Here is a 70,961-nt window from a genome sequence, read left to right as displayed (position 1 = left end):
CTTAGTGAAGCAGACTATGGTGATGCCAAGGTTATTTACTTTGTTGAATCTCGTCGACTACGGACACAGCTGAGGTGGACCTCCGCTGCTTCCCACTGGCTCCTCTCCTCTTGCTGAAGGTTTGTAGAAAAGATATATGAAGAGATAGTGATGTTTCATAAAGTAGATTATGAGATACTGGCACGGACCTAAAACGAATCTTTACAAAGACGATTTCCGTTGCCACTGGGATAACCTGGCGCTGGTGGCTGGTCAGGTACTGTTGACAGCCACTTGTCCAGGTGGTACTTGAAGGTGTCGGGTGCTACTGCAGTCAGGTTCCTTATGCTGGGAGGTACTGCATTGAATAGGCGTGCTCCAGTGTGGGTGAAGCTGTTGTGCACGATGGTTTTGACTCTTGAGGACTCTCTTGCCTCGCATTCATCTTCTGCCTCTCCGACTCAGGTTGCCTCTGGGGATGATTTGAGAATGTCTATTCGGGAGGAAATAGTAGAGATGGACGAGAGAAGAAAAAGGAAAGAATCAGTCATATTCAGGGGTGTAAAGGTCGAGTCTAATGAAGATGCAAGGACTAGCATTGCAAACATCACTCGCTATCATCTGAATACCACTCCATCTATGTCTGATTTATTTTGTATTGATAGAATCAAGGGTCTTTAGAGTTAAAATTGCCGATGATGACTCGCGTAGGAAGCTAGTGATGGAAGCAAAAAATCTTAGAAACAACCACGAGTTCAATGGCATTTATGTTAATAGGGATTTAACATTCAAACAAAGAAAAGAACTGTATGAGAGGCGACAAAGGAACAGGCTAGCTGGTGCCTCAGCTCAGCCTGTAGCCCAGCCTGCCCCTCGCTGAAGACTGTGGCCTGAAGACTTCTTACCAGGTCACACCCCAGGCTACTTAAACACTCTGCTGCACTGCTATCAAGCCTTTACCAGCATAACTAATCCCTCGCTGAAGACACTGGCCTGAAGACTTGTGGCCCAGGTCACACCCCAGGCTACTTAAACACTCTGCTGCACTGCTATTAAGCCTTTACCAGCATAACTAACCCCTCGCTGAAGACTGTGGCCTGAAGACTTCTTACCAGGTCACATCCCAGGCTACTTAAACACTCTGCTGCACTGCTATCAAGCCTTTACCAGCATAACTAACCCCTCGCTGAAGACTGTGGCCTGAAGACTTCTTACCAGGTCACACCCCAGGCTACTTAAACACTCTGCTGCACTGCTGTCAAGCCTTTACCAGCATAACTAACCCCTCGCTGAAGACTGTGGCCTGAAGACTTCTTACCAGGTCACACCCCAGGCTACTTAAACACTCTGCTGCACTGCTATCAAGCCTTTACCAGCATAACTAACCCCTCGCTGAAGACACTGGCCTGAAGACTTCTTACCAGGTCACACCCCAGGCTACTTAAACACTCTGCTGCACTGCTATCAAGCCTTTACCAGCATAACTAACCCCTCTTATTTTCCCTCTCCTTTTTCCTTCCCTCACTTTTCTCCCTTATTTTTCCTCTCATTTTTTCCCTTCCTCATTATTTTCCTGTGTTTCCTCCCCTCATTTATTCCTTTCTGACTTTTTTTACATTCTTTTACTAATCGTGTTTTGCTTTTTATTTTATTTTCATGCCCCGGGAGAAATGATTTAGTGGGTTGTTGTTTTTTATGTTCTCACAAAAATCAATAAAAGAAGACAATAACAACAACAATGGCAGTGCGAAAATATTATGATAGAAAGAGGAGGAACTACGTCAATAGAAAAGTAAAAACGCAACAGGAAATAACAGCCTCGCATCGTAGCAACAAAAAAATCCACCGCCATCACTGAAATAAAAAATAAAGGACTCCATAAAAGTTCAGTGTTGGTGGCTAATAATTATTCATTCAACTCTATTTTGATCACCTGCCTGGCTGCCTCCCATTGTTCACCTTCTTTTGCTTTCCTTTTACCGTTGTTGTTGTTTTGTTTTGGAAGAGCGACAAGGTGAAAAAAAAGTTGTCATTTTCAAAACAAATTCCTACTCGTGTTTGTGAAATATTATGGTCTTGCAGCTGTGTGTGTGTGTGTGTGTGTGTGTGTGTGTGTGTGTGGTCGGTTGGGTGTGTATAACTATATATATTTGAGTGTGTATATATTTATCTATCTATCTATCTATCTGTGCGTATGTATGCTAAGTGTGTGTGTGTGTGTGTGTGTGTGTGTGTGTGTGTGTGTGTTATGCAGGCGGTGTGTCAGGCCGTAATGGCATATAGTATATCGGCTTGTGTATAAAAGCCATATTTTCATATAGAATCTTGGCAACAAGTTTTATTATCATCTAAATACATCATCAAACAGGGAAAATTATGTTGCCAGTTTTTCTGTGTGGTCCCAGACTGATTTTCAGCATCAACAAATAATATCGTGAAAATTCCGCAAAAATAACATATTTTCAAATTATTTACAGTGTGTAACAATTTTAAATGGCCATAATTATCCAGTTTTGGAAAATATGTGATAAAGACTAATAGTGTGTGACTATTTTGTACTTATGGTATAAATGTTCACCAAAAGATTCTGCTTCTAGCAACTTAACAAGTAATTCTTATTGCAAAAGAATAACACAAATGTTAATGATCCGCTGTTTCAAGTTACAGCCACAAATGTCCACGACGTCAGTCCTCTTCAATATCCTGGCCATCTGTGATAGGATTAGTGTTCTGGCATGTGTCATCTCCTGTACAGTTGCACAATTCAGTGCACACAAGATTATTTTGTCTGCAAGAGCATCTGCGCGAACACTTGTTGGCTGAATCGATGTTAGTGGATCCGCAGTTGCATCGAATGAGTTGAAGAACTGCTTCTGGAGCTGGTGCTTCCTTTGATAGCAGTGGCATCAGTTTGTCATGTTGCATTTGCCATCCGAGCATGAGAGGATTTGGTATGACTGGATTTAAGACCAGGTCTTGTGACCAAACACTTGCTTGAATATGTGCGCGTCGGATGTGCTCGAGCCAAGCTCCATGTGTAGGTGGTAACATGTCTACTCCTTGGTCAGATCTCAGCCTTTTGAAGAGGTACCACCTGAGATTCTTTGCCTTGGGGATATGGAGTTGCTTAGGACAGAAGAGTGAGCATAAGAATTCTTCACACCCTTCGACCACACTATCTGATGGTTCGGCTCCTTCTCCAAGCCCATTCAGTGCAGCAAGTACGGTTGAACTGGCATTAAGGAAAGCTTTGAAGCATCCTTTTTTTCCTTTGCCTTGTATATGCCCAGTTGTATCGCATCCAGTCAGCGCATGCCATTTGATCAAAGCTGATGCTTTGTCGGAACCAAGCTTGTCATAGATGGGTTTCAGCTGGATGATGCGACGGCGTTCTCCGGTGCCCATGATCATTGCTGGTCGCGTACCAAGCATTGGCACCCTACGAAGAGCCAAGAGCAGAACATCAGTGTCCTGTGAGTATATGTGGACTTCAAATCCTGTTCCTGCTACTTCTACAGCGTGTAATATCATCAGAGTGTCAGCTTCTTCGTGGGTGCTTACACCTGTAGATACATGACATTCAGAGTTTGTCATAATGCTGCTGCGTGTCACGGTTACTAGGTTCTTGGTAGTACTCTGGTTGATGAGTTGTTGTGCCAGGTACAAAGTGAGTGAATCCTTTGTCTCATTGCTTGCAAGAAATGTACCTTTGTCTTTGATACAAGTTGCATCTTCTACAATGTAGGAATTGATTCCCTTGGACTTGCCTCTGCGGCTCTCCCGTGTGCCCTCCTTGAGTGAAGATACTATGGTGTAATTATCAAAGATGATCCTCACTTGGCCATAACCTCGAGCTTTTGAGTCAATCAACTTGACATATGATGTGCCTAAATCCTTGCAGTTTTTGACGTTCTTGACAGCCATCAACTCATGCAATACAGCCATGCCATCAACTACAAGACAGAAACCCTCGTTTTCATCGTTGGTGCCCTGAGCATTGGTTCCTGGGGTTGTATTGTCATCTGGCTCCAGAAGGTTATCCAGCAGGTGGATTACCATGCTCTTGTCAGTGGTCGGGTGGATTGCTCCATCTGGTTGCATCAGTAACCTGTTTATGTACACAAACTCGTGGGTGCCAATCACTTCCTCTAAGTTGATGTCATCCCTTGAGGATCGTGCTATCACCAGCATCCTAGCAAACAGTGATGATGTTGCTTTCAGTGTGATCACTTGGGAACCGGCTTTCAGTTTAATTTCCTTGGCAGTTGCTGACCAAGACAGCAGTTTAACCTTTGTCATCTTGGCCCACAGGTTTCCATTGCCAATCAGACGATCTTCAATGAAACTTCTGTATGCTGCAGTATGCATCCATGCCAATCTGCTCTGTGGACAGAATGCTTTCTTTGATGTTGTCGGGAATGATCTCCTTCGACAGAAGCTTGAACATCCGACCTGTCGTTGCATCACTGGCGGGCCCAGTCTCAGTTCCTTTTGATCCACTAAAGATGTTGCATGGCGACAGTACCTTCTTCAGTTGTGTGATTGCCTGTTCCTGGCGACGAACTTTGGCCTGAGAGAGGCAGTGGTGCTGTTGTTGTATTGTAGCACTGTTGGACACTGCTGCCAGTTGTTCACTTTCGGAAGCAATGCGTGCCAACTCAGGACCAGTGAGACAGAACTTCAGCAAAGTCTTTGGGTTTGATGTTATTCCAGAGATTCCTCCTTGACCTTTGGTAGATTTATTTTGATGCTCCATTGCCTGGTCTACTGCAATACGAGTGAACGGGATAGTGTTGCTTGTATTCACTGTGAAGTCACCATTTACAAACTCTTGCCAAATCATTGGATCTGTGGTTTGTATCTCTTGCATTCGAGCTATGTATTCGGGTATATTCTGCGCATAATCCAATCTATTGTACGCGAAGAAGTAGACACAGAGCTTTTCTAGTGCTGACAAGTAGAGAAACCAGTTACCCTCACGTGTAGCGCGTTGGAACTGCAGCAGAACCATCACCTGTTTCATGTACATACGCGCCCACTTGTACATTGGATCTTGGTCATGAGCGTCATCATAGTCACGAAGCTGCTTTTCAAGGTTCATGGACTCCAGCTTCATTGCAAATGTTTGGTGTGCCACGGACTTCAAAATTGGCCTTGCATGCGTCGGTCAATTCTTGTGCAGCTGAACGTAGTGAATCACACACTGTCGGGTGGTCATCCAAGAATGCACTAAACCATAGGTCAAAGAGAGCTTGGAGTGTTATTTGGTGAGCTTGAAGAGCCCTATTATGGTGGTTGCCACTGATGATCTGGGCAACAGTAACACTGCTGTATATGTCTGCTTCCTGCCATGCATCATCAATACCGCTCCCCTCAATCGTCCTGCCTAAGCACCTCAAGGAACACAACACTGTGGAACCCGCCAGGGCATAACACCCATTTGTCCTTGTACTGCGGATCCAGGTATGGGAGTTTTAGAGCTCGTTTATACAGGTCCATATCCATGGTTAACACCAGTTTGTTGTCTGGGCCAGTCACAAGCTCATTCAACGTATACAAGTTCTCCAGAGATGTAACTAAAGTGGACCATTCATGAGCAGGAGCTTTGATGATTGGAAGACCAAAGGCTTGATCAATTACTGCGGGAGCATCTGTAGCTAGTGGCACGTGGGTGAGAGAGTTGTAAGCAGACCAAACAGGCACAAACTGTCTCTTGTTTAACCTGTCAGTTGTTGGTTGATCTTCGCGTTCATCATTGTCTCCTGGGGATACTTCTGAGCCAAGCTCCTGGACGCCAGGTCTATTAAAGAAGCGTGCCACCATCCACTGTATGTCACTGCTTTGTGATCTCATGTAATACTCGTCATACACCCCAATCTTGTAGCTGCTATAGTGTGGGCTGGTCCTGGGCTTTGGACTGCCTTCTATGTCACATGTAGCCAAGTTGAGTATGGTGGGTGGCACATCATGTAGAGACTCAGACGTTGGACTCTCACTGAACTGCACAGGTTTGACCACTGTTTCGCCTTGACCTGATCGCTGATATACTGCCATTGCCGTTCCATGGAAACTTCCTTTTCCGTCTGGGGTGTCCACTTTTTTGTCGACATTGTCCAGTGAAGCCCGTATCCTCTTATTGCGCAGAAGACCTGGTGGTACATATACACCATACTCTTTGATATTCTTGGCAACAGCATGGGCGATGGTGTCACATATTGTTGTGACTCTATCATATGAAATCCCAGCGCCACACATGTTCAGCAGAGACACCGCCTTCTGACTTCGAAAGTTGTGGTACATGTATAACGAGAGTCCTATAGCATAAGGGCTTTCAAACGTATTACGAAATCTGGAGTCAGATGAAAGTGGGATGAGTGCCACTTGTCGGTCTGTCTTGCAAGCCTGTACGATGGATTGAGACAGAACGAGACATGATTTATGCAACAGTTCAGTACGTGTCTCTGTTGTTGCAGCTTTTGCCCCTTGCAAGATCCATCGCATTAATGTCATTAGTTCAGCTGGAACACCAGCTTCGCCACATCCAACTAAAGAACCATCAAAGGACCACGGATGTTCTTTTCTGGTCTGTAGCACTGCTTGTCTGATGACCTTTGAGCAGCGGTAGATTGCTGTTATGTCTGCTTTCAGGTCTCTCTCCTCCATTGCCTGGTCTATGGCAGACCGACCAGATTCCCTGGAATGTATCACTGCGGGCTTCCTTCCTCTGGCATCAGTGATTGTGAAATTGGTAATATTTTGTTCGATTTTTGCTAAGAGGGCCTGTCGTGAGATTTGCTTGTCGGGAATTCGATGGTCGTACATCATGTCAGAGTACAATGCAGCAACATCGGTCAGTGTTATAATGTCTCCATTATCCAAACGCTCTCGTAGTTCGGCGAAAAATTCTATCTCAGCTGATATGAATGCCACTGTGTCTTCATTCGAATGGTCCTTCTTTGTACTGGGTCTTTGGGGATGTTGCAAATAGCGTTGCCAGTGCATCGTATGGCAGCTTTTGTGGTATCTGATGTCCCTGGAAAGAAAGTCTCCATCTGCAAGGATGTCGGCCATGTTTAGCTTCCACAAGTCTTTGTCACTGGCATCAACAATTTTTTTGATTGATTGTCCAATGTCTGCACTTCTACATATATGAAGCTCCTCTGGTGTGGATCCTGCCCTGGCGTGTTTTTTGGTGTGTTTGATTTCTTGGCAGTAGAAGCATAGTTCTCTGTTAAATGCACTCACGTGAGATCGTGTGAGCTTTCTATTGGTCGAATCAACACCTGCATCTCTGTCAGACGCAAGAGTGGCAGTTGATGACGTGGGTCGGCCCCCACCTTTCCTGTAAGACAACATACCAGGGTCGCTTGTTGTAAGTGCCTTTTCATAGCGCTTCTGGTCTCTCTCAGTGTGTCCCTTGTGTGTGACTTCACTATAGCATGTTCTGTGCCAAACAGCATGGTTGTCGTTCAGGATTTCTGCTGATAAACCGCGCATCCGTTGATTTAATTGAACGAAGTCTTGATTCCCATATTCAGCTCGGAGCTCGATAGTGTCAAGGAAGTTCTGATAACTTTCGCTTTTAGGACATGTCAGTGCTTCCAGCTCTTTTCCTTTGCTTTTAGTGTTCGTCCATTTTTCCCCTTGGCATTTTAGACATCGATTGAAGTCAATTGACGGTCTTTTTGTTGGTGGTTCTCCAGAAGTTACAGAGCTGGACATCTTTGTTTATATTGTTCACAGTGATGGCGCACAACTTTTATTCACTCCTGTAAAGAAACAAATATTTGAAGATTAATTCAACATTTCCAAACAGGAATAACATTAAATCACAATTTATTCACTATATACCTACCTTTATAGTGCCACAATACCCCAAAAACTACAAAAATGTCATGCAGAAACATATCTAAACCTATATGTATGTAGGCGCTATTTTCCAATCTTGATCGAACTGCTCGATTTTAGTGACTTTAGTTTCTGTAGTAGAAAGTCATGTGGGACCAAATGAAAAAACTGGCAACATATTTTTCTATGTTCACAATACTACCTTTTTTTTTTTTTTTTTTACAGCAAAGGAAACAGCTCAAGGGCACAAAAAAGTAAACATTAATAAAAAAAAGAAAAAGCCCGCTACTCGCTGCTCCTAAAAAGAATCCAAAGAGGTGGCCGAAAGATAAGTCAGTTTCGGGAGGAGAGGTGTCCTGATACCCTCCTCTTGAAAGAGTTCAAGTCGTAGGCAGGAGGAAATACAGATGAAGGAAGATTGTTCCAGAGTTTACCAGCGTGAGGGATGAAAGAGTGAAGATGCTGGTTAACTCTTGCATAAGGGGTTTGGACAGTATAGGGATGAGCATGAGTAGAAAGTCGAGTGCAGCGGGGCCGCGGGAGGGGGGAGGCATCCAGTTAGCAAGTTCAGAAGAGCAGTCAGATTGGAAATATCGATAGAAGATAGAAAGAGAGGCAACATTGCGGCGGAATTTAAGAGGTAGAAGACTATCAGTATGAGGAGGAGAGCTGATGAGACGAAGAGCCTTTGCCTCCACTCTGTCCAGAAGAGCTGTGTGAGTGGAGACCCCCACACATGAGATGCATACTCCATACGAGGGCGGACAAGGCCCCTGTATATGGACAGCAACTGTGCAGGGGAGAAGAACTGGCGGAGACGGTACAGAACGCCCAGCCTCGAGGAAGCTGATTTAGTAAGAGATGAGATATGAAGTTTCCAGTTGAGATTTTGAGTTAAGGATAGACCGAGGATGTTTAGTGTTGAGGAAGGTGATAGCTGGGTGTTGTCAAAGAATAGGGATAGTTGTTTGGAAGATTGTGTCGAGTGGATAGGTGGAGAAACTGTGTTTTGAGGCGTTGAAGGACACCAGGTTCTTCTTGCCCCAATCGGAAATAATAGTAAGGTCTGAGGCTAAGCGTTCTGCAGCCTCCAGCCTTGAGTCGTTAAGTTCCTGAAGGGTGGGTCTTCTATTAAAAGAAGTTGAATAATGCAGAGTGGAATCATCGGCGTAGGAATGGATAGGACAGTTCGTTTTGGAAAGAAGATCATCAATGAACAACAGAAAAAGAGTGGGAGATAGGACAGAACCCTGGGGGACACAACTGTTAATAGATTTAGGAAGAACAGTGACCGTCTACCACGGCAGAAATAGAACGGTCAGAAAGGAAACTGGAGATAAAGGTACAGAGAGAAGGATAGAAACCGTAGGAGGGTAGTTTAGAAAGCAAATATTTGTGCCAGACCCTATCAAAAGCTTTTGATATGTCCAGCGCAATAGCAAAAGTTTCACCGAAACGGCTAAGAGAGGATGACCAAGAGTCAGTTAAGAAGGCTAGATGATCACCAGTAGAACGCCCCTTGCGGAAGACATACTGGCGATCAGATAGAAGGTCAGAAGTGGAAAGGTGCTTTTGAATCTTACGGTTAAGGATTGATTCAAAAGCTTTAGATAGACAAGAAAGTAAAGCAATAGGACGGTAGTTTGATGGATTGGAGCGGTCACCCTTCTTAGGTACAGGCTGTGTGAAGGCATACTTCCAGCAAGAAGGAAAGGTAGATGTTGACAGGCAGAGGCGAAAGAGTTTGACCAGGCAGGGTGACAGCACGGAGGCACATTTTTCAAGGGCAATAGGAGGCACTCCATCAGGTCCATAAGCCTTCTGAGGATTGAGGCCAGAGAGGGCATAGAAAACATAATTTTGAAGAATCATTATAACAGGCATAAAGGAGTCAGAGGTGGTATGAGTAGTAGGAATATTCCCAGAATCGTCAAGAGTGTATTTTTTAGAAAAATTTTTAGAGAAGAGTTCAGCATTATAGATAGATGAGAATTCAGTGTTGCCGTCAGTACTGAGGAGTGGAGGAAAGATGAAGAAGTGAAGTTGGAGGAGATGTTTTGGCTAGATGACAGAAGTCAAAGGAATAGTTAGAGAAAGCAAGGTTTTGACATTTTCTATCAATGAAAGAATTTTTGGTTAGTCGGAGAATAGATTTGGCACGATTTCGGGCAGAAATGTAAAGTTCATAGTTAGCATTAGTTTGAAGGCTCTGGCATCTTTTGTGAGCTACCTCTCTATCATTGACAGCACGAGAACAAGCGTGATTAAACCAAGGCTTTTTAGCGTGAGGAGTAGAGAAAGAACGAGGAATGTATGCCTCCATTCCAGAGCGCTGAGCACACACAGAGGGGTCTCTATCCTGGAAGCAATAATCATTCCACGGGAAATCGGAAAAGTACATCCTCAGGTCGTCCCACCGAGCTGAAGCAAAATGCCAGAAGCATCGCCTCTTCGGTGGGTCCAGAGGATGTACAGGAGCGATAGGACAGGATGCAGAAATAAGATTGTGATCGGAGGAGCCCAACGGAGAGAACAGTTTGACAGAATAAGCAGAAGGGTTTGAGGTAAGGAAGAGGTCTAGAATGTTGGGCCGATCTCCAAGACGGTCAGGAATACGTGTAGGGTGCTGGACCAACTGCTCTAGGTCGTTGAGGATAGCAAAGTTGTAGGCTTGTTCACCAGGATGGTCAGTGAAAGAGGATGAAAGCCAAAGCTGGTGGTGAACATTGAAATCTCCTAGGATGGAGATTTCAGCGAAGGGAGAGTGGGTCAAGATGTGCTCCACTTTAGAATTCAAATAGTCAAAGAATTTTACATAGTTGGTAGAGTTAGGTGAGAGATAAACAGCACAGATGTATTTAGTAATAGAATGACAGTGAAGTCTTAACCAGATGGTGGAAAATTCAGAAGAGTCAAGGTCGTGGGCACGAGAGCAAGTGATGTCGTTGCGCACGTAGGCGCAACATCCAGCTTTGGATTGAAATTTAGGATAGAGATAGTAGGAGGGAACAGAGTAGAGATTGCTGTCAGTAGCCTCAGAAACCTGTGTTTCGGTAAGGAAGAGAAGGTGAGGTTTAGAGGAGGAGAGATGATGTTCCACAGAATGAAAATTAGAGCGAAGACCGCGAATGTTGCAAAAATTGAGAAGAAAGAGGTTCGAGGAGTTATCAAGACACCTCTCGGGTCGGCAGCCAGAAGGGAGTCCTCCTGGGGAATTGTGGTCCCTCCAGGCGGGGACCTGAGGCATTGCTTAATTGAGCCATTTTGAATTTTGAATTTTGGAAAAAGGTGTATATGTTATGTGAATGTAGTGTGGTGTGGATAAAGACAACACAGTTGCCAAGATTCTATATAAAAAAATAACAACATTAAATTTTCCAACACAACCGGATATACTAATACATTATAAACACATTGTGAGGCCTCGCCCTCGCCTCAGCCAGATTAGTCAGCCCTTTGTGGAGTGACAGGCAGCCCGCCCGATGTTGCCTGGCTCCTTCCCGCTTGCCGCTCTCTGCGTTTCCTGTCGGGTGTCATTGTGTGTGTGTGTGTGTGTGTGTGTGTGTGTGTGTTTACAGTAAAGGAAGCAGCTCAAGGGCAAAATAAAAAATAATGATGATAAAAAAATCCTGCTCGTCACTGTCCCTATAAAAAAGAGTTCAGAAGAGTTGCCAAAAGAGGTCAATTTCTGGAGGAGAGGTGTCTCGGTACTCTCCTCTTGCTTGAACTATTTCGCTTTGCATGCATAAACTTACCTGTGTCAACTTTACAATTAAGTTATTCCTTTGTACAGTATTGGCGGAGAATGACTCGAGGGGGATAACTGTGCGGCCTTTCTTGCTTGAACTTAAAAATGTAATAGTCGTGCGTATGAAGTATAAAGTCAGCCTCAGAAGTCTTGCAGGCCAGAAGAAGTTGTCTCAAGGTAATTTGTACGGAGCTGCTGATTGTACTGTGAAGGAGCTTATGTTCATTAGCAAGAGAGAGAGAGAGAGAGAGAGAGGGGGGGGGGGGGAGTGAGAGAGACACAGATAAACAGACAGAGGCACACACACACACACTGACACACACACACACACACACACACACACACACACACACACACACACACACACACAGAGAGAGAGAGAGAGAGAGAGAGAGAGAGAGAGAGAGAGAGAGAGAGAGAGAGAGAGAGAGAGAGAGAGAGAGAGAGAGAGAGAGAGAGAGAGAGTGCTTGTGCGTGTGTGCGTGCGTGCGTGCCTTCTGTGTGCTTGGCTAATGCTTTTTGGGGCAGGTGTTGTGGTGTGTTCGGGGAAGTGTCGCCTCAAGGTCTAGTGTTGAGAGTGTACAGCCAGCACGTGGGAACTTTCCGAAGATTTTGGTTACAATGTTCATGTTTGTTTTCAGAATTTAAATTTATTAGTATAAAAAAATGTTTGTTCATGGTAATTTACATCATCTTATATTTTCATTATCCTAAAACCACTTTCCTGGGCACCGTGTTTTCAGCGAGGGCAAAACGCCGCGATGCCCCGAAATCCGAACACAAATTTCAGATTCCGCTGAACTGCCGACGGTCACTGCCATTACGAGGATTTTCCCCCAATCACTTGTCTGGCGCGTATATATAATGCAACACACACACACACACACACACACACACACACACACACCACTCCGTGGCGCAACTGGTTAGAGCGCTGCGCTGCCAGGCTTCACGAGCTGACAGGGCGGCGGTTCGAGCCCGCTCAGGCCGGATTCTTTCCGTTGACTTGGAGTGGTTACTGTCCCCCCTTGAGCAAGGGGGGTGGGGTGTGTGGTGTGTGAGGTCCTGGCAGTACCCAGAGATCACGTCATGTCGGGAGGGTATCTACATGCGATTACGAGTCCAATACGTGATCAGGCCGTGGTGAATTACACACACATACACACTTAGCATTCATACGCACAGATAGATTGAGAGATAGATAGATAGATAGATAGATAGATACCCTCAGATAGATAGCTACACACACACACACACACACACGTACAGAGAATAATATGTTTTTGATATCTAACAAAGTAACTGAAGTGAAGAACTTATTAAATAAGTAAGCCGGAAAAGATTAGTGATGTTATAAAAATTTGTTTTTCAATCGTGTCGAAAGCAAGGATTTTTTCTTTTCTTCCCTTGTTGAAATTGATTAATATAATGGCAAAGGTTCACGTCGCATATTTAATCATCTCCCTAGTATGAATCTGATTAATTAGTACGTACAAAGTATGTATCCCTAATTAGATGAGTTGAGTAGTCCCGAGGAGACGTGCCGCAGGACCAAGCTCTGTAGCAAGGTGTGAGCGCCGATACACCGTGTACCCGCGCCATCATCCTCAAGCCCATTATCTGAATTACACCTCATATTAAAACTGAATAAAAAATAGATATTACTTATGAAGTTCCCATAGTTAGTCGCCGCTCCACCTCTTTACTACAATTGGCACCAACCTTTTTCCAAATATTATCGTTGCCACACGACATCTTAAACAACACCTCATATCAAAAGCGAGTAAAAGATTGATTTTCCTTTTCAAATTATCAAACTGGTCGCCCTTCCACCTCTTTACTACGATAGACACTAACTTTTAGCCTAATATTAACTATACCAGATGACAAAAGTATAAATTTAATATCTTCCCTTGCCTAACCTGAAAACCTCTAACATGTTTTTCATTCTCCCGTCGTGTCTTGCCTTGTCTGACAATCCTAATACCTCTAACATGCTATTTTAATATCCCGTTTTGTCTAGCCTAACTTGTCAATCCCAATACCTCTTAGTTATGTCGTCAAGTGGATCAATGGGGAGGGTCATGCCAAGGCTGTTCTGACGTCACGGCGATAATCATGTTTTTTTTTTATTCTATTTATTTATTTATTTATTTTTTCACCAAGAGTGTTCTATTACAACCTTAAGTCAGTGCTGTGTTATGATCACATTCCTTTCTTAACACAAATTGCTAAACTCTATCTAGTAAGCCTTCCTCTTGCCATGAATAACACTAACAATAAATAACATAATAATAATAATAATAATAATAATAATAATAATAATAATAATAATAATAATAATAATAATAATAATAATGATGAGGATGATGATGATGACTATTTTAAGATAAGTGTGTGTATGTGTGTGTGTGTGTGTGTGTGTGTGTGTGTGTGTGTGTGTGTGTGTGTGTGTGTGTGTGTGTGTGTGTGTGTGTGTGTGTGTGTGTGTGTGTGTGTGTGTGTGTTTCCTCCGGACACGGTCACGGTAATGGCCGCCGCTGTTCACATCAAAGTCTTGTCTTAATGAAGTGTCGTTGTCTGCCGCTGATACACAAAGGCCCTTCATTTTTAGGCGTAAGGAAAGGTTCATTCATCCTCACCCCTAGACTAAGTAAACTATAAGCTATGACTCGATGAGAGAAGCAGAGAACTAAGGTAACACACAAAGGCCCTTCATCTTTAGGCTTAAGGAAAGGTTCATTCATCCTTACCTCTAGATTAAGTAAACTATAAGCTACGACTTGATGAGAGAACTATGATTACATTTAAGTACATACACACACTAGCTTCAATACTGTGGGGAGTGTAGAACGTCAGCTTTTGTATCAGAAAGCTATTTGAAACGAACTAGATAGAGTGGAACCTTTCAAAACAGTAGGTATAGTTGCCTTTTCCAAGTGCTGTGTGGTGGGGGCATTGCTCGGGGTGTAAGTGATGAGGGCATTGCTCGGGGTGTAAGTCTTGAGCATAACACTTGTTGGCCACACTGTCCATGTCCGTAACTGGCTGAGGTGTGTAACTGTTCCTGATGACATGTCTTTAACCTCTGCGCCTGGTGCTGTGCCGCACTGCTTCCCCTACCACACCACACCTTGGTCAGACCACCTCCGTTAGCTTGTCCGCCTTCTGTAAATACACCTTTGCTTTCCTGTCCTCGGCGCTGTGAATGTGGTGGTGGTGGTGGTGATGGTGGTGATGGTGGTGCCGTGGTGCAGCCCGAGCCAGAGGACGCGTGGGGGGACTGGGTCAGTTTCTCGCCCTCACAGATCACCTCCCACGACGACGCCTTGTTCAGGGTAAGGAGGGCACGCGCGACACGGGAACCTGTGAGGTGGTTTCCGTGTGCACGCTCAGCATGGAAGGCATCGCTACCTTTGTGCTACTCACGTACTTGACTGTAAAAAGACATTGATTGACGTATCTGCAAGTCCGCTATAACTAGCCGCTGCAGTGTGGCGAGGTGGGTGTGTCTCCCAGCCACGCTCCTCCACGCTGCACGCACCGCATTGCAAGTGTAAAGTCTGCAGTGACGTGATTGGCACAGGTACACAGTTTTTAGTGGCTTCGTATTTCACCATTAGCTTGAGTACTTCACCGATTGGTTCATTTTACGTTTCGTCAGTATTTTCAGTTGCCATGTCTGACTAGCCTGGCCCAGCGACCGAACTGACGACAGCCTCAAAGCGACGAGGCGGGTTTGGTCTGTCGTGGTGGCGGAGCGTCTCAGAGCATCACAACGCGCGTGTTTCCCCCGGCCAGTGACCTAAAATAAAGTACCGCCCAGCTGTCAACATAACCCAGGGGTGTAGAAACCCATTCATAGGAGTCTCAAGAGTGTTCAAGCCCGCGCCGCACAAGGACCACCACACAGCTTCCTCGCGCCACATCGGACATCTGAGTGTCTCGTGGCCAGGCATGAACAGCTAACACACAAGGCTCCACGCGTCCCTTTACCGCATTGTCGGCCCCGAAGACTGTGACGTGGTATTCTTAGCCTCCGAGGAAACACGCAATGCTGAGACACGTTCATGCCTCCCTAATGTATAAAGTAAAGAGGGACACGTAATATATCTGCGTTCCTATTTATATCAGTGCAGGACTCGCGAGCTGGAAGTCAACTTGTCCTGACGGTCGCCTCTTTGTCGTGTTCCGAGTCTTCGTTGTCCAGCGAAATTTATTGTTACTAAATATCGACTTTGTTGTGGCCAGTGAGTGCCCTGTTTTCTGCTGGACTTTCTGTAACTGCAACGTTTGTTATTAGATATATATGTGAAAGGTGATACTGTATCACTGATACAGTCCATAATTAGCTCACCAACGCCACTGCAGCCAAGCTTTTCTCGTTAATGGAAGCGGTAAAGGCTGAATAATCGTTCTCAATCGTAAACGGTTAGTCTGCGGTTGTTCAACGACCATGTATAACGACGGGCTGATAAATCTGACAAAGAAGAAGAAGAAGAAGAAGAAGAAGAAGAAGATGAAAAAAAAGGTCTGCGGGTGTTCATCAACGTGTATTTTTTTTTTTTTTTACAACAAAGGAGGCAGCTCAAGGGCACACAAAAAAAGAAAACAATAATAAAAAAAAAGCCCGCTACTCGCTGCTCCTAAAGTAAAACAAAAGAGGTGGCCGAAAGGAAGATCAAATACAGGAGGAGAGGTGTCCTGATACCCTCCTCTTGAAAGAGTTCAAGTCGTAGGCAGGAGGAAATACAGATGAAGGAAGATTGTTCCAGAGTTTACCAGCGTGAGGGATGAAAGAGTGAAGATGCTGGTTAACTCTTGCATAAGGGGTTTGGACAGTATAGAGATGAGCATGAGTAGAAAGTCGAGTGCAGCGGGGCCGCGGGAGGGGGGGAGGCATGCAGTTAGCAAGTTCAGAAGAGCAGTCAGCGTGGAAATATCGATAGAAGATAGAAAGAGAGGCAACATTGCGGCGGAATTTAAGAGGTAGAAGACTATCAGTATGAGGAGGAGAGCTGATGAAACGAAGAGCCTTAGCCTCCACTCTGTCCAGAAGAGCTGTGTGAGTGGAGCCCCCCCACACATGAGATGCATACTCCATACGAGGGCGGACAAGGCCCCTGTATATGGACAGCAACTGTGCAGGAGAGAACTGGCGGAGCCGGTACAGAACGCCCAGCCTCGAGGAAGCTGATTTAGTAAGAGATGAGATATGAAGTTTCCAGTTGAGATTTTGAGTTAAGGATAGACCGAGGATGTTTAGTGTTGAGGAAGGTGATAGCTGGGTGTTGTCAAAGAATAGGGGATAGTTGTTTGGAAGATTGTGTCGAGTGGATAGGTGGAGAAACTGTGTTTTTGAGGCGTTGAAGGACACCAGGTTCTTCTTGCCCCAATCGGAAATAATAGTAAGGTCTGAGGCTAAGCGTTCTGCAGCCTCCAGCCTTGAGTCGTTAAGTTCCTGAAGGTGGGTCTTCTATTAAAAGAAGTTGAGTAATGCAGAGTGGAATCATCGGCGTAGGAATGGATAGGACAGTTCGTTTTGGAAAGAAGATCATCAATGAACAACAGAAAAGAGTGGGAGATAGAACAGAACCTGTGGGACACCACTGTTAATAGATTTAGGGAAGAACAGTGACCGTCTACCACGGCAGAAATAGAACGGTCAGAAAGGAAACTGGAGATAAAGGTACAGAGAAGGATAGAAACCGTAGGAGGGTAGTTTAGAAAGCAAGATTTGTGCCAGACCCTATCAAAAGCTTTTGATATGTCCAGCGCAATAGCAAAAGTTTCACCGAAACGGCTAAGAGAGGATGACCAAGAGTCAGTTAAGAGGGGAGATCACCAGTAGAACGCCCCTTGCGGAACCCATACTGGCGATCAGATAGAAGGTCAGAAGTGGAAAGGTGCTTTTGAATCTTACGGTTAAGGATTGATTCAAAAGCTTTAGATAGACAAGAAAGTAAAGCTATAGGACGGTAGTTTGAGGGATTGGAGCGGTCACCCTTCTTAGGCACAGGCTGTATGAAGGCATACTTCCAGCAAGAAGGAAAGGTAGATGTTGACAGGCAGAGGCGAAAGAGTTTGACCAGGCAGGGTGACAGCACGGAGGCACAGTTTTTAAGGACAATAGGAGGCACTCCATCAGGTCCATAAGCCTTCTGAGGATTGAGGCCAGAGAGGGCATAGAAAACATCATTTTGAAGAATCTTTATAACAGGCATAAAGGAGTCAGAGGGGGGATGAGTAGGAGGAATATGCCCAGAATCGTCCAGAGTGGAGTTTTTAGAAAAAGTTTGAGAGAAGAGTTCAGCCTTAGAGATAGATGAGACGGCAGTGTTGCCGTCAGGACAGAGGAGTGGAGGGAAAGATGAAGAAGTGAAGTTGGAGGAGATGTTTTTGGCTAGATGCCAGAAGGCACGGGAAGAGTTAGAGAAAGCAAGGTTTTGACATTTTCTATTAATGAATACCGCCGTACTAACCTATCACAGCCACCTTTAGTACTGATAATGATTATGTAGACGAGTGGCGGCGCTGTTTACTAATAATGGTTACGTAGACGAGTGGCGGCGCTGTTTACTAATAATGGTTACGTAGACGAGTGGCGGCGCTGTTTACAAATAATGGTTACGTAGACGAGTGGCGGCGCTGTTTACTAATAATGGTTACGTAGACGAGTGGCGGCGCTGTTTACTAATAATGGTTACGTAGACGAGTGGCGGCGCTGTTTACTAATAATGGTTACGTAGACGAGTGGCGGCGCTGTTTACTAATAATGGTTACGTAGACGAGTGGCGGCGCTGTTTACTAATAATGGTTGTATAGACGAGTGGCGGCGCTGTTTACTAATAATGGTTGTATAGACGAGTGGCGGCGCTGTTTACTAATAATGGTTACGTAGACGAGTGGCGGCGCTGTTTACTAATAATGGTTACGTAGACGAGTGGCGGCGCTGTTTACTAATAATGGTTACGTAGACGAGTGGCGGCGCTGTTTACTAATAATGGTTACGTAGACGAGTGGCGGCGCTGTTTACTAATAATGGTTACGTAGACGAGTGGCGGCGCTGTTTACTAATAATGGTTACGTAGACGAGTGGCGGTGTGGTGTCATCTGTCATCCGGTATCGTAAGACATCCCATCCTTAACTTCGCATCGCGGAACCCAATCTTTGCTATCACAAAGTAACTAAGTGAAGCATCAAGTGTAAAAAGTACCAAGGAGGACCTAAAAAGCGATGCAAAGCGGAACAGCTCACAAGAAGAAGAAGAAGAGTGATTGTTGATATCCTAGTTATACACACATACGTCATCATTTGCTTTCATAATAATATAAATAAACTTGGGTGGGACAGATCCCGACAAGCAGTCGACAAAAGACACGGTACCGTGTCGAAATTCATGGATGTATTCAGGATGGGATGTCTCACGATCTTGGGATGTCTCATGACACCACAGCGGCGCTGTTCACCCCGCGGGGCGCAGCACACCGGCGGCGGCAGAGGACCCGTGTCAGTGTCATCGTCATCATGGCTCGGCTCCCTGTGGTGTCACGTCGGCGCATGCAGGCGGTGTAAATAGCAAGTGTGTCTAGATGTACTTTTGTTTTACTTTTATGATTTGGTTCCGCGTCTCCGTCACTGGCTGTGTCCAGAGGGCATGTTGAACCCCCTTGTGACTGTTTTGTTTTACTTTTATGATTTGGTTCCGCGTCTCCGTCACTGGCGGTGTTCAGAGGGCATGTTGAACCCCCTTGTGACTGTTTTGTTTTACTTTTATGATTTGGTTCCGCGTCTCCGTCACTGGCTGTGTTCAGAGGGCATGTTGAACCCCCTTGTGACTGTTTTGTTTTACTTTTATGATTTGGTTCCGCGTCTCCGTCACTGGCTGTGTTCAGAGGGCATGTTGAACCCCCTTGTGACTGTTTTGTTTTACTTTTATGATTTGGTTCCGCGTCTCCATCACTGGCTGTGTTCAGAGGGCATGTTGAGCCCCCTTGTGACTGTTTTGTTTTACTTTTATGATTTGGTTCCGCGTCTCCGTCACTGGCGGTGTTCAGAGGGCATGTTGAACCCCCTTGTGACTGTTTTGTTTCATAGCAGGACACGGAGCAGGTGTTCTCTGGGACGGACGCCTCCTGATGTCCTAGAAGATGTGCCCCTGACAGTTTGTGCTGCACGCATTGTGTTATAATATTTATGTTCTGTTCTGTGTTAGCCCGGGAACACGAGCCACGGGGCAGGACACACACACGCCCCCTGAGGCCGTCTGTGCATGTGCGGGGCGTTGTCGTGGCTCAGTGTTCCGTTCATCCTTCTGTTCCGTGTAGTCTTGGGGAGCATGGTGACAGTATCTTGTTGTTCGTACTGCAGTAGACGTAATGACTTCGTTTTCTGGAATGTGTATGTTAGCATTAACTCAGTAACGTCACTAACATGTTTATTTGTAAGTCGTTTCAAACTCCACTCACTAAACCTCTCTCTGGGAAAGGAGACTTAAAATGTATGATCACATATAAAACCTATTTACTTCTTAAACATACTTGGGGTTTTGATCCTATATCTGCATGTTTTTGACGTCCATACAAAGCCGTGAGATACATTCCTTTAGGGGAGGTTGACTTAAATGATCACCAACACTCGAGCAACGTTCCCCTATAACACATCGGTTGTCCCAAGGTAGTGCAAGCAGACGGAGCATTGCCTTCACGGGCCTTGTAGCCACGTGGACCTCCCTGCTCGGTGCCGCCTCTCAGTACCTTCCCCTATTCCCCTGAAGGTGTTCGCCAGAGATGCGGACGTGGGCATGAACGGTGACCTGGACTACAGCATCAGGACCGGAAAGGGCAAGAAGGGCCGCTTCAAGATCCACCCGAAGACTGGCCAAGTGTTCAGCAACAAGGCCTTTCCCCCGAGCAAGACCTTCGATTTGATGGTGAGTGCTGACATGCCTTTTTTTTTACAGCTAAAGAAACAGCTCAAGGGCAACAAAAAAAGGTATAAAAAAAGCCCGCTAATTGCTGCTCCTACAGAGACAAAAGTGATGAGCGGCCAAAAGAGGAGAGGTGTCTTGATACGCTCCTCTTGAAAGAATTCAAGTCAGAGGCAGGAGGAAATATAGACGAAGGAAGGCTGTTCCAGAGTTTACCAGTGTAAGGGATGAAAGAATGAAGATGCTGGTTAACTCTTACATAAGGGATTTGGGCAGTAGAATATTCGTGTAAAAATTGATCCCATGATAAGGTTGCTTCCCCTTACCTTAGCTATGATAATAGTAATTGGCTGAGACAAGTTAAATTCCCCTAGAAAACAGTATACCCCAAACTGTTCCCCATATTCCCGAACATTTCGGGGCTCAGGTCGGTATCTTGAGAAGTTTCCGCCGCTCACACCAACCATTTCCAAAGGCCGAAGAGAAGGTTCATCGGGTTCTAATGAGTGTTTTTAGTTCCATAGTACAGATGATGGGTCAGACTACCACCAGGGTCATAAAACTACCCCTGGAAATGACCAAAACTCCTGCGAAAGCCTTGTCAAATACATGTGTCAGGTCGCCGGAATATGTAAGAATATGGCCCTCCCTGAGTTACACACCCACATTTGATAAGGATTTTGTAGAGGTTGCTGTTGGTATTCCCATGGGTAGTTTTATGAGCCTAGTGATAGTTTGACAAGGCTTCTGCACCATGAACCAAAAGCCAACTCATTAGAACCCAATTAATCTCCTTTTCGGCTCTTGGAAATACTTGTGAGAACTGAAATCGTGTGAGAATACTGACGTGAATCTGTTTGTCTCACTCACACACCTTCCCTTCCTCCTCCTCCTCCCCTTCAGAGCCTGGAAATACTTGTTGTGAGACATAGAATCGCCCGGAAATATCTGACGTGAATCTGTTTGTCTCACTCACACACCTTCCCTTCCTCCTCTTCCTCCCCTTCAGAGCCTGGAAATACTTGTTGTGAGAGATAGAATCGCCCGGGAATATCTGACGTGAATCTGTTTGTCTCACTCACACACCTTCCCTTCCTCCTCCTCCTCCCCTTCAGAGCCTGGAAATACTTGTTGTGAGAGATAGAATCGCCCGGGAATATCTGACGTGAATCTGTTTGTCTCACTCACACACCTTCCCTTCCTCCTCTTCCTCCCCTTCAGAGCCTGGAAATACTTGTTGTGAGAGATAGAATCGCTTGGGAATATCTGACGTGAATCTGTTTGTCTCACTCACACACCTCCCCTTCCTCTTCCCCGTCAGATCCTGGAAATACTTGTGAGAGATTGCATCGCCTGAAAATACGGATGGAATTTGTTTATTTCTTCCCGTCAGATCCTGGAAATATTGGTTGTGAGAGCTGAAATCGCCTCAGAATACGGACCTGAATTTCCTTGCCTCCCTCACACACCTCCTCTTCCTCCTCTTCCTCCCCGTCAGAGCCTGGAAATACTTGTGAGATCTGAAATCGTGTGAGAATGCGGACGAGAACTCCCCTGCCTCCCTAACACCTCCCCCTCCCCTTCTTCTTCCCCGTCAGATCCTGGAAACACTTGTGAGAGATTGCATCGCCTGAATATACGGATGGAATTTGTTTATTTCTTCCCCGTCAGAGCCTGGAAATACTTGTGTGAGAGCTGAAACCGTCTGAGAGTATACGGACGAGAACTCCCTTGGCTCCCTAACACCTCCTCTTCCTCCTCCTCCTCAGATCCAGGTGAAGGACAACGGGGCGCCGCAGCTGACGGCCACCACGCGGGTCCTCGTGCGTGTGATGGACGTGCCCGAGGAGTCTCCCAACCCGCCGGTCCTGCAGCCGCCGCCCCCCGCCCACGTGATGGAGACGGACGCGCCGGGCCACCTGGTGTCCTTCATCAACGGTCGGGACCCGGATAACGACACCTTGTGGTACTACATCACAGGTGAGGGACATATAGGGTTGCATTCTTAACCCGGTAGCAGCGACGGGCCAAATTTGTGCCATGATGATACATAATCTGATCACAAATGCATTGATATATATTAAGAAATGGTTTGTGTGAGGGTGATTTTTCTCATTTTTCTCGCTTGGAGGGACCATTAAGAAACTTGATCCCCGCTGCTACCGGGTTAAACATTTCGGAGCCCAAGCAAATCTATTTGACAAGACTTTCGTAGGAGTTGTGGGCTCCTGGGATCTGTTCCCTTCTCCTATAATTCCTTCCCCTTCTGTCTCTCTCCGGCATATGACCACAGATGTTGCGCCGACTAAACGAAACTTTCCAACTTTTCCTTCGATTACACGTTTTTCACCGGTCAGCATAACTTTTACCTTACAGAATGGCGAACTACGTCAAGTTTTGGGGCGAATCAGTAATTTGGGATTGGGAAGTTTTGCTCGCTTCATTTCTTTTTCTCGTGGGTAGAGTAACTTTTTTACGCTACAATCATCCAGTAATTTGGGATTTTTTTGCTCCTTCATTTTCTTTTTCTCGTGTAGAGAGTAACTTTTTTTACGCTACAGAATCAGTAATTTGGGATAAGTTTTGCCTCTTTTTCTTTTTCTCGTGGGTAGAGTAACTTTTTTTTTACGCTACAGAATCAGTAATTTGGGGAAAAACAATACCCAGGATATATTTTGCTCGCCTCATTTCCTTTGCTAACCTATTTTTCTCGTGGGCAGATTAACCTTTTTTTTACGATTCAGAATGGCGAACTCAATCAAGTTTTGGGAATATCAGAACTGGGGGGAAAATGATACCTATGATATGTGTTGCTCGCTTCATTTCCTTTGCTAACGTATCTTTCTCGCGGGCAGATTAATTTTTTTTTTTTTTTTACGCTACAGAATGGCGAACTATTTATTTTTTTTGGTATATCAGAACTGTGGGGAAAAAATGATACCTAGGATATGTGTTGCTCGCCTCATTACCTTTGCTAACGTATCTTTCTCGTAGGCAGATTAACTTTTTTTCTTTTTACGCTACAGAATGGCGAACTCAGTTAAGTTTTGGGTATATCAGAACTGGGGGGGAAAATAATACCCAAGACATGTCTCGGTCGCTCTGTTTTCTTTGCTAACGTATCTTTCTACCGGTCAGAGTAGCTTTTCTTTTTACGCTACAGAATGGCGAACTCTAGTTTTGGATTGAATCACTAATTTGGGGGAAGAATAATACCAAGAATATGTTTCGCTCGCTTCATTTCCTTGGCTAACGTGTTCTCCACTGGTCAGAATATCAGTTTTTACGGTACAGAATGGCTAAGTCGGTCAAGTTTTGGGGTGAATCAGTAAATAGGGTGAAAATAATACCTATAAAGAGTTAGTAACGTTTATTGGGTATGCGGCGGCTGAGTGGTAGCGTGCTGGGCCCACATTCATCGCGTGATGGACGACGCGAGTTCGAATCCCCACGCTACCACCTCGGATTTTTCAGTCACCGCCGAGTGGCTTAAAACTACCCATATGCTGTCCTGAAGACCACCCATCAACCCGGACTCTAGAGGAAACCGTCCAAGTGAATCAAGAACGAGTTCCGGGGGGCAGCATGAGCCAAGATAAGATGGCGCCATTATAAACACCTGCCAGCGCCAATACGGGCTGGGGCCGACTTCCATCCAGGCCCCTCAAGCAAGCCTACTGGCGCTATAGGCGTAGACGTAAAAAAAAAAAAAAAATCAACGGTGATCTGTTTTTTTCGCTACATTACCTTTGACACGTTTTTCTATTGGTACACTACAGAATGGCTAACTCATTTTTGTTTTGTTTTGTTTTTATGGTTGCATAAATACTTTTTGGGGGAAATCATACCCAAGGAATTGCTTCTACGATATGTTTTGCTCGCTTCCTTCCCTTTGCTAATGTGTCTTTCTCGCGGGCAGAGGGTGACGAGAGCGGCCGGTTCAGCATGGGCGTGGACTCTGGCCTGGTGAGCTTGGCCCGCCGCCTGGACCACGAGGAGCAGCACCACTACGCCCTCACCGTCACGGCCACAGACGGCGTCCACACCGCCGCCACCAAGGTCAGTGTGAGAGAGAGAGAGAGAGAGAGAGAGAGAGAGAGAGAGAGAGAGAGAGAGAGAGAGAGAGAGAGAGAGAGAGAGAGAGAGAACACAAAGAAACACAAAGGAAGAACAAACAACAGCAGACCTGCTGGTCCTTACGAGGCTGTTTGTGACAAGCTACACTAACTATCTAATCAAAGGCGGAAGATGAAGGACAGCAAAGGCGAAGGCTCCCCCCCCCCCCCCTCCATCCCTCCAGCCAAAGCTGGCAGGAAAGGAAAAAGAACCATGCAGCATGGAAAAACTGCATGGAATTTATGTAGGAAAGAGGAAAGAACTACCATTACTGCTACCACTAACCGGGCGATAAAAGCGGACAAGGACACCAATATTCGAAAGAACTTAACGTTATTACGACAATGAGTAATATCTTAGTTGCTGGTTGGATTCAAAATACTTGTCTAATCTATTCTTGAAGGCCGTAACTGTTGTACTATCAACGACATCACAGGGTAGAGAGCTCCAAACATTAACAACTCGATTGAAGAAGAAGTGTTTAGCTTCGTGCGACGAGAATCTTTTACTACTTATCTTCAAATTGTGATTTCTTCTTGTTCTATTTGATCGATCAATTGTAAAGTAATCTTCCGCATTAATATCACTGAATCCTTTAAACATTTTAAACACTTCTATTAGATCGCCTCGCATTCTTCGTTTTGATAGGCTGAATAAATTTACTTCTTTAAGCCTTTGTTCATATGATAAATTTCTCAACCTAGGAATCATCTTTGTTACTCTTCGTTGAACCCGTTCCAACTTTTCTGTTTTTTTCTGTAATAGGAGACCAAAAATGTACACAGTACTCTAAATGGGGTCGAACCAACGAATTATATAGTTTTAATATTACTTTTTCCGATTTATTATTAAAGACTCGTCCGATGAAGCCAACCAATTTGTTTGCAGTTTTAACTACCTCTGAACAATGCTGACCGGGCTTTAAATCGCTTGATATAGTGATTCCAAGATCCTTTTCTTTACTTACTGCAGAAAGTTGTTGGCCATTCATTACGTACCGAACGCGATTGTTATTTTTTCCGATGTTCAACACTTTACATTTGTCAACGTTAAATTTCATTTGCCATTGATTGGCCCAGCGTGCAAGTTGATCTAGATCTGATTGTAAAGCTTCTTCGTCGAGTGTCGCAGTTACTTTACTAGCAATTTTTGTGTCATCAGCAAATTTTGATACTTTGCAAGTGAGCCCATCATCGATATCATTAACATAAATTAAGAAGAGCATGGGGCCAAGCACTGATCCTTGAGGTACGCCGCTTTTGACACCGAGCCAGTTAGATGTAACACCGTTTAGAACTACTCTCTGTTTCCGTTCAGACAGCCAGTCCGCAAGCCAATAGTGAGAGACAGACGAAAATATGTAATAAGAGATAGAATAGAGAGAGAGAGAGAGAGAGAGAGAGAGAGAGAGAGAGAGAGAGAGAGAGAGAGAGGCTATGTTTATAATTCTGAGCATCGTTTTCTCTCTCTCTCTCTCTCTCTCTCTCTCTCAATAAGATACTCGCTAACTGTTAACTCTTGCCCCACCGTGTTGTATTCCATTGCTCCAGCACAGAGCACACAGCACAGAGCACACAAACAACGTGACTCACTCCCGCCCGTAAACTTTTATTTTTATGCCGTCAAAATTATAGTCTCATGATGTCATCGGCCGGCGAGCTGAATGCGGTGCGGCCTCTCTCTCTCTCTCTCTATGTTAACCCCGGCGCCGTAACAAAGTGAATTTAAAGTACAATATTTTTCATGGCAGCTAATATTGTTTGTAAATTGTTAAAGCACTTTGTGACATATGCAAATTCGGGGCGACGGTTGCTCTTTTGTTTTTCGAAAGCGACACAAAGGCAAAATGCACTGCCCAGCCTGCGGTGAACTGTGACTAACGACGAAGTGTAGAGTTTTTGCCTTATAAACTAACTCTCCCTCCAAACTGAGTGCTGATGTATAGGGGCTTGTACCCTAACCAGCATGCCTCCAAGGTTGGCGTTATCAGACGCTTCCGCTTCTCACATCAGCAATTTCCAAAGGCCAAAAGGGAGATTAGTCGGGTTCTAATGAGTGTTCTTTTAAGCTCAATTAATGTACAGAGGAAGGGTCAGACTACCACCAGCCACCGTGCGTCCAAGGTTGGTGTTCTCAGTCGCTTCCGCTTCTCACATCAGCATTTCCAAAGGCCAAAAGGGAGAGTGGTCGGGTTCTAATGAATGTTCTTTTAGGTTCATGTTACAGAGGAAGGGTCAGACTACCACCAGGGTCACAAACTACCCCTGGATATGCTCAAAACTCCTTGTCAAATATGTGAGCTTTGGTTCCATAATATTTAAGAGATCAGTTGTGTTCTAATAAGTGTTTTAGGTTCATGATATAAAGGAAGGACCAAACTATCACCAGGGTCATTCCGCTTCGATCCTGTGGCGGTATTTTAGCTCGAAGGTCTTGTGATACTTTACCTTTATGACTCGCGAATATGTCCTCCAAGTTACGGGCGGGCGCGGTGTTCTCCCCGCGGAGCGATATGTCTCGATGGTGAGTAGTGTGTTTACCCTAAGTCTATATACACCAAGTCAAGTCATACGCAGGTTTGTGGGAGGAGACACGGCCGAGGCGTGGTTTACGCGTGACACTGCTTAGAGCCAAACTACTAAAGGTTTCAGGGGCCGTGTTCCCCTGTTTTTTGCATATAAAACTTTAACAAAGCGTCGGACAAGGATGTTATTTTGGCAGTGGATGTTTGAGACCCCGACCTAATGGGCAGAATAAGAACATAAGAACATAAGAACGCAGGAGTCTGCAAGAGGCCGGTAGGCCTGTACGAGGCAGCTCCTTTGACCCTAAGCTCCCGTGTATCTAACCCCACCTAATATCGCTGTCCATGAATTTATCTAGTCTATTTTTGAATGTGACAATTGTATTGGCACTCACCACATGACTGCTAAGCCTATTCCACTCATCCACCACCCTATTAGTAAACCAATTTTTGCCTATGTCCCTGTTGAATCTGAATTTATCCAGTTTAAACCCGTTACTTCGTGTCCTACCCGGTTCTCTTACCAACAAAACCTTATGAATGTCTCCTTATTAAAGCCCTTCATCCATTTATAAACCTCGATCATGTCTCCACGCACCCTTCGCCTTTCTAGAGAATGCAAGTTTAACTGTTTGAGTCTTTCCTCGTATGGCAAGTTTCTCAACCCCTGAATCATCTTAGTCATCCTCCTCTGCACCGATTCTAACATTTTGATATCCATTCTATAGTAGGGTGACCAGAACTGAACCGCATAGTCAAGATGAGGTCTAACTAATGCTAAATATAGTTTGAGGAAGACTTCGGGCTTCTGTTGCTTACGCTCCTTGAAATAAATCCCAGTACCCTATTAGCTCGATTTCTAGCTTGAATGCATTGTGCCCTTGGACGGAGATCAGAGCTCACTAAGACCCCTAAATCCTCTCGCACCCAGACCTACTTATGAGAGTGTCATTTAAGCAATAGTTATGTGAGGGGTTGTTCCTACCTACACTCAGAATACTGCACTTCCCTACATTGAACTCCATCTGCCATTTATCCGCCCAGTCATATAATCTGTTGAGTTCACCTTGGAGAATACTAGCGTCCTGATCCGACTCAATTACTCTACCGATCTTGGTATCATCTGCAAATTTACTAACATCACTACTAATTCCTGTGTCTAAGTCATTGATATAAATAATAAACAAAAGTGGACCTAATACCGAACCTTGTGGGACCCCACTCGTAACACATCCCCAGTCAGATCTTTTACCATTGATTTGCACTCTTAGCTTCCTATTGCTAAGCCACGCCTTGACCCAGCTCAAAACTTTACCCTCTACTCCGTGAGCCTGTAATTTAAGCAACAGTCGTTGGTGAGGAACTTTGTCAAACGCTTTACTAAAATCAAGATAGATTACATCATAATTTTCATCTCTGTCAACCGCCTCAAATACTTTATTGTAGAAGGACAAGAGATTGGTGAGGCATGACCTACCTTTTGTGAACCCATGCTGCGAGTCGTGAATTAAGCTATGTTTCTCTAAATGCTCCTGAATGTTCCTGGCTATTATGGACTCCAGCATCTTGCCTATAACCGATGTTAAGCTAATTGGGCGATAGTTTGAAGCAACTGACCTGTCCCCCTTTTTAAAAATCGGCGTCACATTAGCTACTTTCCATAGGCTCGGCACATAGCCAGTATTTACCGACATCTTAAAGATGTCGGATAGTGGGTCACTGATTATATCACCTAGCTCCTTTAATACCCTCGGAAATATCCCGTCAGGACCTGGCGACTTGTTCTTCTTAAGCTTATCTATCTCATCCTGAACTACTTGCCTGGTAATTATTATATCCCTCAATTTATCGCCATCCCCGCCCTCGTACACCTGAACTCTTTCCGGTATAGTCGTTCGATCCTCCTGTGTGAATACTGAAAGGAAGTAGTCGTTCAACAATGTGCTCATATTTTCGTAATTTTCTACTAGCTCCCCTGTGTTTGATTTCAGCGGTCCAATTTTCTCCCGTGTTTTTGTTCTATACATCTGAAAGAAGCCCTTAGGATTACTTTTCGCCTCATTTGCTACTTTGATCTCATAGTTCTTTTCGCTATCCTGGTGTGTTTCTTAACTAATCTAGATAGTTCGACGTACCGGCCCCTGAGATGTGTTTCCCCATTCTTTATTTTCTGATAAATTCCCTTCTTTAACCCAATCTCGTGTTTTAGTCCACGAGTCATCCACTTAGGATCATTGTTTTCTTTTCTAAGTGTTCGCTGTGGTATATGCTGTTCTTGCCCCTCTACTATTACTCTAACTAAATTATTGTAAGACATTTCTACCTGGTTCTCCTGGCTCTCCAATTCGCAGTTCTGGCCCTCATGAATCCCTAAATTATCCCAGTTTACCCCTTCAAGATGTCTTCGAAGCCCCTCGTAGTTTGCTCTTCTAAAATCTGGCACTAACACTGGGTTTGGATCGCGGGTTACCGCCCAGTCTAACCTAAAACGAACCGTTCTGTGATCACTATTTCCTAACTCTCCGCCCACCTCCAACTCACGTAGCAAGTTCCCATTATTGGTTAGGACTAAGTCTAATATGTTATCTCCTCTGGTAGGCTCAGTAACTACCTGCTTAAGGAAATTATCTTGTATAACTTCAAGAAAGTCCTCGGCTTCCAGGTCACCCACTAGATCTTCCCAGTCTATATTCCTATAATTAAAGTCCCACATTACGCAGACATTTCTACTCATACTCGCCCTGCCAATCTCCTGTAGTAATATACTCGTGTCCTGCCTGTTAAGGTTGGGTGGCCTGTATATAACTCCTAGAGTTAGTTTTTCTTTCCCTTTGTAAACATCCACCCAAACTGATTCTGAATCCATGTTAGTTTTGACTGAGTTGTTAACTAAACATTTAAGTGGGTCTTTAACATATAGCGCAACTCCACCTCCCTTTCTGCCCCTTCTGTCTTTGTGAAACATCTGATAACCCGTTATTTCAAATTCTGACCTAAAATTTCTATTAGCAAAGTCTATCCATGTCTCAGTGATCGCTATTATGTCAAAATTTTCTGAACAAGCTTCACCCCTTAGTAAGTCTATCTTGTTTCTGAGGCTCCTGCTGTTAGTATAGAAGATTCTTAGCCCGTCCTCTGTTACTCCTCTAGAATTACTTCTAAGCTGCCTGGTTATATTACGAGCTAGATGTCCCCTCCCATTACTCCTCCCATTGCTCCCATTACTCCTCCCCCCCTCGCCTATACTAAAAAATCCCTCAGGGTACCAAGTGCTCGCTCAAGGGAGTCTGAGAGAGCCTCAACACCCTTGAACGTCAAGTGTATCCCGTCACGGGCGTAGAGGGCGTCGTTGCCAAAGAAGAGGTCCCAATTGTCGACGAACAGCCACCCATTGCGCTCGCAGTGCTCAGCAAGTCTGCTGTTCACTGCTATTATGATTCATTATCCACATGTGACACCAAATCATATTTTTTCCCATTTGGTCGGGGTCTCAAACATCCACTGCCAAAATAACATCCTTGTCCGACGCTTTGTTAAAGTTTTATTTGCGAAAAACAGGGGAACACGGCCCCTGAAACCGTTAGTAGAGAATGTAGAAACAGGGATTTAGAGAAAACGAAGAAAGGCGGACTAATTTAAATCAATCACTTCATCATGCCCTCCCTCACATTCCACACCGCCGTTTGTAGGCAATGGAATTGCAGTCACGCAATAGCACAATAAAAATACATATTTTTTTCGTCAGTGGCTTGCCTGAACGCGCTGTGAAAGGAGGCGAGAATGCATATCCAGAGTGCACATACGGCCCCAACTTTAGTCACCCCTGAACTGGCGGGTATTTTTTTTTTTTTTAGCTTCAAGTGACGTCATCCCGCTGCTCCGCCCCAAAACTGCCTCCTGCGCGTACCGGTCGCAGTTTTGAAGCATAAGAACATAAGAACATAAGAACGCAGGAGTCTGCAAGAGGCCGGTAGGCCTGTACGAGGCAGCTCCTTTGACCCTAAGCTCCCGTGTATCTAACCCCACCTAATATCGCTGTCCATGAATTTATCTAGTCTATTTTTGAATGTGACAATTGTATTGGCACTCACCACATGACTGCTAAGCCTATTCCACTCATCCACCACCCTATTAGTAAACCAATTTTTGCCTATGTCCCTGTTGAATCTGAATTTATCCAGTTTAAACCCGTTACTTCGTGTCCTACCCGGTGACTTGACTTGGTATATATAGACTTAGGGCCGTATTACTAAACATTTCGCCGCCCAAGTACACATATTTGACAAGGCTTTCGTATGAGTTTTGGGCATTTCCAGGAGTAGTTTTATGACCCTGGTGGTAGTGTGACACTTCCTCTGTACCGTGAACTTAAAGAAACACTCATTAAAACTCAGTTGATCCCCTCTTTGACCTTTAGAAATACAGATGTGAGAAGCGAGTATGTCTTATAATACCGACCTAATTAGTGTTTACCGATGAGCGGAGGGGAGCGCGGGCCGGGCCATTGCATCGTAAAGCAGACTAATACCGCTGCAAGTTGTTATCACCGGGCCGTTTGCTGCCTCACGCTACTAGCGGCGGTATTCTCAGACGCTTCCACCTCTCACATCAGTCACTGCCAAAGGCCGAAAAGGAGATTTATATTGTTGTAAAGAGTGTTATTTAGGGTCATGGTGCAGAGGAAGGGTCAAACTACCACCAGGGACATAAAACTACTGATGGAAATGCCCTCAACTCCTACGAAAGCCTTGTCAATTGTGTGTGCTTAGGCTCCGAAATTTTTAAGCATAGGGCCCAGGGTCGCTATTCTCAGACCCCTCCGCCTCCACATCAGTCATTTCCAAAGGCCGAAAAGAAGATTTATATTGTTCTAATGAGTGTTTTTTTAGGCTCATTATACAGAGGAGGAGTCAAACTACCACCAGGTTCGTAAAAGTACCCCTGGAAATGCCTGCAGCTCCTCCGAAAGCCTTGTCAAATGTGTGCTTGGACGCCGAAATTTCTAAGTATAGGGCATAGTGAACCTATCCTCAGACGCTTCCGCCTTCACATCAGTCATTTCCAAAAGACGAAAAGGAGATTTATATGGTTCTAATGAGTGTTTTTTTAGGCTCATGGTGCAGAGGAAGGGTTAAACTCCCACCAGGTTCATAAAAGTATCCTTCCAAATGCTCAAACTACCACCAGGTTCATAAAAGTAGCCCTGGAAATGCCCGCAGCTCCTCCGAAAGCCTTGCCTGATACATGTGCTGGGTCGCCGGAATGTTTAAGAGTAAGGCCCCAGAGATGTTCGTGACTGAAAGCGTCGCCAACTTTTAGTGATATCGAAAAAGTGGCTTATTGATCCGTAGGTTTCTTCATATTCTCCCGAGGATGCAGTATTAGATGGTAACGGTGGTGTTTTGTTTGTTCGTTTGTTTGTTTACAGCAAGGGAGACAGCTCAAGGGCAAAACAAAAAAGCAACAAAAGAAGCCCGCTAGGCGCTGCTCCAACAAGACGAGGCTGAGTAAGAGGCCAAAAGAGAGGTCAAAACGTGTGGAAGAGTTTCATCGCATCAAACACTCATCAGCCGCCTGTCAGATGAGCCAAATAATTATAAGCTGCGGATGACCAAGACTGTGGCTGCTATAGTTTGTACGCCTCGTTACGCTCGCATTGTGCACCTCAAGTGTTGTTTGATCTCTCTCTCTCTTTCGTTTGATAAAGTCCCACATAAGCGTTTGATAAAGTCCCACATCATAAATTACTTTATAAATTAAAGCAAATAGGCATTGACGGTCAAGTAAACCAATGGATCGCGAATTAATTGAGCAACAGACAACAAAGAGTTGTGATTGACGGATTTAACTCAGAGTGGGCGCCGGTCACTAGTGGCGTCCCTCAGGGCTCGATTCTTGGCCCAGTGCTCTTCATTATTTACATCAACGACGTGGATGTTGGACTCAATAATCGCATTAGTAAATTTGCAGACGACACAAAGATTGGTAACTCGGTTCTCACTGACGAAGACAGGCAAAGCCTCTAAGAGGATTTGCACAAAATTTCAGCTTGGTCGGATAAATGGGAGATGCCCTTTAACGTAGACAAGTGCCAGGTCCTTCAAGTTGGAACAAAAGTTCGATTACGAAATACGCGGCGTTAAACTCACAAGCGTTCAATGCGTTAAGGACCTGGGGATTAAAATCGCGTCAAACCTCAAATTCTCACATCAATGCATCGATGCAGCAAATAAAGCGAACAGAATGTTGGGCTTCATTAAAAGAAACTTTTTATTCAAGAATAAAGATGTAATACTTCCGCTCTACAATAGTTTAGTCAGACCCCACTTGGAATATGCGGTACAGTTTTGGTCTCCCCACCATGCAAAGGACATTGCTAAACTAGAAGGTGTTCAGCGTCGAGCAACAAAAATGATCCCTTCCTTGCGCAACAAATCCTACGAAGAAAGGCTTTCCACCCTTAACATGTTCTCTCTTGAGAAACGTCGCCTCCGAGGAAAACTGATCGAATGTTTTAAAATACTTAATGGTTTCACGAATGTAGACAGAACAAAATTGTTTATGATCGATGACACTTTGCGAATGAGGAACAATGGCACAAAACTCAAATGTAGACAAGTAAACTCAGACTGCACCAAAATTTTCTTCACCAACGTTGTAGTGCGAGAATGGAATAAGCTCCCACCATCAGTGGTCCAGTGTAACACGATTGACTCCTTTAAAAATAAGCTCGACCGTCACTTCCTTGAACTTACTATTAACTAGAGTAGAAAAGCAACGTTTTGGAGCCATCTGATTAATGTAAAATCACTTAGGTTTAAGGACAGACCACCTAGTCTGGACCATGGGGTCTGTGTGGTCTGATTTTCTATGTAAATCTATGTAAATCTCTCTCTCTCTCTCTCTCTCTCTCTCTCTCGTTATAGTTATAGTTATAGTTATCTCTCCAACATTCCTTTCCACACAACACACCCTTCCCGTCAGCTGTCCGTCATTTCCCCCTTGGCTAACGTAACCACTTGGTGCCTCCCTTGCCGCAGCTCGTGGTGGAGGTGATGGACGCCAATGATCACCGGCCGGTGTTCAGCGCCAGGACCTACGAGGGTGCCGTGAGCGAGGACGTGGCGCCGGGGTCCACCGTGGTCACCCTGCAGTGCCGAGACAGGGACCAGTCACCCACGGCGTCCTCCGCGGTGTACTTCACGCTGCACCACGCCCAGGCCTTGGCGTCCCAGGGCCTCTTCACCGTGGACTCGTTCACTGGTGACCTCATCGTGGCCGAGCCCCTGGACAGGTCAGACGAGCAGCTGGCGTGTCAAGCTGCAAGAAACAAAGATGAATAGTCTTGCTGTCTGAGTATACTGAATGCAGTTATTGAACATGTGATAACCTTGAGGCTCATCTCCACGTAGGGAGGTGTCCAGCGTCCACGAGCTGACCGTGAGCTGCAGGGACCGCGGCCGACAGGAGAACGCAGACTTTGCCCGCGTGTCCGTGACGGTGGAGGACGACAACGACCACGAGCCCGTCTTCCTGGAGCCCATGATCATCGCCAAGGTGAGTACACTGTGCCTGCGGCGGCTCGTGCACCGCCGCCTCAACCGACACCAGTTACCTGACCTGTGAAATATCGCCGGAGTTGAAGAATACTTTTCGTAAGTATTATAGGAAGTTAATTAAAGCAACTACATCACTATTATACACAGAAAACGTATAAATAGGCGATTCATATCTAATCCAGAGAAAAAAGTTTGTATATGACGAACGTTCCAACATAATATTTGAATAATGGAACAATCTGATGAACTAAAGTCAAATGTATAGTTATTGTATGACGAGTCTCGTCCCGGCGCGTGCCTCACCGTGCCGTGGGGTGCGGGTCCGTAAACAGCCGTTGTCAATAGTCGTGTTTCACCTCCCGCCCAAATAACACAAGTCCAGCAAACAGAGGCCGCGCCAGGGGATGTATCGTTGCTCTCCCTTTGAACCGAATCCTCCAGACTTACGACGCTCCTCTGGCCAGAACCGAACAATGATGACTAGTGTGTGTGTGTGTGTGTGTGTGTGTGTGTGTGTCACCGTGTGTGTGTGTGTGTGTGTTTTAGAGAGAGAGAGAGAGAGAGAGAGAGAGAGACCCTAAATCAGTACCTTTCAGCTCCTTTCGAGACGTTTAAAAACGTAACCCATCTTCTTTTCTGAGTCATAACAACGAGTCAATATCCCGGCGGCTTAAATCACGGGAAGCTGCGGGAAACAAATAAAGGTTTAACCTCCCAAAGTTCGGCGGCGGGGAAAGGGGATTTGCAACGCCACTTAACTCCCTTGTAAACTTCACGAGCAGGCGGTGAAAAAGGACGAGGCGAGAGGCGGCCTTAAACAGCGGGGCGGCCTGAGAGGAGTAGCCATAAAGTTAGGAGCACGGTAAGAATAGCCATAAAAGTAGCGGCGAATGACAGAGGAGCGGCGGGGCGGGGAGGAGGAGAGATCAAAGGCAGGAGCTTGAAGTGGGCGCTTCAGACGAACACCCTCTTACCCTACGAGGCTGAAGAGGGTGTGAGATGCAGTCCCGACAACCTACACGTACGGGGACGCTCCCTAAAGGCGTGAACGAGGCTCTTTGGGGGGGTGAAGGAGAGGAAAAGAGTAGGAGAAGAAGGAGGAGGTGGAAGAGGCACGTGAGATAGTTAGTGACGTTAAATTAGTGGACGTTTACGGAGCGATTAACTTCGTATAAATTGTTTAGTCCGTGATGAAAATACGTCAGAAAGAACGATGTGTTATGACGTGCTTTGGGCGTGATTGGCCTGTAATGGTAAGGAAGGAGAGTTTTATTATTATTATTATTATTATTATTATTATTATTATTATTATTATTATTATTCCTGTTGTTGTTTTTACTTGTAGTAGTAGTAGTAGTAGTAGTAGTAGTAGTAGTAGTAGTAGTAGTAGTAGTAATAGTAGTAGTAGTGGTAGTAGTAGTATGTTGTAGTAGTAGTAGTAGTAGTAGTAAATAGATGTAGTAGCCTAGTTGTAGTAGTAGTCAATTGTTGTTGTTGTTGTTGTTCTTTTTCTTCTTCTTCTTCTTCTTTTAGTAATAGTAGGGATGGTTGTAGTAGTAGTAGTAGTAGTAGTAGTAGTAGTAGTAGTAGTAGTAGTAGTAGTATTTTTTGTCATTGTTACTATTATTAGCGTTGCCATTGTTGTTATTGCTATTATAATTAGTATCAGTATAATATTCTTGTCATTATTATTATTCATATTACTTGTGTTCATACTTTCAAAACTACTGCTTACATTATTATCGACGTTAGTGTCATTAATATAATTTTAACACTTTGTTTACTTCTGTTCTGATGCAATTACAATTATTACTCTCTCTCTCTCTCTCTCTCTCTCTCTCTCTCTCTCTCTCTCTCTCTCTCTCTCTCTCTCTCTTCACACTATACGCCCATACCCCCGGCCCCCTCGCTCCCCACACCGCACCAACCGCCCCTTGGTTACGCTAACCTCTGTAACCTCGATGCCATGCTGACACTAACAAATCTCTCCACATCGCACTGATAATATCTCCATCCCAACTCTCTCTCTCTCTCTCTCTCTCTCTCTCTCTCTCTCTCTCTCTCTCTCTCTCTCATAAATTGAAAACAATGTGTCAGCCTGTAGTATTGATTATAAACCTATCTATATAACTGTCAATGTCTCTAAATTAATAGGAATATTAATAGTAGTGTCATTCTACAGTATATATCACTACTACTTTCAATCATAATCAATAATCAGTCATTATTACTACATGTACTACCAATATTCCTGTTGTCATTAATATCAATATCTATAATTTTATAAATGCTTGACCCTCCAAGCCAAAGAAGATGCTGCGTTTGTACAAAAGAAGATCACAGATGTATAAACTGTGCATGTGTTAAGGAGAAAAGACGCTGTACGAACTGTAAAAAGAGCGACAGGTGCCAAAATCCCCTGGGCAGGGATCAGAGCAGGGAGGATAACGATGAAGCGCGACACCGCGGGGACAATGAGGGCCGCCGGGAAGGGGTGAGCAGGGGAGGGGTGTCGGAGGAGCTGCTGCACAACCGCCACCTCTATATCCCCCTCAACCGGTACCACCCCTTCCATTGGCACCTCCAATGTTGCCACTACCAACACCAGTACCACCACCCCCTCATCACTCTTCCTCTTCGACTGGACAGGGCGTGGCGGAGGTCGGGGGAAGCTTTGCTTGGAAGGGGCTAGCGGAGGGGGAAGCAACGAGGTGGGTGGATGACACATACCTTGAAGTTGTTGGGTGGTCTGCAAGAAATCTTTTTGAACCACCCAGATGTGGAGCCACGACATTTATCATCAAAGAAATTGTCACCCTGTTAAATAACTACATCCAGAACACACCACTGGCGCCCCTATCCCTGAAAATTGTATTCACTCTCCCCCATCTCTTCCTCCAAAAAGCACACCCAAAGACCAAACAAGCCGAAGATATCGAGGCATTAAGAAGACGAGTTGCCTTGTGGCAAACTAACGAGTTAGATGCCCTCCTTGGAGAAGCCAGAGCCATACAGGAGAGGCTCCCGGACCCCAACAAAACAACACCTCCACAGAAGACAGGGCCCGGAAGTTTGCAGACAAAATGCGACAAGGCAACGTTGCGTCTGCAACACGAGCCTTGTCAGAAAATTCCACACGGGGTGTGCTTCCACTCACCAGGGACACGATCAGTCAACTCAAGGAAAAACATCCTCCACCGAGTGACCTGAAGGGACTGAGACTGGCAGGATGTCACCAACCACCGAATCCAGTTATATACGAAAGGATAACAGGAGAGATGGTGTGGAAGAAGGCCCTCCAGACTCGTGGCAGCGCGGGGCCCTCAGGACTTGATGCACGGGGATGGCGAAGCTTGCTGAGCAGCGCCAAATTTGGCAATGCAGCTGGCGACTTGCGCAACACCATTGCAGCACTGGCAAGAAAACTCGCCTCCTCCAGCTGCCACTATGTGGACGCCCTGACGGCATGCCGCCTCATTCCCCTGGACAAGAGGCCGGGATGCAGGCCTATAGGAGTCAGAGAAGTCCTGCGGCGCATCGTAGGCAAATGCATCATGGCTGTCGTCAAAGAAGATGTGAGAATGGCAGCAGGGAACCTCCAAGTTTGTGCGGGGCAGCAGGCAGGAGGAGAAGCAGCAGTCCATGCCATGCGGGAGATATTCGACCACGTGGAGTGCGAAGCAGTGCTTCTTGTTGATGCCAAAAATGCCTTCAACACAATAAATAGAAAGACTATGATACATAACATTAAAACCAAGTGCCCTAGCTTAGCTATGTATGTCGAAAATACCTATACATACCCGACTGACTTATACATAAATAGCCACAGTGGAAAGGTGAGTGTTAAAATCATCTGAGGGAACAACACAAGGTGACCCAATAGCCATGGCTATGTACGCCCTGGGCCTATCAGTCCTCCAAAATGAAATCGCGTTCGCAGAAACACGGGTGAAATAGGTGGCTTATGCGGATGACCTCTCAGGTGCTGGTAAAATCTCAGACTTAAAAGGGTGGTGGGACACTGTGAACACCGCCGGCCCTGAGATAGGATACATCCCTAACGCCACCAAGTCTGTCCTTATTGTCAAACCTGAACATTATGACCATGCCGCAGAACCTTTTAGAGGAAGTGGCGTCATTGTGACAAAAGACGGACAACGACACTTAGGTGCAGTGATCGGGACAGAGGTATATAAGAAGGAGTACGTGGGAGACAAAGTAGCTGAATGGGTGAAGGAAATAGAAGCTTTGTCTGCCATTGCCAAGACTGAGCCACACGCTGCCTATTCAGCGTACACCCACGGCATCCAACATCGGTGGACGTTCCTGATGCGCACCATCCCCGGCATCAGTCCACTCCTCCGACCACTGGAAAATGCCGTCAAGAATGTATTCTTGCCGGCGCTGGTGAAATATCATGCTTTGGGGGAGGAGGAGAGGGATATGCTAGCACTTCCCCCAAGACTGGGTGGGATGGGGATCACCAACCCTGAGAAGCTGGCAGATAAGGAGAACCAAAACTCCATCAGCCTTACCAGGTCACTCATCAACAGGATCATTGCTCAGGAGGCAGAGGGCGAGATAGACCAAACAGAAATAAGAGATATTAAAAGGAAAATCTCAGAAGAAAGGCAACAGGCCCAAAAAGACGAGCTGGACCGTCTTACACACCACCTGTCCACAGAAATGGGTAGAAAAATACACACAGCACAGGAGGCAGGCGCCTCTAACTGGCTAACGTCATTACCAATCAGAGCAAAGGGCTTCAGCCTCAACAAACAAGAATTTGTCGACGCCATTGCTCTGAGATATGGCTGGCCGATTGAGGGACTGCCTGATCTCTGTGCATGTGGATCACCAAATGATGTCACCCACACCATGACATGTAAAAAAGGAGGCTTCGTCTGTATTCGACACGATGAAGTGAGGGATCTGACAGCCAGCATGCTCAGGGAGGTATGCCAAGACGTCACTACCGAGCCGGCACTGCTTCCCCTGGACGGCGAACACCTTCGGTACAGGACAGCCAATACCTCACAGGAGGCACGGGTTGATGTAAGTGCCCGCGGATTCTGGGTGCGCGGACAGCGGGCGTTCATGGACATCCGCATATTCGACCCGATGGCTGCCTGTCACCGTGAGCTGCCCCTGCAAGCCGCCCACCACAGGAACGAGCAGGAGAAGACAAGGGCATACGGTGAAAGAATCCAACATGTTGATCAGGGCAGCTTCACCCCCCTCGTCTTCACCACATCCGGCGGGATGGGTCCCAGGGCCCAATGCTTCTACACACGCCTCGCGGAACTAATCTCAGAAAAGAAGCAACAGCCAAGGAGCCACGTTGTCGCCTGGATGAGGTGTCGCCTCTCGTTCTCCCTGCTCAGGTCGGCCATCCTATGTCTCAGGGGCACCAGACACTCTGGCCCAAAAGCCACCACCATCTCCAATATGGACTATGAAGCCACAGTGGTGGAGAGTGACATTAGAGTGGGTCGGGAGTGACTTGAGTAGGGAAGGAAAGGGGGATCTAGACGTAATAGATGATAGGTGATTTAGTGTCAGGTAGTATTAGTGATATGGTTGGATGCCACAGTCATTAGCGAACAGAGTTGGGGCTAATGACCTCCAAGCTATGGAGCCCTCCATGATTATGTGTCGGGAAAATAAACATGGGTGGAGGTATCATTTATGTTGTGTAGTAGTAGTAGTACTTGTAGTAGTAGTAGAAGCAGCAGTAGTAGTAGTAGTAGTACTTGTAGTAGTAGTAGCAGCAGCAGTAGTAGTAGTAGTAGTAGTAGTAGTAGTACTTGTAGTAGTAGTAGTAGTAGTAGTAGTAGTAGTAGTAGTAGTAGTAGTAGTAGTAGTAGTAGTAGTAGTGGTAGTAGTAGTGGTAGTAGTAGTAGTAGTAGTAGTAGTAGTAGTAGTAGTAGTAGTGGTAGTAGTAGTAGTAGTAGTAGTAGTAGTAGTAGTAGTAGTAGTGGTAGTAGTAGTAGTGGTAGTAGTAGTAGTAGTAGTAGTAGTGGTAGTAGTAGTGGTGGTGGTGGTGGTGGTGGTGGTGGTAGTAGTAGTAGTAGTAGTAGTAGTAGTAGTAGTAGTAGTAGTAGTAGTAGTAGTAGTACTTGTAGTAGTAGTAGTAGTAGTAGTAGTAGTAGTAGTAGTAGTACTTGTAGTAGTAGTAGCAGCAGCAGTAGTAGTAGTAGTAGTAGTAGTAGTAGTAGTAGTAGTAGTAGTAGTACTTGTAGTAGTGCCTGATCTCTGTGCATGTGGATCACCAAATGATGTCACCCACACCATGACATGTAAAAAAGGAGGCTTCGTCTGTATTCGACACGATGAAGTGAGGGATCTGCAAGCCAGCATGCTCGGGGAGGTATGCCAAGACGTCACTACCGAGCCGGCACTGCTTCCCCTGGACGGCGAACACCTTCGGTACAGGACAGCCAATACCTCACAGGAGGCACGGGTTGATGTAAGTGCCCGCGGATTCTGGGTGCGCGGACAGCGGGCGTTCATGGACATCCGCATATTCGACCCGATGGCTGCCTGTCACCGTGAGCTGCCCCTGCAAGCCGCCCACCACAGGAACGAGCAGGAGAAGACAAGGGCATACGGTGAAAGAATCCAACATGTTGATCAGGGCAGCTTCACCCCTCTCGTCTTCACCACATCCGGCGGGATGGGTCCCAGGGGCCGTATACACAAATATTCTAAGAATAATACTAAGCCTTGCACTTAACAACTTTTAGCTAAGCATAGGCCCTTAAGTATTACTTAGAATTCCCCTTAGCGGACTCTAAGCTAAGTATTTTTTGAGCAAAATACCGGTATGAAGTGCATCGCCTAGCAAAACGACAACTTGCAAAAGCATTGTATATAGCTACCACAGGACATATTATGCAAAGATGAAATAGCTATAATGAATTCAACACGTTATCTATCCGTACACAAAAGCTTGTTTGGAAACAATAGACACATCAATGTAGTAAATGATCGACATAAACGAGCCTTCTTCTTCTTCCTCTTGTGGTCTTTATTGCCTATGATCGTTATAAAGGTGCATCTTTTCATGTTTCCGGTGTACCTCCACTATTCTTTTATGTGTTTTGGTAAAATATGTATATTACTGCCCTGACGTCGTCTCCTCAGCCGCCGGTGACAACAAAGGCGTAGCGCGAAGCGTATCACACGGAATTACCAAATAATAAAAGTAGACAAGTCAAAAACAAACTAAATCTAACCAGACCTGCCCAAACCTAACTATACCTAGCCTATGACCAACCTAACCTGACCCCTCTACCGCCAAAATGCAATGTGCTAAGATGCGTTAATTCACACTCCTCAATAGTTTGAAGTTTCTTCAATATTCAAGCTGTTTGTCACTGTACTGTATTCAGAGACCAACATACAGCACATAATGCATTAGCCTCACGTGAGATGGCTACCATAATTTCAGACTCGTGTGTTCAGTGACTTTCTTGTTTATTTATTTTTATATATATCAACTTTCAGTCAGGTTACTCTGGTATATCTTTGCCTCAGTGGGTCAAGGCACACAATCATTAGTACTATTATAAAATGTTCTAATGTTTCCCGAGCTTCTACACCTATCTGCTGTACTATAGATAGGTATAGGTACTTCTCCATTCACAGAGGCCACTTTTCTCAACTATCTTTGACAGGTCTCCCATTCACATTGTTTCACTCTGCTCCAGTGTCATCATATGCTTTCCCTCTCTGTATATTTCCTTTTTCCAAAGGGGATTGTCTTCAATTTCCAGTGTTATATTAATTTGGCCCACCGGTGTTCACTCATTTCCTCTCTTTGAAACTCAGCTTCCCCTTTGTTAACCTTTCTCAGAAGCTTCACCCCATTTCCCCTGAGAGCATGTGAACACTATCATGCCAACTGGTCTTGAATGACTTCTAATCTCCCGACATCTTAAGTCTTAGTTTTGCTGACCCATACAAGATAGCTGTGGGGTTACTACTTTCCCCATCCAAAAGCAACTTCCATATTCATACTGGCTAATTTCCCTTCTCTACCACTGATGTTAACACCCGTCATTTTCCTTACCTTGGCTTCATTCAGTTTTCTTTGTGCTTTCTCCTATGGCCTCCTTGCTTATCTCAAATACTAAATAACCATGTGTTTCTATTACCTCTAAGATATTGTTTCCCAGCACCCGCTGTCCTACTGCTGGTGTGAATTTCCATTATTATGTTTAAAGATAAGTTCCCATTCCATACCAAAGTCATTTAGGATCAGGCAAAATCCTTCCACTAATACTACATCATCTGCATAACCTAGGCAAAGCAATACAACTTCTGATGTGTGGGGCTTTATTACTTTTGCCTATATCCACATATACACATGGAGGAGGGGGAATGATTATGAGCAGAAAGGATTGATTGATTATGTGGCAGTAGATGGAAGACTGAGAAAGGATATCTGTGACGCGAAGGTAGTAAGCGGGATGTTCGATGGCTCTGACCATCTTGCAAAAGTGGGTGTTTGAAAAGAAAGGTGAAGTAAAAAGGAGATACTGAAGATAGAAAAGTTACAGGAAAAAAAGAAATAAAAGATGAGTATAACATGAAATGGCAGAGGCCTTAAGTGAAAAATGGGAAAGTGTGATAGTACAGATACTGAAAAGTTTTTAGAACATTTAAAGAAGTAGTGTTAACTACAACAAAAAGTGGTAGGGATGAAAGTGGTGAGAGATGGAAAAGAAAAGGAAATTCATGGTGGACAGAAGAGATAAGGAGGATAGTAAAGAGAAATGGAACTTTTTTAAGAAAACTTAAGAAAGAAATGTGGTTGAGCAAGTAAAAAGGGAAAGGAAAAAGAAATATAGAGAATGCAAAATGAAATTAAAACAAGCAATAAAAGAAAGTAAGAAGAGAGTTGGTGAAGACTTTGGAAAAGACTAAGTGAACTAAGGGAACAGGAAATCATATTGGAAAGAAGTAAAAAAATAAAGAAAAGCATCACCCCAATAATATCTCCCCAAGGAAAATTAATGAAGTTATGGGTGAGAATGGAAAGATGTTGAAAGACGGGGAAGCTGTGAAAGAGACATGGAGATAATATTTCAAAACTTAATGAATTTTTTGATGGACATCCAGCAGCTGTTACAGCAACAGTTTTGAGCGGAGGTAGAGGAGGAGTATATAAAGAAAGAAGTATAACATATGAAGAAGTAAATCAGGCATTAAAAGATTAAAAAATGGAAAAGCAGCAGGAACTGATGGAATCAATCAAAGATTTTCCTTCAGGATGGTAGGAGAAAAAATAATAGCAAAAGGAAAGAAACTATACGCTGCCTTCATGGACTTTGAAAAAGCTTATGACAGATTCGATTGGATTGCATTGTGGGATGTTTTAAAGATTTATGGTGTGGGAGGAAAACTGCTTAGTGCAATAAAGTCTTTCTATGAGGGTGCATCTGCATGTGTCAAAATTGGTGGAGAAACAAGTGAACATTTTGAGATAAAAGGTGGGATTAGGGCAGGGGCGTGTCATGTCACCATGGTTGTTCAATATTTATATGGATGGTGTCATGAGAGAAATAAAGGGCAAAGTTGGAGTAAAAATGTACGCTGAGGGAAGGCAGTGGGTGCTGAATTCAATCCTGTTTACTGATGACACGGTGCTCATTGCAGAAAATGAAAGTGACTTACAAAACTTGGTCAGTGATTTTCATAGCGTCTGTAAAAGGAGAAAGCTGAAAGTAAATGTCAACAAAAGTAAAGTGATGGTTTGTGAGGGGAGAAGTGAAGTTGTAGATTTTGTATGCCCATATAGAGTGGGAACTGAATGTGAAAAAGAATGCAAAATAATTCTGAATGGTGAAGAAATGGAGGAGGTCAATGAGTTTAAGTACCCTGGATCAGTTATCAGTTGAAAATACAATAATAGTACCAACCCTCACATATGCAAGTGAAACATGGGCCTTGAATGAAAGTCAGAGGTCTAGAGTGCAGGCAGTGGAAATGAGTTATTTGAGGAGTGCTTGTGGTGTGAGTAGAATGGATGGAATAAGTAATGAAAGTGTGTATGAGCGTTTTGGAATGTGTCACGGGGGTGAAGGGAATAAGTGACTTTAAAGTGGTTTGGCCACATGGAGCAAATGGAGGAGAGTAAGATGACCAGAAGGGTGTATGTGAGATTGAGGGAGGGAATGTTAGAGGACGACCTCCAGTGAAATGGAGAGATAGGGTGCAGGAGTACGTTAGGGAGAAGGATGAGAGATCCTTGAGAAACTTTGAGCAGGCAAGGAGGGAGTGTCCGGATAGAGAAAGATGGAAACTTCTGCCGTGGCCATCCCCTGGTGGGAGCTCCTAAGAGCAGGCATTGATGGGATGATGATGATGAATGAATTGAGAGGAATCACAGCAGAAATGTTGAAGTGTGGAGATGAAGTTACTATATGAATGGTCAAGATATGTGAAGTGGCCTGGGAAGGGGGGGGGAGGTCCCAGCAGACTTGACAAAAGCCATCATGGTCCCAGTTTACAAGGGGAAGGACAGGAGAGGGGAAGTGGGAGTTGTAGGGGTATAAGTCTGCTGAGTGTAGGCTACCTGGAATGGTATATGGAAAAGTCCTAATTGAGACTGCGCAAAGACTTACAGAAGAGAAAATCAGTGAAGAACAAGGAGACTTTAGGAAGGGAAGAGGATGTGTGGATCAGATATTTTCCTTCAGTATGGTGTTTTATTAGAAAAAATATTAGCAAAAGGAAAAAATACTATGCTGCCTTCATGGATCTAGTTATTCTAAAGAAAGTTTATGACAGAGTCGATTGGCTGGCATTGTGGGACGTCTTAAAGATATATATGTCATCATGGTTGTTCAATATTTATATGGATGGTGTTATGAGAAATGAAGGGCAAAGTTGGGGAAATTGAAGTAAAAATGTATGCTGAGGGAGGGAGGGAAGTGGGTGATGAATTCAATCTTATTTGCTGATGACACAGTGCTCAATGCAGAAAATGAAAGTGACTTACAAAATTTGGTCAGTGTTTTTGATAGTGTATGTAAAAGGAGAAAGTTGAAAGTAAATGTCAACAAAAGTAAAGTGATGGTTTGTGAGCGGAGTAGAAGGGAGGTTGTAGAGTTTGTATGCCCATATAGAGTGGGCATTGAATGTGAAAAAGAATGCCAAATAATTTTGAATGGTGAAGAAATGGAGGAGGTTAACGAGTTTAAGTACCTTGGATCAGTTATGTGTAAGCATGGTGGTACAGAAAAAGAGAAAGGGCATTGCAAGGATTGATTGATTGGAGGAGAAGCTGCGGATCCATCTCTGGCATGCCATCTCATTGTTGGGGGCTGAATTTCTCCATGGCATGGACTGGACCTCTGCCGGACAGCTGGAGAAAGCTGCCATGGCACAAACCCGACTGATGGAGACAACTGATTTCTTCTTCCACATCATGTTTGGCCCTGAAATATGAGTACAAGTTCAAATAAACAACATAATATATATATATATATATATATATATATATATATATATATATATATATATATATATATATATATATATATATATATATATATATATATATATATATATTAATTGGGATGTTTTTCTTGATTAGTGTACTATACTAAAAGAGGTTAACCTGGTAGCTGCAGGGATCATGTTTCTTAAAGGCCCCTCCGAGCGAGAAAATGAGAAAAAATCATCACTCACGCAAACCATTTCATAATATATATCAACACATTTGTGATCAGTTTATGCATCATCTATTTTTGGGGGTTTATATCATGACAAAAATGTGGCCCATCGCTGGTACACGGTAAAGCCACAAATTTGGCCTGTTGCTGCTACCAGGTTAAGTTGGACTATGAATGGACAGATGTTGTTTTAAGAGCATCTGAAATAAACTTATGGGACTGATATATGATAATTAAATCTGTGATATTTATTAAGATGTGTCCAGTGATTTAATTGGCAAAGAATTGCAAAACACAAGCTAAGAAAATAAAAGTACTGAACTGAATGACGTATCGACACAGGAAATGGCCGTCGGAGAAATAAGAATGGATTAGTAATTAATATAGCCGAAGCAAGAACTAAAAGACATTGCATCGACATAAGTATGTGATAGAATAACAGGCATTATCTACATGAGTTATTTACTGCACAGTGCACACTATATGGGCTGGCAACATTGTCTTATTTTCTAGCAATTGAAGTTGCTTATATTGTGCATTATATTCTTGCATGGGAATGATTGCTTGATGCTGGATGACAAAAACTAAATGATTAAACAATAATGTTATGTGGCGAATACCAGCTTGAGGTCACTCTAGGTCTAGGAGGACTTGCTCGTTGTTGTCAATGTCATCACGATCACTGCAAATAGATACATTACAATTAGAAATGCTTTGGTACCTGCCCTATATCCATATCTATACTTGTCCAGAAGTCAAAACTCTTGACTCATGGACCAATTTGCAATTTTTTTTGTTCAAAAAGATTTTAGCATTGTTGATTGACTTTAATAGCTATTTGGGAGTAAGACTAAGAATAATCATAAAATTCACTTTTAGATCTTCATAAGAAAGGAAGCTGCAAATAACAAAAGCCATAATATACTGTGAACTAATTAATTTTAAATGTGAAAAAAAAGACATGACCAAAACAAATTAAACAATACTACAATGCTAGCTAGCATGGGTATTAGTATCATTTTGCAACACCCAGGGATTCCTGGGAGGTATTTTACAGGAAGGATAGCTACCGTTCGTTAAGTAGGATCAATGAGGTTAGGTGACGTTTATAATTTTTTGTTAAGTTAAAATAAGGCAACATTCTGAATGATAGTTAGTTTGGTAAAAAATTTACGTCCAAAATCAAAATGTTTGTTTAAAAAATAGTCAGTAACACAAATCGGAAATTTATCTGAGTTAGGAGAGGTGAACTTATATTAAGTTAGGTATGTCAGAGCAAGGTTTCTAAACAAGTTGATTTAGGATTAAAGGAAAAAAGTCATAAGTGATGCAAGCTTGAGTACTAGAGCAAGTTCGGTTTAAGAGCTACCGGTACGTCAAATTGATTTGGTTTGGTTACTGAAAATAAGCAAAGGAAGGTAATTTTGTTAGGACACTTCTGACATTTAAGTTAGGTTAAAAATATCAACTTTTCTAAATAATTGCTGATTTGGTTAAAACTGGCTATCTTAAATAACAGATTAAGTTGAAATAACTATATGTCAATGATAAATTTACCCAGGTTAGGTTTGGTTTATCGTTGCTGGGAGGTTAGTCAAGTAAAAATTAAATAACAGACACTAGTGACCCAAATAGGTATTGTTTAGGGTTTGGTAAGTTTGGTGGGAAACGTTTGTTGAAGTCAGTCACAAGATTAACAGGTGTGTTAGGTTTAAAGAGTTGAATATTGTAAAGGATAAGTCTGGCGAGGTAAAATATTGGCTCACCTGTGTTCGTTCCTTGGGCAGGAGTCTGTGGCTGCCGGTGTTGATCACAGGTAAGATACACGTGCACCAGTGATGACTGGACCTTCACAGACTACCTAAGGTGAGTGATAACAGACACTGGATGCCCTCCAGGCGATGGCTGGGGGCTGTATAACGCCAGCCACACACTGCGGCCCGCGGGGCTTCCAGCAAGGTTACTCCCAGGGCTCCTTGTGTGACAGCCTGTGGATGGTGGCAGGCGGTCACCAGCCATCGCTTGGAGGGTCTCCAGTGTCTGTTATCACTCAATCTCTGTCAGCCTGTGAAGGTTGCACCTGCATTTTACCTGTCAGCGAACACCACTTCAGTCGTGATGGCCATGTAGGTGTTTCCAAGGTCCGCCTCGCCGAACCACTCATCTCAGCACGGTCAGCACAGTCCACAGATATTTCAGGATGAGTTTCAAATCATTACACGCCTCCAATTCGTCTAGACGAGGCAGATATATTAGGAGGTGATGCCTTTCCTCCCGCTGTAATCCACCATGTTGCAATACTTATGCATTTTTAACGGTGCTAAGGGAGCCCCTTCCCCGCCTTAAATTTTCCGCCCGCTAAGTGCTCCAGCTTCACCGCTAAGCGGCCCAGCGCCATTTTAAGTAGAAAACTTAACGATTCTTTGCCGTTAAGTGCACTTAGCGATGCTAAGAACTTTTGTGTATACCGCCCCAGGGCCCAATGCTTCTACGCACGCCTCGCGGAACTAATCTCAGAAAAGAAGCATCAGCCAAGGAGTCACGTTGTCGCCTGGATGAGGTGTTGCCTCTCGTTGAATTCCCAATGCCGGCGCTTATAGTGACACGCTCGCCCGCCATGCTTGGCTGTGGAGTTGTGGGGCTGGCTGTGCGAGTCGCTGCATGTCCGTCTTCCCGCCATTTTGTCCTGCCTTGTTTCCATCCTCCCGCCCGCCTCCAGTATGTTATTAACTTATCTCTTAGATAATTCTTCATATCCGATTTTTTTTTTAAAGGTTTGAATATATATATATATATATATATATATATATATATATATATATATATATATATATATATATATATATATATATATATATATATATATATATATATATATATACTGTTATTGTTATTAAACTATGATTCCATCCATAATAACTATATATGCTTATTTCTTTATCGAAAAGAATAATATTTACTTCATTCAGAGAGAGAGAGAGAGAGAGAGAGAGAGAGAGAGAATATCCATATCACCGAGATATCCACTCAGGCACCCCGTCTCAGCCTCTCACTCGTGCGAGGAAGAAATGAGGGGCATCATGAGCGACTGGTCTGTATCGATACCGGTACCGAGCAGTCTGGTACCGGTACCGTAACGTATAGCTGGTACCGTCAGTACCGGTACTGGTACCGGTACCTGCCCACCCCTATTGAGAACTTGAGAGGAGTCTGCTTGTGGCCGTGGAGAGGGAGAGTGCCCGTGTAGTACATATCTCGATTTTTTGGGGTTAATATGGCTTTGTGTGTGGTAGATGGGCGCAGCAATCACTTCAGGAAGGACAATAGTTTATATGGATCCCCTTGTGAGCTTGAAGATAGATGTAATAGTGGCGTAACCTCTGCAGAAGTTATTGGTACTCACTGGATGACTCAAGGATGTGTCGGGTAAGTGATGTTCAAGTCTCTGGTATAACAAGAGTGTTTTTTTCCCTCGTTGATCTAAATCGTATGTGATTCAGTTCGTAGGGGGTGAGAGTAAGAATAAAACTACAGTAATAGGCTGTCTGCAATGTCGGCGAAGAATATGCCAAGGGAGTGTGTTCAGCGCGTACGAGTAGGTTTGGGCAGACTGAAGCTTCGCCGGGAATGAGCACCGCAGTAACGAGCCACCTTGCCTGTTACCTTCTTCTTTTGAGCTGTTCCGCTTTGTTTCGCTGCTTACGTCCTCCTTGGTACTTCTTGACACTTCGGGTTATATTTTAAAACATTTCGTCGCCCAAGTACACATATTTGACAAGGCTTTCGTATGAGTTTAGGACATTTCCAGGGGTAGTTTAATGGCCCTGGTGGTAGTTTGACCCTTCATATGTGCCGTGAACTTTAGAAAACACTCAATAGAACCAGGGTTGGAAAAAACCCTTTTTTTTTTAAAATAACACAACCCACTGGGTTTTTTTGTTTTTTTTTGGGTTATTTTGGGTTTTATTGGGTTATTTTGGGTTTTATTGTTTTTTTTTATTATTCATATTTATATGTAAATCAGTTTAAATAAGCATTTAAAAAAGTAATCTAAAGTGAAATAAAAGGTTTGAAGTGTTATCTGAAGGCCAGACACTTGGTTGATACAAGTTGAACTTGTACTGTACTGGTACCGGTAACGGGTAAGTGGTAACTGGACAGGAACTGAACAGGTCAGGCTTGGCTACTGCTGACTCAGTAGCCTACTCCTCACTCCTCAGAGGCTCAGTGTTGTTTCCATTATACAGACAGAAGAGGAATCAGAGGACCACAGCAGTTAGCAAAAATGCCTGCTGATAGTGGGAGAAAAAAGGCAGCTGAGTGGAATGAAGTTGACATTTTAGAAAATGAAAAACAGAAAGCAGCCTGTAAATACTGCAGCCAAATAATTAGTGCAAATGAGACCAGGAACTTAATCTCAAGATTAAAAGAAAACCCCTGTTTGATGTTATTTATAATTTCTTTTTTATGTTAAATGTATTTTTAAAAAACCCAAAAAAACCCACTTGGACCGGGTTTTTTTGAGTGGGTTTTTTTGGGTTTTTTTGGGTGGGTTTTTTTGGGTGGGTTTTTTCAATGCCAACCCTGAATAGAACCCAATCGATCCCCTCTTTGACCTTCAGAAATAGTTGATGTGAGAAGCGAAAGTGTCTTCTAACACCAACCTTAGATACTTCCCGACGCACTCTTGGTTACTTCACTGCGTACACTTATATACTTCACCCTGCACTGAGCTCTATTTTCTGGACACTTTGCTTCCGCTGCGGGAGGGAGCCCAAACCCGGCGGGGCAGCGTCTCCGGCTAAATGCCCTGCCCACTCTGCGGTGAAGTGCGATTAACGACTAAATGCTGAGTTTTTGTATTAGAAATTAACTTCCCGCGCATAAAGAGTGCTGATAGGGGCATTTACCCTAACCAGCATGCGTCAAAGGTTGATCTTCTACGACACTTTCGCCTCATCAACACTATCCAGAAGGGAGATCAGTCTAATTCTAATGAGCAGGGAAGCGTCTGCGGCCCATCGTGTTGAATGTAGCAGGGAACAGGAATGATTGAGTGCCGTTTTGAGTGTAAATGGAATGGTTGATATGCGAGGAAAGAGAGAAAAATTTAGTTGTTTTAGAGAAACCTGCATGGAAACGTTGAGAGAATAATGAGTTAAATGGTGAACGAGTGCTTCATATTGGAAGGTACGAATGAGAATGTAGAATGGCGAAGTGTGAATGATGTACTTAAGGTTGTATTCGAGGAAGCTGCGCGAAACAGTTCAAGGATGATGGAGTAGGTATTATGGTAACAGTAAGTGCGTGATAGTGGAAGGTGTGGATGAGTGCTGCCGAGACATGTTTGGGTGAGCTGCTCAAGGTAGACAGGTGGTTTGGGTGGGCGGGTGAGGAAGAGCGATGTACTGATTCTGAAGACAGAAACAGGAGCTTGGCTGTTCAGTGTCCTCAAAAGTTTTGCCCACCTCGTGAGCGACAGATTACCAAATGAGTGAAGACATGATGAGGTAGATACTGCTAACCGTAATTGGTCCTATGTGTTTGTTTGTTTCCCTGCACTCGGGGTTATTCGTTGCTTTTCCCTGTCCCTCAGGTAATGCTGGAGGAATCTTCAACATTGACACTGCCCTCGGCGTGATCAGCCTCACCCGAACCCTGGCCGACGCCCAGCCCCCGGAGTACCTGCTGCTGGTGCGGGCCACGGACCACGCCGCGCAGGCCCGCGCCGCCTCGGTGCCGGTCCGGGTCATGGTGACCGCCTCGCAGAGCTCGCCGCCCTCCTGGCAGGGCAATAAGCCGCACGTGGAGGAGGTCAGGGAGTGGGTGGCGGTGGGCACGGCCCTGGCGCGCGTCACGGCGTCCTCACCGTCGGCCCTCCACTACTCGCTGACGGGCGGGAATGAACACAGCGCCTTCGTCATCAGCCCCGCCTCGGGGGTGGTCAGCGTGGCCACGCCCCTGGACTACGAAACCACCTCCTGGTACAACCTGGTGACTCCCTGCCCCGCCTGGTACGCGAGGAAAACACTCAACAAATGTTCATTACAAGGAGGATATTCTTTTCAGGGGGAGAAATCACAGGTACTCAGCGATCTAGATCCAGACAGAGTAGTTTGGCCCAGAGAAATGTGTATAGGCCTAGACGTCAAGCCATTACCAAAAAAAGGCAATTCATAGTCTGTGAATCTAGAATATCTAGTCTAGGGAAACTTGACTTCTCTTTTCACCACTAATGTCGATCTTATCTGAAGCATTTCTGCCACTCCTTATAAACACAGCCTCAGATAAGATATTAACCACATGCTGTCCTGATCTTCAATCAACCGTCACTTCAGCGACTTCGGTAAAGAGCGCTACAGGCAGCACATAAAGTGGGTTTCAGCACTGGTGTTCTGCCATGGTGACGCGCCCCCTAACCCTCCCCCAGGCCGGGGTGTCCCGCAGCACGTGGCTGGGCGTGACGGTCCTCGACGAGAACGACTGGTGGCCGGAGTGGGAGCGATTTTCATACCACGGCAGCGTCCTGCAGACCGCCGGCCGCGGCGCCCCCGTGCTGGCCGCCCACGCCCACGCCTAGGCCAGCCCCAGCCAGCTCACGGTGAGATATATATATATATATATATATATATATATATATATATATATATATATATATATATATATATATATATATATTTATATATATATATATATATATATATATACACACACACACACACACACACACACACACACACATATCCATGCCTGATGCTGTTTTCCTACATTTTTAGACTCACTTTGAGAGGATAATTTTTTTTTCTAGACATGTTAGCTGTCCACCACTCCTGAAGACAAGTAACACTAACTGTACCTCATCCTCCACACCCTTCAGGAGCTGTGTGGGTGTCTGGCAGCCTGGACACAGTGGCCGGCACCACGGTGAGGCTGAGTGTGGGGCCACGGACAGGGGCAGCCCCGGCGGAGTGTGTGGCACCCGCCCCAGTCTTCATCACGGTGAGGGAGGTGAAGGCTGCCCCAATGGCCTTCCCCAAGACCCACTACTCAGCCGTCCTCTACCTGCCAACCTACCCTGGTGTGAGGGTGTTCTGCCTGGGCCGGGAGGAGCAGCCACGCCACCACGTGGATGTGAATGATATCACCGATATTTCATATTCCATCGCTGCCGGTGACGACAGAGAAAACTTTGTGTTTGACAACGTGAACAAGTGTGTCAAGGTCCAGGACCAGTACAGCCTCAAGCCTCAGTACAACCTCACCCTCCAGGCCAGCGACGGGGCCGCCTCGTCCACGGCAACAGCAGAGATTATAATTGATGAAGCGCCGCTGTCTACTCTGGTCTTCACTCAGGACCAGTACTGGGCCAACGTCATTGAGAACTCCACTAAGGAGATGAATGTTGCTGCCCTGGGAGTGAAGGGTCAGCCGCTCAACCATCACGTCCGCTACTCAATTCTCAACTCAAACATTAAATTTGAAATCCACCCGACCGCTGGCGTCATCAAGACCACCGGCAAGTCCTTTGACCGGGAGGCAGAGGACCACTACACGCTGGTGGTGGAGGTGAGTCCAGGGCCAGCGCAATTATTATGACCTCAGTGTTCTTGTACTTTAATGTTATTACCAAGAATAAGTGCAATATAATATCATCATCTTTTGTTTTTTACTAATCATAAATCATTACCTGGAAATCAGCAAATTTTAAGACTTGCAGCATGGGACCTTAAATAACATGAAACTTGTTTGGCTCAGAGGTCATTGATCATTCTCCCATTCATCTTATGCATTGGTCCTCAGACCTCTGTTGCATCTACTTGTATTTGCTTTTGTCTTACTGCTGTTCATCCTCTTGTGGTTCAGGCGCAGGACATTGAGGGCACAGCAAACGTGGCCCATGTGCTGGTCCACGTGGCGGTGATGGACGTGAATGACAACGAGCCGGTGTTCCTCAACCAGCCCTTCCACGCCCTGGTGTCCACCGTGTCTCCGCGCAGCCACGTGGTCACTAAGGTGAGCATAAGAGCCCAAGCAGATCTTTTTTGTCAGACACATGCCGGGCATAACTTGTGCTCTCCATAAAGTAGTAGGTTCCTCCATGATCAAGCAGTGAACCTTTGCAGTGACTCCCAAAGTTATGTAATTGTTGATTATGAGATGGTCCTATTACCAAGCCCTTTCCCTTGTGTCTTCAGGTGCAGGCAATAGACGCTGACTCTGGGGAGTTCGGAAGTGTCCGCTACGAGCTGGTGCGAGGCAGCGGTGAGCTCTTCGCCGTGAATAAGAAGACGGGTGAAATTTCCCTGAAGCAGACCCTGATGGCGGCCGACAAGACCTACAGCCTCACCGTTGCTGCCTACGACGGGGGAAAGCCTCCCCTCAGCTCACAGGCCCATGTCCTCATAAGGTGAGTCACGCAGCCAGGACCACCTTGCCTTGGGTCAGGCCTGTTAGCCTCAGGGTTCTTCTTGTGTTGAAGATGTTAACCTGCCCGTCACGGGTCCCCAGGGTGGTGTCTTCTGAAGGGCCAATGTTCACCGCCGCACGGTACGAGGCAGCCGTGCCAGAGAACGCCGCCAAGGGCACGCCCGTTGTAAGGGTGAAGGCCGCTAGCCCTTCCGGGGAGCCCATTATGTACACCATTGTGGCCGGCAACACCGAGGAGCTGTTCGGCCTCGACTATTCCACAGGTGGGGGCACCATGGCAGGCAGCAGCAAGGCCTTTAGTGGCAGTGGCTCACCTTGCCCAGAGCACACCAGTATTAGTGATGACACATGCCTTGTTGATCTTAGAGTCACACCACCACTGAAATCTTACTAACACATGAGCTTGAGAGGTGTGTAGGTAAGGTGAGAGGCAGAGGGAGACCCGGCGTGCCAGCCGTCCAGAGTGAGAACTGTTGGACACTTGCTAACTCTTATAAATCATAGTTGTTCCACCATACCTTGGAGCACTTCATTGTGATTGGCCTTAACATGAGTGTCAATGAGTAGTGCAACCAGTAACACGAGTTTCCCAGCTGCTAATAACTGTGACCTTGCAAAATTATCTGCCACTGACAGAAGCTTTCTTCCTCCTCCATGGGAAAGGGACAAACTTGATTGCTGTTTTTTTTGTTTTGTTGTTGTTGTTGTTGTTTTTGTTTATATGTTTATTTTTATGTGGGGACCGTACTACTGCCACATGTTCCAACCTGATCAGCTTAGTTTCTTCATCATCTCTTAGTCTGTGTAGTGAAATGCCAGTCTAGTGTTTTCAGCTGCTCCCAAGGCTGTCTCTCGTTAATGTGTCTTTCAGGTGACAGGGGGCCTCGTGGTGCAGTGGTTAGCACACTCGGCTCACAACCGAGAGAGCTTGGGTTCGATTCCCGGGCAGAATGGAAAAATTTGGGCGGCGTTTCCGATACCCTACGCCCCTGTCCACCCAGCAGTGAATGGGTACCAGGTATTAATCGGGGGTTGTGTCCCGTCTCCTGGGATCTGTTCCTTTCTCCTATAATTCCTTCCCCTTCCGTCTCTCTCCGGCATATGACCGCATGCAGATGTTGCGCCGACTAAACGAAACTTTCCAAACTTTCTTTCAGGTGACAAATTATTCCATGCCTTTCTCCTCCTCCTTTTTTTTATTGTCAGTTCTCATTGAGTAATCCCATGGCAGCCTTTCGGTACAGTCACCCATTTCCAATAACTTCATTAAATTTCACCGTCTACTCCTGGTTCCTCTGATAAATCCTGTCATGATCACCCTGCGGACTTTTACAATCCTCAGCTTCCATTTATTTTGTGATCTTTGTATCATCGCAAACAGGCTTGTATATCTGCCCATCCCTTCCACCATGTCCTTAACACAATGGGTGCCACCACTGTGCCCTGGGAAACTCCACTTATTCCTTCCCTCCACCCTGACATATTGTCGTAGATTACTTTCCTCATCTGTCGGTCTCTCAGAAAGTCTTTTGTCTACTCTGCTATTCTCCCTGTCAGTCCTTATATATTCTCCTGCTTTCATATTAGTCTTGTGGTAGTATTTTGTCTAATGCCTCGTCCAGATCTAAGTACACACAAACCACCCAACTGCCTCCCTCCTGTAACATGTCCATTACGGTACTCTTGCATCTTCCCTTCACCCACCTGCTTGTCCTTACTCATACATCATGAAAAAAAAATGTATCTCTTTGTCATCCCTGAACCTCCGTACTTTGCTTCATGAAAGGTTTGTCTGCTTTCCCAGGTGGCAATGCAGTGGATCTTGAATGTAAGTATTTGTTTTATCTTCCCGTTTTGTCCTACTTGTTCAGTGTAAATATTTATGATGAAGCCTTCCTCCCGGGCACTGTGACAGCTCTGAGTCGTGTGCCGGGCCAGGGGCGGAGCACAGGCTTATGTTTAAAGGGCCTGAGGTGGATGGTTGAGGTGGATGGATTTAATTTTTCTTTGTACATAATTTTCAGAAATTACTGCACGAGAAGCCTTATAAAGCATGACCGCGTATTTCTGGAGGAATAGTTAAACACCAATATGTGGATAATTTAAGGAACAGAAAAAAATTGTCATCAGTAGGAGGAAAATTTGATAATAACCAAATAAAAGGTGAGAGAGAGAGAGAGAGAGAGAGAGAGAGAGAGAGAGAGATTCCTTTCATGCTACACATTTGTGCTTCATCGTTGCCTTGTAATATCAGTGATTATGATTCATTTAGATGCAGTGTGTGTCCTAAACATGCCTGATCATGTTCCTGGTTGATGTGTTCCGCCATGAAGTGCAAACCCTTGCAATCAGAAACTCCTCAGCTTACCCGCCTGTGTTTCAGGCAGCCAGACGCTTGTTTGCCGCACAAGCGTTTGCTCCCCCACCCTGCTTTATATATATATATATATATATATATATATATATATATATATATATATATATATATATATATATATATATATATATATATATATATATATATATATATATATATATATATATATATATATATATATATATATATATATATATATATATATATATATATATATATATATATATATATATATATATATATATATATATATATATATATATATATATATATATATATATATATATATATATATATATATATATATATATATATATATATATATATAAACAAGATGCAGAAATTATAGTTTCCAAGCCCTCCATGTAATGCCTTCTGCCACCAAGTGCCTTGATGCCACCGAACAGTGTGTTATTGACGACTTTGCACCACATGATATATATATATATATATATATATATATATATATATATATATATATATATATATATATATATATATATATATATATATATATATATATATATATATATATATATATATATATATATAACCTCGGTTTACGAGTTTAATTCGTTCCGGAATATTGTTCACACACCGAAACGCTCGTAAACCAAAACGAATTTCCCCATTGAATTAATGTAAATCCCCTAATGCGTCCCATATCTCAAAAAAATATTTATATAATCATTTTACATGTTATTTTTTAACAGAATTAAGTAATTTTTTTCTAAAAAATAGCGATGATTAATAATATGGAACACAAATCAATGTGTTACGGTTGTTACGGAGACTCCTGCAACCGCTAGCTACGCCCGAGGGGTAGGCTTCGCCCGGGGGTTTAGTAGCCGCAGTCTCCCTATTCTCGAGGCACCGGAACTACGTTCGACCACCCAAAGTCACTTATATTAAGTCAAGTCATACGCAGCTTTGTGGGAGGAGACACGGCAGAGGCGTGGCTTATGCGTGACGCTGCTTGGTGCCAAACCAGAGAATGTAGAATATAGGATTTAGAGAAAACGAAGGAAGGCGGACTAATTTAAATCAAACACTTCAACATCCCCCCCGCCCCCCTCACACCCCACACCACCGTTTGTAGGCATTGGATTTACAGTCACGCATAGCATAATAAAAAGGCATATATTTTCATCAGTGACTTGCCTGAACGCGCGGTGAAAGAAGGCAAACATGCACATCCCAAGTGCATACCCGGCTGCAATTTTAGTCACTCGTGAACTGGCGGGTATTTGGAATCAAGTGACGTCATCCCGCTGCTCCGCCCCAAACCGCCCCTGCGCGTACTGGTCGCAGTTTTGAAGGCAGATTGACTTGACTTGTTGTAAGTGACTTTGCGACCACCAACGTGAAGCTAACCCGACGTATCGTCCGAGATGGAGTGTGAACGGGAGTCTGTCACGTCCAGGAGAGCATGCAATATGCCGAGGCTCACCCTCCGTTCCTGTTGCGAGCATAGTAGCCACCGTTCCTGTTTTCTTTGCAGCACCGTGCCTTTTAACCATCTTTCTGGGGGACATTGTTAAAGCACAAAGAACTCACACTGTAGTGCTGAAAACATGACACGAGCGCACGGATGCTATTTCTACAAGTTTACAACGCGGAGTGAGACTAGAGCCGTCATCTGGCGGTCAGGAATTATCCTAGACTAGAGCGCAGACCTCCGTCCTAGGGCTCAATGCATTCAGGCTAAAAATCGGGCCAACAGAGTACTGGGTTTCATCTCAAGGAGCGTAAGCAATAGGAGCGCTAGCTGAAGTCATCCTCAAACTTTACTTAGCACTAGTTAGACCTCATCTCGATTATGCAGTTCAGTTCTGGTCCCCCTACTATAGAATGGATATCAAGATGTTAGAATCTGTTCATAGGAGGATGACAAAGATGATTCAGGGGAAGAGAAACTTGCCTTATGAAGACAGGCTGAAGCATTTAAATCTACACTCTCTAGAAAGGCGAAGGTTGCGAGGAGACTTGATCGAAGTCTATAAATGGATGAAGGGCTTTAATAAAGGGGATGTCAATAGGATTTTGAAAGTAAAAGAGCCAAGGTAGGACGCGTGGCAATGGTTTTAAGTTAGACAAATTCAGATTCAACAAAGACATAGGCAAGAATTGGTTCACTAATAGAGTGGTGGACGAATGGAACAGGCTTGGGAGCCATGTTGTGGGTGCCAATACCATAGATACATTCAAGAAGAGGTTAGATAAAGCCATGGATGGTGAGGTAAGGTGGGGTTGAGTGTACAGGAGCTGCCTTGTATAGGCCAACCGGCCTCTTGCAGACTCCTTACGTTCTTATGTTCTTATGTTCTTATGCACTCTGGATACATTATTGAACCATTAACACTTTGACATGACACTTAATGAATGTCTGCCAGTTTTGTTGATCATAAGTACATGAAGTGGTTGCTGCCTTCTGTTTCCCTGCCTGCCTTGACAACTTATCACTAGAAAACATGTACACAGACATTTCTCATGATGTTCATAAGATGTGTGTGTGTGTGTGTGTGTGTGTGTGTGTGTGTGTGTGTGTGTGTGTGTGTGTGTGTGTGTGTGTGTTATTCATTATCCCTGCCAACACATTTTTTTCATTTTTCCCTCCATGCACTTGCATGAACCTTGTTATATAAAACAGTTTTTATATGGTACTGGTGAGGTGTTTAGTCTGAGTATGTTGGCATTTACTGGTCCAGCACTGCTTCCCTCACTGGTCTTAGCACACAAAGGTAATGGTGTCGCCCTGTGTCCAGGCGTCGTCCAGACCACTGCCCTGCTGGACTACGAGGCCTCCGCCAGCCACAACCTGACGGTGCGGGCGCGGGACCCCTTCACCGGGGGCCACACGGACACCCACGTCACAGTCGCAGTCACGGACGTCAATGACAACCCGCCGGAGTTCAGCCGTTCCGTCTTCAAGGGAGACGTGTCGGAGGCTGCATCACCGGGCCACGTGGTGCTGCAGGTAAATTACTTCAGCAAATATTACAGGTTTTTCCACTTTTTTTAATATGAAAATTTGACCATAAACTCTTTTATAAATATTGATTCCCATTCACTGCCTAGTAACATTTCATTGTTAATCAATCAAAAATGGATCTTATGCATAAGTTTGATAAGCTGATCGAAAAATCAAAAGTTTGAATTCTTTTTGCATTGTCAAGACACCTTCACCCTCTGCCTTGTACAGGTCTCGGCAAGTGACGTGGACACGGGGCCGGGCGGTTCAGTGCGCTACTCGTGTGTCATGGAGTGTGGCAGCTTTGCCCTGGACGGTGCCGTCACACTCACCAAGGAGCTGGATGCAGAGACTGAGGCTCAACACGTGCTGACTGTGCTGGCCACGGACTCAGGCATACCCCAGCTCTCCTCCACCGCCACAGTGGTTATTGACGGTAAATTACATGTAAACAGTAAACACTTATATAGCCAGACTAATTGGGCCAAAGGCAAGTTGTATGCATGAAGTTTCCATAAGCTTGAGGTACTGAACGTTATGGCTGACAAAGAAGGTATATTCCCACACCAGCTGGTTTTTAGAGTGGGTTCTCAACCTCGGAATGCATCCAGACAGTAAATTAAGTAATAGAAAAAATATGAATATAGAAAACCACTTTTTTCGATTATAAATATTTGATTAACATCCTGCCAACTCTGGGCAGGACACGCATGTAGGAGGGGGCAGAACAAGTGGACAGCAGTAACTACAGTATATCTAGGGTCATATTCTTAAACATTGCAGCACCCAAGCGCTCATATTTGACTAGGCTTGCATAGGAGTTGTGGTTATTTCCATGGGTAGCTTTATGACCCCGATAATAGTCGACCCTTTTTCTGTGCCTCGAACCTGAATAAACACTCCTAGGAAACCGACTTAGCTCCATTTTGGCCTTTGGAAATAGTTGATGTGAAGAGTGGAAGCCTCAGACCACACCGACCCTATAGTCGTGTTTTGTTAAGCCTGGCCAGATGTTTTCTTTGCCTACAGTTGTGGACTTCAACGACAACCCTCCAGCATGGCGCCAGGACAGCTACTCCTGCCGCGTGTCGGCCGAGGCCCAGCCCGGCCATGTGGTCACCTCGGTGTCTGCCACTGACCCAGACGCTGGTCAGGTCACGCCGCTCAGTTATGCCATTCACTTGGGAGACCGAGACGCCATCTTCAAAATGGATCAGCTGACTGGTAAGGTTCATGTACGCGTATAGATGACTAGACTTAAACCTTCAACAATGGCCATCGTTTATTTAATCAAACCCGGCTCGGTCCGCACAGACGGCCATCATTCATTTAATCAGACTCTTTCGCGCCACTAATTTGAATGTTTAGATCAAATTTGGCGGGTTCTGTGACTTGCCGAGGTGTCTGCCAGCATAACTATCTGACCCACGTAGATTTGAAATAAGATCATTAGTCCTCACTGAGCAGCCCTGGAACCGTAAGATAAGAAAACACTGGGAAACACAGGACAGGATAGAGAGTGAAGATCATTCTGAGTACAAGGATAACAGTGACGAAAACATTGTGAGTAGTGACAGGCAGGCCGTTGCCCGCTCATCGACATACTTATACTTAATTGCACTATAAGATGTAAATAAATAAAAATAGTGAAAGCATGCAGTAGTGAGAGTGACCTAGAGAGTGATGGTGTAATTTCATTATCTGTGCTGCACTCTAGCCCAGCAAGTGCTCCAGCGTGACTATTACACAACGTATCGCAATTTGGATTTCACCGCTGTCTTCAGGGAGTTAAGACGCTTCATACAATGTGAATAAACAACAACAAAATAGCAGCTGTATTTACCCGTATCCAGGGACCATTTAGTGAAAACAATACCTGTCATTTAAGGGTTAAGGAAGCTTGAAGTTTGGACCTGTCTGTGAGTGACGGGGTGCACGCGGCCTTCACCGGCCTGCACGTCTCGGGGCTGGCCTCCAACCACCACGCGCCGAGGTAACCTTTTAGTATGGTCTTTGGGTACAAATGCTGTGATGGCCGTGTTTAAGGCTGTGATGGCGTGTTTAAGGCTGTGATGGCCGTGTTTGAGTGTGATGGCCGTGTTTAAGGCTGTGATGGCCGTGTTTAAGGCTGTGATGGCAGTTTTTAAGGCTGTGATGGCAATTTATGAAGCCGCTAACATTAACGTCATCTTTTTTACGATATATGAGACAGTCAAAAAGGTCAACCGAAAGTCTTTTATCTTAAGGTTTTCACACCAGTCAGTTGGCATGAAAGCATTGATAAAGGACAGCAAGGGAAATATCACTGTGGCAGAGTCCAAAGAGGTTGAAAACACTCAATTATCTTAACCCCTTGACTGCGGATTTCCTACCAGAAGACATCACCAAGCTACAGGAATGGAACAAAAAGTGGCTGCTACAATTCAATGAAGAAAAATGCAAAGTCATGCACCTTGGGAGTGGATATCCAGCATACCAATACCACATGGGAACACTCCACTATCCACCACAGAGGCAGAGAAAGACCTGGGAGTATATGTTACCAGGCTACCAGTGAAGGCCAAACCCGTGCCAATCTCATCAGACGGGTTAAGGTTATCACACCAGTCAGTCAGCACGAAAATAAATATAAAAGACAGTGAGAGAAATATCAATATGGCATCCTTTAAAGAGTCAAGGCAGTCAGTTACCTTTAAGTTTTCACAAGAGCAGTCAATATGAAAACAGTAATAAAAGACAGCAAGGGATATATCTTCTTCTCAGTGTGGCAGATTTTAAGGAGGCCCAAGACAGTCAGCTATATTAAAGTTTTCATATTGTTCTCTCCCATCTCACCTTGTAAGGCACTGATAGGTGGACAGCATGTAGTATAATAAGCAACACCAGCAAAGCCCTCAAGTAGCCCAGTCAGCCACAAACACCCAGACCTTACCTAGGCATTATAGCAGGAAATGAGCACTATCCTTGTAACATATTACAGCATCGCAATGCCTATCATAATATCTTACCAAACAGTGCCATACAACCTCACTGTATTTTTATCCTCCTCAGGTTTAATTGCACTCTCTACAAAGCTTACATGGCAGAAAACTCTTCTCAACCTTCTCATCAACCATTGGAACACACTACATTGCACTAGCTACCACACATCCTACCAAGCAGTGCCATACAACCTCACTGTCTGTTTATACTCCTCAGATTTAATCGCACTCTACGAAGCTTACCTGGAGGAAAACTCTTCTCAACCTTCTTATCGACCATTGGAACACACTACATTGCACTACCTACCACACATCCTACCACTCTGCATTATTCAACTTCTTTTAATAGAAGACCCACCCTTCAGGAACTTAACGACTCAAGGCTGGAGGCTGCAGAACGCTTAGCCTCAGACCTTACTATTATTTCCGATTGGGGCAAGAAGAACCTGGTGTCCTTCAACGCCTCAAAAACACAGTTTCTCCACCTATCCACTCGACACAATCTTCCAAACAACTATCCCCTATTCTTTGACAACACCCAGCTATCACCTTCCTCAACACTAAACATCCTCGGTCTATCCTTAACTCAAAATCTCAACTGGAAACTTCATATCTCATCTCTTACTAAATCAGCCTCCTCGAGGCTGGGCGTTCTGTACCGTCTCTGCCAGTTCTTCTCCCCTGCACAGTTGCTGTCCATATACAGGGGCCTTGTCCGCCCTCGTATGGAGTATGCATCTCATGTGTGGGGGGGCTCCACTCACACAGCTCTTCTGGACAGAGTGGAGGCAAAGGCTCTTCGTCTCATCAGCTCTCCTTCTCATACTGATAGTCTTCTACCTCTTAAATTCCGCCGCAGTGTTGCCTCTCTTTCTATCTTCTATCGATATTTATACGCTGACTGCTCTTCTGAGCTTGCTAACTGCATGCCTCCCCCCCTCCCGCGGCCCCGCTGCACTCGACTTTCTACTCATGCTCATCCCTATACTGTACAAACCCCTTATGCAAGAGTTAACCAGCATCTTCACTCTTTCATCCCTCACGCTGGTAAACTCTGGAACAATCTTCCTTCATCTGTATTTCCTCCTGCCTACGACTTGAACTCTTTCAAGAGGAGGGTATCAGGACACCTCTCCTCCCGAAACTGACCTATCTTTCGGCCACCTCTTTGGATTCTTTTTAGGAGCAGCGAGTAGCGGGCTTTTTTTTATTAATGTTTACTTTTTTGTGCCCTTGAGCTGTCTCCTTTGCTGTAAAAAAAAAAAAAAAAAGCAGTGCCGTACAACCTCAGTGTCCGTATATCCTCCTCAGATTTAATTGCACTCTCTATGAAGACTACATGGAGGAAAACTCTTCTCCTTAACCTTATCATCAACCATTGGAACACACTACATTGCACTAGCTATCATACATCATACAACCTCAGTGTCTGTTTATACTCCTCAGGTTTAATCGCACTCTATATGAAGCTTACGTGGAGGAAAATTCATCTCCTGGCCAGCTAGTCATCAACCTGGTGGCCACGGACCTTGATGCCTGGGACCTGGGCAAGCTGCAGTACACCATCCTGCACCAGACTTCAGAGGGAGCCTTCACCGTGGACAAAGAAGGTAGAGAGAGACATTGGTTGGTATTCTTAGACACTTTCGCTTCTCACATCAACTTTCCTAAAGGTCAAAGAGGGGATCAATCAGGTTCTAATGAGTGTTTCTTTAGGTTCACGGTACAGAAGAAGGGTCAAACTAACACCGGGGTCATAAAACTACCCCTGGAAATGAGCAAAACTCCTACGAAAGCCTTGTCAAATATGTGAACTTGGGAGACAAAATGTTTAGTAATACGGCCCTTTGAATTTGCTCGTACTATACTTTTGAATTTTAGGTTCCTGCAGTAAGAGATTTCATTTGAAGGTTTGATGTATGAATGTTGTTGTTGTTGTTGATAGTATTAGTAGGAGTAGTAAAAGTAGTTGTAGTCATAGTAGTAACTGTAATGGTAGCAATAGAAGGTTAAGGAGATAAAAAAAAGGATGGAAAACATGCTCTTCAAGTCATATTTTATTGAAGTTTTCCCTGAGACAGCATTACAGTAGCTTGTTTATTTAACTACATTTTAAACCTCAAGGAACCACATCACTAGAGCATACAGTTGTGAGGCTTTGAATGAAAGATACCCTAAACTTACCCAAACTTAACAAAACGCCGACGATTACCAAACAGTCACCATATGTCTTGACTCGGAAAAATCACATTTGCATCCTTACTAAAGAAACTTTCTATATAACCTGAAACTGGCATCTCTTTTGGTCATTTTTTACTTCTATCCTTTTTTTAGGAGCAGCGTTTAGCAGGCTTTTTTCTACACTTTTATGCCCCTGAGCTGCTTCCTTTCCTGTAAGAAAAAAAAAAAGGGGACCTCATTCTTTGTTAATTTATACCATACAAACTTCACCCCTTCCCAGGCAACCTATACACTGAGACACCTCTGGATCGCGAGTCCCTGCCTGTGCACAGCCTCAAGGTGTCTGTGATGGACGAGGGGGGCCGGGCCAGCTTCACGGCGGTGCGTGTGACGGTCCGCGACAAGAACGACAACCCACCAGTCTTCATGTTGCCGGAGTATCAGGCGAACATCAACACTGACGTGGCTCCCAGGACAACCATTCTCAAGGTGGGAACACTGGGCAGGAGGAGTTAGGCCCCGTTCACACCGTGGCAACGCTGGGCCATGACAACTCAGCGACTTTTAGGCCCCCATCACACTGTGCCGACTCGGCATCTGACAATCGTTTCTAGACCTCTTTCCGACCATGTGCGACCCTTTCACATCAGCATTTCACACCCAAGACCTTGTGTGCCCTTAGTCGCTGGGTTGTCATGGCCCAGAGTCAGCACAGTGTGAATGGCGCCTTAATCAACTAATTTCCTTTATGGCCTTTGGAAATATTTGTTGAGAGACCCAAAATAGTCTAAGAATGGACTGTATTGGCTATACAGGCAGCGCCACATGTGGCCACTCAACTCCAAGCTGAATTTCCCATAGAGTTCAAGTTATAGACTAGAGTGCGTCTGAGGCTGTCTCAGGGATACACGGCCATGATGCCGCCATCGCCCCCAGCCGATGATTGCACACTCTTCACTCCTACCCGATTTCAGTTTTTCTCCATGTCAAATAGTAGTCAGGAAATCGGGTAGGAGGAAAGTGTGTGCAGTCGTTGGCTTGGAGCGGTGGCGACACCAAGGCCTTGTATCCTGGAGGCAGCCTCAGACGCACTAATACATAACTTGAGTTCTGTGGAAAGTACTGCTTTGACAGTTCACTGAGTGGCCACGTGTGGCGCTGCCTGTAGAGCCAATATGGTCCATACAGGCCTGGCTTTTAGTACCCTTACCTAGCTAGTAATTTCGGTTGTTATGCTGTCTCCATTCTCTGAACAGAACCAGTAGATCTATTTTTTAGTCTGTTATTTATTGGGCCAGTAGTCAGTGAGGCCTTTTCTTTTCTAACCTACTATTCTCTGTAAAGAACCAGTAAGTTTATTATGTAATCTGTTGTTTTTTGGGCCAGCAGGCAATGAGGGTCTTTTTTTTTTTCTTCCCTGACCTACGTATTCCTTGTAAAAAAAACTCGTAAGTGTACTATTTGTTGTCTATTGCCCTGTTCCTTCTTTTATAATGTTTCTCTGGAGGTGATTAGTGTGTCATTTTAGGGCCAGCAAGCAGTGAGGTCTTTTTTTCCTTTTCTAACCTCCATATTCCCTGTAAAAAACTCGTCAGTGTAATATTTTTTGTCTGTTGCCCTGTTGCTTCTTCTCATATAAGAACATAGTCCTCTTACCACTTGATATTGACCTCTCAGCCACCCTTCTCCACTTCTATAGGAGCAGCGATTAGCGGGCCTTTTTTCTACACTTTCTTTTTGTTGCCCTTGAGTTGCTTTCTTTACTGTAGAAAAAACTCCCCTACTTTTATAGTCAGTGTTTAGCCGACCTTTTTTAAATTTATCTTTTGCCCTTGAGCTACTTCCTTTGCTGTAATAAAAAAAATAGAATAACTACAATATTCTGCCCCCCGCTGCACTAAACTCCATTTCACTCTACCATATAATACTGTTTTATGTGAAACTGTACTGTACCTTGATTTGCTGCACTGTGTTTCTCTATGTAGGCATCACAATGGACTGCAATGGAGCCATATTATTAACCCGTCTGCTGCGATTGGCATGGATTTTGCCTTTTGGTACCCTGATAACATATACTCCCAGGTCTTTCTCTGCCTCTGTGGTGGATAGTGGAGTGTTTCCCATGTGGTATTGGTATGCTGGATTTCCCCTCCCATGGTGCATGACTTACATTTTTCTTCATTGAATTGTAGCAGCCACTTTTTGTTCCATTCCTGTAGCTTGGTGAGGTCTTGTAGGAAATCTTCAGTCAAGGTGTTGATTTGTTACACTATGTTTCTGTATGTATGTATCACAAGGGACTGCAAGCCACCATTTCAGGCTGTATTATTAAACATTTTGGCACCCAAGCTCACATATTTGACAAGGCTTTCATATGGGTTGTGGGGATATCCAGGAGTAGTTTAATGACCCCGGTGGTAGTCTGACCCTTCCTCTGTACCATGAATCTAAAGAAACACCCATGAGAACCTGACTGATCTCCTTTTTGGCCTTTGGAAATCGATGTAAGGGAAGGAATCATCTGAGAATACCAACCTTAGTGTCGGGAAAACTGATCGATGGAACTGTATGGATGCATTAGGCCCATATTCTCAAGCATTTCTGGGCTTACCCATAGGTATTTGGTAAGGCTTTTGTAGAGGTTGTGTTAGTATTTCCATGGGTAGGCCAATGAGTCTAGTTATAGTTTAATTCACAAGGCTTTCGCACCATGACTGAAAAACAATCATGTGAACTCAGCCAATCACCTCCGTGGCCTTGGGAAATATTTGTTGTGAGCCAAAAGGAGGGGAAAGGAAAGAGAAAAAAAGGGAAGAGAGGGAGACAGGGAGAAGTAAAGGAAATGTCAAGTAAAGCAAGGCTACAAGGAGGAGAATATAGGAAAGAGGAAGGAGAGAGGGAAGGGGAAAGAGAAGGAAGTGAAAAATAGTTTGAGAATACATGCAGTGGTTTCAGATTACCCTTACCTACTTATAGATCTTGTTTGTTATACCTCCTCCATGCTCACCATCACAGTTAGAGGCCAGTGATGCAGATGGAGTTAACAGTGAAGAATAGTTTGAGAATACGTGCAGTGGTTCCAGATTACCCTTACCCAGCTATAGATCTCATTTATTATACTTTCTCCATGCTTGCCATCACAGGTCGAGGCCAGTGACGCAGATGAAGGGGCAAACAGTGAAGTGAGATACCGCATGTATGAAGCCAACAGTTCTGAGGCACTGGAGCTCTTCTCGGTCAACCCCACCACCGGCGAGGTCACCGTGGCACAGACCATCCACAGCCGAGGTAATTCATCCACTTACTCACGGTCATGGGTGAAGAGTCGGAGTTGAGTCACTAGAGTCGAACCTGAGTCTTAATATTTCCCTAACTTGTTCATTTTCCATTTCTATTTTCTCAGTCATCATTTTTCTTTGTAACAGTTTGTATGTCAGTCTTCTGAGTCTTATTATTTCTCTAACGTGTTCATTTTCTATCTCCATTTCCTCTGTGTTATCAGTTTCCTTTGTAACATTTAGTATTTCCTGCTGCCTCAAAACAATTATTCCAACAACCTAAGGACCATATTTTATACATTTCAATTGCCCAAGCTCACATACTTGACTAGGCTTTCGTAGGATTCCTAGGTGTTTCCATGGATACTAGTGGTAGATTGATGAAGCTTTTATAACTTGGACCTACAAAGCTACTCATTAGAATCCAATTAACCCGTCCGCTGCAATTGGCACGGATTTGGCTTTCACTGGTAGCCTGGTAGCATATACTCCCTGTGGGTAGTAGAGTGTTTGTTTCCCATGTGGTATTGGTATGCTGGATATCCCCTCCCAAGGTGCATGACTTTACATTTTTTCTTCATTGAATTGTAGCAGCCACTTTTGTTCCATTCCTGTAGCTTGGTGATGTCTTCTGGCAGAAATCTGCAGTCAAGGGGTTAACCTGGTAGCAGCGACGGGCCAAATTTCTGGCTTTACCGTGTAGCAGCGATGGGCCAAATTTGTGCCATGATATAAACCCCCCCAAAATAGATGATACATAAACTGATCACAAATGCATTGATATACATTATGAAATGGTTTGTGTGAGAGATGATTTTTTCTCAATTTTCTCGCTAAGAGGGACCAATAAGAAACATGATCCCCGCTGCTTCCCGGGTTAATCTTTCTCAGCCTTTGGAAATACCTGATGTGAGAGTCAGAAGTGTATAATACTGATCTGAGGCGCCTTACACTTCCTGCTGTCTGCTAATGCTCTGCCAGGCTGTGTCATCTTCGTGCACAAGTACTACATCTACCTCTCCAAAATTACACATGCTTTCTTTATATTCTTTACTGATGCGGGTCCGGAGCGTGTATGGGTTAGGATAGTTACTACAGCAAGCATTTTTATATCTTGAGCCGTCTGCTTTACTGTAAAAAAATTGAGCTTGGATGCACAAGTGAGTAGCGGGCTTTTTAATTTTTTTTTTTATTTTTTTTTTACCTTGTGCTGCTTTCTCTACTGTAAAAAAAAAAAAAAAAGGTCCACAAATAGCAGTAAACTTTCATATTTTTGTACTTTTTTTTTTTTTTTTTCTCCTTTACTCTAAAAAGTGTGAGTTTGGATGCACAAGTGATTATCGTATATAGAGAGACTGTTCCATTAGTTCCATGAGTAGCAGTGAACTCCCAAATTTTTGTATCTTTTCTTGACTTTTTTGTTGAGCTGTTTTCTTTACTCTAAAAAGTGTGAGTTTGGATGCACAAGTGATTATCGTATATAGAGAGACTGTTCCATTAGTTCCATAAGTATCAGTGAACTCCCAAATGTTACAGAAAATGAGGTGTACCAGTTTTTCATCCGTGGCGAGGACAGCGGCTCCCCCCAGCACCACTCCGACGTGCCCGTCACCATCTTCCTGCTGCCCCCTCATGAGAACCCCCCGCACTGCGCCAGGAAGTATGCACAGTTCTTCATCAGGGAGGACGCCCCCATCGGTGAGCACCCACAGCTATCAGTAATATGACACACACACACACACACACACACACATAAAAAAATAAGATAAAATTAAAAAGTCACTGGTAAAATGCATATTATTTAAGAAAATACAAGGAAGGAAACAATATGCAGATCACTTGGCACACACACACACACACACACACAGGCATTTGATAAGAGACTGATGTGGAAATTAGAAAATAGAGGAGGATTGGGAGAAAAATGACTATGGATGAAAAATTACCTGACAAACAAAGAAATGAGAACCGTGTTGAAAGGTGAGATATCAGAATGGAGAACGGTCACAAGTGACGTTCCACAAGGGTCAGTGTTAGCGAATATTATGTTTTTAATATTTATAGATGATATGCCAGAAAAAGTAAAGAGTTACAAGGGTATGTTTGCAGATGACGCCAAACTGCTTAGAAAAATAAGAGATGAAGATGATGATTGTAATAAACTACAGGAAGATTCCAATGAGATACATGAATGGAGTAAAAAATGGGAAATGAAGTTCAATGAAAAGAATTGTCACACAATGAAAATGGGCAAGAGTAAAAATAGAGCAAGTGGAGTGTGTAGGCTGGGAGGGACAATCATCGATACAGTGAAGGAAGAAAAAGACTTAAGAATTATAATACAAGATACACTGACAT

The 70,961-nt window shown here is 44.5% G+C and overlaps 5 protein-coding genes and 1 long non-coding RNA gene across 6 annotated transcripts; 5 read left to right on the top strand and 1 right to left on the bottom strand.

The window, feature by feature from the left end:
* The first annotated feature begins 19,657 nt into the window (after nt 1-19,657).
* Nucleotides 19,658-22,514, top strand: LOC126994968 (fat-like cadherin-related tumor suppressor homolog). The gene is made up of 2 exons (XM_050854244.1): nt 19,658-20,508; nt 22,275-22,514. The coding sequence occupies exons 1-2, from the start codon at nt 20,380-20,382 to the stop codon at nt 22,512-22,514; spliced, it is 369 nt and encodes a 122-aa protein (XP_050710201.1). The 5' UTR covers nt 19,658-20,379.
* Nucleotides 22,515-24,442: 1,928 nt separating this feature from the next.
* LOC126994966 (protocadherin gamma-A10-like) lies at nt 24,443-34,897 on the top strand. Its single transcript, XM_050854241.1, has 3 exons — nt 24,443-24,564; nt 34,186-34,439; nt 34,558-34,897. The coding sequence occupies exons 1-3, from the start codon at nt 24,451-24,453 to the stop codon at nt 34,769-34,771; spliced, it is 582 nt and encodes a 193-aa protein (XP_050710198.1). The 5' UTR covers nt 24,443-24,450; the 3' UTR covers nt 34,772-34,897.
* Nucleotides 34,898-45,956: 11,059 nt separating this feature from the next.
* On the bottom strand, nt 45,957-48,795 carry LOC126994971 (uncharacterized). Its single transcript, XR_007749760.1, has 3 exons — nt 48,155-48,795; nt 47,009-47,070; nt 45,957-46,151 (listed from the first exon to the last, which is right to left on the bottom strand). It is a non-coding gene; the product is annotated as an uncharacterized LOC126994971 (long non-coding RNA).
* Nucleotides 48,796-51,642: 2,847 nt separating this feature from the next.
* LOC126994970 (fat-like cadherin-related tumor suppressor homolog) lies at nt 51,643-52,946 on the top strand. The gene is made up of 2 exons (XM_050854246.1): nt 51,643-52,402; nt 52,819-52,946. Exons 1-2 carry the CDS (start codon nt 51,927-51,929, stop codon nt 52,850-52,852), a joined length of 510 nt encoding a protein of 169 aa, XP_050710203.1. The 5' UTR covers nt 51,643-51,926; the 3' UTR covers nt 52,853-52,946.
* Nucleotides 52,947-53,372: 426 nt separating this feature from the next.
* Nucleotides 53,373-60,469, top strand: LOC126994967 (protocadherin Fat 1-like; the record flags this gene model as incomplete). Its single annotated transcript, XM_050854242.1, has 6 exons — nt 53,373-53,954; nt 54,252-54,401; nt 54,584-54,795; nt 54,897-55,078; nt 59,958-60,169; nt 60,395-60,469. Coding segments are annotated over exons 1-6 (1,374 nt in total), but the record flags the coding sequence as incomplete, so codon positions are not given.
* A 902-nt stretch (nt 60,470-61,371) lies between these two features.
* On the top strand, nt 61,372-70,417 carry LOC126994972 (protocadherin Fat 1-like). The gene is made up of 7 exons (XM_050854247.1): nt 61,372-61,387; nt 61,881-61,950; nt 62,070-62,156; nt 64,591-64,754; nt 65,606-65,814; nt 68,469-68,613; nt 70,140-70,417. The coding sequence occupies exons 1-7, from the start codon at nt 61,372-61,374 to the stop codon at nt 70,328-70,330; spliced, it is 882 nt and encodes a 293-aa protein (XP_050710204.1). The 3' UTR covers nt 70,331-70,417.
* Nucleotides 70,418-70,961: the final 544 nt, after the last annotated feature.

This window comes from Eriocheir sinensis, unplaced genomic scaffold, assembly GCF_024679095.1.
Source record: "Eriocheir sinensis breed Jianghai 21 unplaced genomic scaffold, ASM2467909v1 Scaffold941, whole genome shotgun sequence".
NCBI classification, from domain to species: domain Eukaryota; kingdom Metazoa; phylum Arthropoda; class Malacostraca; order Decapoda; family Varunidae; genus Eriocheir; species Eriocheir sinensis.
The sequence above is the reverse complement of the archived record's forward strand: the minus strand, read 5'-3'. Positions and strand labels throughout refer to the sequence as shown.

Bases quoted from the DNA above. Each gene is read 5' to 3' on its own strand.
- LOC126994968 (XM_050854244.1), top strand. From the start codon at position 20,380: ATGAACGGTGACCTGGACTACAGCATCAGGACCGGAAAGGGCAAGAAG. The intron at 20,509-22,274 runs GTGAGTGCTGAC...CCTCCTCCTCAG, and splicing joins GCAAGACCTTCGATTTGATG to ATCCAGGTGAAGGACAACGG.
- LOC126994966 (XM_050854241.1), top strand. From the start codon at position 24,451: ATGGGCGTGGACTCTGGCCTGGTGAGCTTGGCCCGCCGCCTGGACCAC. The intron at 24,565-34,185 runs GTCAGTGTGAGA...CCCTTGCCGCAG, and splicing joins TCCACACCGCCGCCACCAAG to CTCGTGGTGGAGGTGATGGA. The intron at 34,440-34,557 runs GTCAGACGAGCA...ATCTCCACGTAG, and splicing joins GTGGCCGAGCCCCTGGACAG to GGAGGTGTCCAGCGTCCACG.
- LOC126994970 (XM_050854246.1), top strand. From the start codon at position 51,927: ATGTGTTTGTTTGTTTCCCTGCACTCGGGGTTATTCGTTGCTTTTCCC. The intron at 52,403-52,818 runs GTACGCGAGGAA...ACCCTCCCCCAG, and splicing joins GTGACTCCCTGCCCCGCCTG to GCCGGGGTGTCCCGCAGCAC.
- LOC126994972 (XM_050854247.1), top strand. The intron at 61,951-62,069 runs GTTAAGACGCTT...GGAAGCTTGAAG, and splicing joins TTCACCGCTGTCTTCAGGGA to TTTGGACCTGTCTGTGAGTG. The intron at 65,815-68,468 runs GTGGGAACACTG...TTGCCATCACAG, and splicing joins CCAGGACAACCATTCTCAAG to GTCGAGGCCAGTGACGCAGA.